The 72,089-nt window shown below is 39.6% G+C and overlaps 2 protein-coding genes across 5 annotated transcripts in view; both read left to right on the forward strand.

Annotated features, from left to right (window-relative positions):
* Window positions 1–41,429: 41,429 nt before the first annotated feature.
* Window positions 41,430–56,562, forward strand: STEAP1 (STEAP family member 1). 2 transcript variants are annotated; one of them, XM_082755164.1, is made up of 5 exons: window positions 41,430–41,459; window positions 44,877–44,981; window positions 47,209–47,721; window positions 49,792–49,956; window positions 51,643–56,562. In XM_082755164.1, the coding sequence occupies exons 2-5, from the start codon at window positions 44,889–44,891 to the stop codon at window positions 51,898–51,900; spliced, it is 1,029 nt and encodes a 342-aa protein (XP_082611290.1). In that variant the 5' UTR covers window positions 41,430–41,459; window positions 44,877–44,888; the 3' UTR covers window positions 51,901–56,562. The 2 variants fall into 2 exon arrangements, with proteins under 2 accessions (XP_082611290.1, XP_082611291.1); XM_082755165.1 differs by lacking the exon at window positions 41,430–41,459 and adding an exon at window positions 41,610–41,735.
* Window positions 56,563–63,737: 7,175 nt separating this feature from the next.
* The window catches only part of STEAP2 (STEAP2 metalloreductase), a 15,654-nt gene continuing 7,302 nt past the window's right edge, over window positions 63,738–72,089 (forward strand). The window contains exons 1-5 of one of the 3 annotated variants that reach the window (XM_082752438.1): window positions 63,738–63,770; window positions 64,001–64,134; window positions 67,026–67,187; window positions 68,321–68,845; window positions 70,552–71,079. In XM_082752438.1, the coding sequence (XP_082608564.1) occupies window positions 68,354–68,845; window positions 70,552–71,079 (1,020 nt within the window). In that variant the 5' untranslated portion in view covers window positions 63,738–63,770; window positions 64,001–64,134; window positions 67,026–67,187; window positions 68,321–68,353. The remainder of the gene's footprint in view (window positions 63,771–64,000; window positions 64,135–67,025; window positions 67,188–68,320; window positions 68,846–70,551; window positions 71,080–72,089) is intronic. The other 2 variants (XM_082752439.1, XM_082752437.1) reach the window with 2 other exon arrangements.

Here is a 72,089-nt window from a genome sequence, read left to right on the forward strand (position 1 = left end):
AGTTAAACAAAATACAGGATTGTTTCAAGAGCTGGGCAAAATTATTTTCAAGTTGTGAAATACACTTCTCAATCTTACTTATTTTATCTCTTTGAATGAAACTTTGACCGAGAACCTGCTCAAGCAAACCCATGCCTATAAAAGGGAGGTCTTCCCACAACTACCTCCCAGTGCTACCAGCAGGATTCACAAATGGTACACAGGGATTTGTCAAGATTAGTGTGTGCCTCTGTATGAGCTTCTCCTTTCAATGCACAAGAAAGAAATTGGGATAGAAGGTACTATCTTACTCCTACACATGCCACATCCAGTGAAGCTGCAGTATCAATCTTTAATATAACTTGGCCATGTAGAAACTACTGCTGAAATGGCAGTATTGAGTGACAGAAATTTTACACTTGACAAACTTTGGCCCCATTTTACTGGAAGAAAAATGGCTATAAACTGCATAGAAGGGAACAAGAATGATAATATATATGTTGCAAATATATATATATATATATTCACTGGTCATGTTTAATCCAACTGACTCCTAGTCTCCTTGGGAGAAGTATTATGTACAGCTTTTATGTTTCAATACCTATGTTTTATTAGAAATATTTGCACTATAATGGAAATAAAAGAGAAGAAAATAGCAACTGTGAACATATGAATGAGAAAAAACTGAGTCACCAAAGAATTGGAAATTATGAAGAAAGCCTGGAAAAAAATGGAAGGAGGTCACTGCTTATTGTACAGTGTAAGTGAAGATATTTATGAAAATAAGCATCCCTATGAAAAGCATTTACCTCCCAGTCGTTGTCCTGAGCTGTACCTATATGAAAAGCAAACATCTACTGAACACAGTCTTTGGAGATTAATGTACATCCACTCTTGCCTGCTATACCTTTGGGCCCTGGATCCTCCAGGGTGCTTTACTCTGGTGTCCTTCATAACACAGCCAACAAAAACGTTGCCTTTCTTGTCATAACTTTTCTTTAATTTTTAGTTGCTTTCCTGTGTTATTCCTTTGATTAATAATTTTAAATGACCAGTCACCATTTGCTAGGGTAGGCAACCAGCTCATTTAACCAACTGTTAACATGCTGATTCATCTTCTCATTTTCTACTCAGTTTACTGTCATATCCAATATTTAATGAAGCTCAGCATTTCCTGATAGATAGCTTTTCAATTTTCTTTCAACTTAACAAGCAGCACTTCAAAGCCTTCCTTTGAACCTGAAGAGGTGGCTACACCCAAACCTTTTTGCATACCTTAGAAGACACCTATAAAACGCTTTCATTGCAGAAGGTTTTCTTCTTTGCTTGTGCTGTGAACAAGCTTTCTCTCTGTCTATCGTCTGTTATATTAATTGTGCTCCCTATCTTTTTCTGAAGAGTTGTTTATTTCAGGCTTAATTTATCTACTTATTTAATTTACACCTGTGGCATATGCAATTATGACTATATTTGTGATCCTAGATCTTTTGGTGGCTATTTTTGTACTTGGTTCAGATACAGTGTGGACAGCTGGAAATGCTTATACATGACATCTCTTTCTGAAGTTTAGTTGCTTCATCCTTCTCATTTAAAGTAAGTTATCCCAATAGCAAGAAGCTATGATAGTCTATGGATATGGGTATGTGTTATGAAAATAACTTGAAATGTTCCGAATAGATCCAGGCTCCTATTTTATAGAAGAAGTCTACATGTAAGTGTAAAACACACATCCAGTATGCTTTAAAGAAAAGAGTGATCCAGTTTTCTGTACCACCTGCACAGTTTAGATATGTCAGCACTGGAAGGAGTTTCTGTTTCTGAAGAACAATTTCACAGATATGCCTAACCAGGGAGATGATGTCAGATGGAGCACTCTCTCTAGTGTTTTCTACCAGCTGTCTTCAACAACTCCACATGTGCTGTTTTATAAATCCAATAATAAAAAATATCATCCATTTATAAATCATAAATCCTCATTTCATATGGAAGCAACATAAGCACTTTAAGAGGCTTTTGAATTCCGTTTCGGCATCCATACATCTGACTTTGGAGCTTGGAAACACTGGGTGTCACAACCCACATGTGTCTTCCTGTGGCTTTACTTATTGAGTGCTTATTGAATACTAAAGGAAGTAAACTGAAACTGAAAACTGAAGTGAAGTCAACATCCTGAATGACACTGAAATTATGTCCACTTAGCTACATGATTTTAGTAACAGATTAGCAGTAGATATACTTATCTCAATCCACTTGAATTATAAGTGGATTTCATTTAAGAAGACAGGAAAAAAATCCACAACACTAGTTTAGATCTTGCAAGGACATATTTTAATGCTATGTAATTTCTTTAAATTGTTTAATGAGTAACATAGAACCTAAACATTTTCTGGTCTAGTTCAAAATTCACATGTTCAGTTTAGCTTTCCCCCTAAGGCTTCTCACACATATCAGTACTGCCATGTACCACATCCAAAACAGCATAAGCAAAAGAAAACAATATCCCTGTAAAAGAATCAAGCTATTTCTTTTACAAATGAGGAAGGATTATTTGAAATAATGCAGAGTCTGAAGAAAAAAAGAAAATGTAGTGTGTTTTTCATATCTGGGAAGCAATCATTATTACTGGTATCTTAGATTAGGAAACACCTTTACTATGTGTTAATTTAGAACACAGCATCCATGTGCTTATACAGTTATCTCCTTGCTCATTATTTTAACATCGCTCACTGTTGTGTCTCTCTAAATGTCTCCTGGACTTTGAATAAAGTCAATTTCCTATGAAAGCATTTTCATTATGATATAACTGTGATAAGATCCTAGCATGCTGTAGATTATCATATACTGGGTTTCATAATTTCTTCTGCCATAACTTATCATATTTGTGAATATTCTCTTTCATTTCAATTTAAATTTTCTCATCCAATTCCAATGTAAAACATCCTTATTATTTCAAAAACCCTATTATATGTTTTCTAACACACATTTCATGAATGACAACTGAAGGATAAAAATATGATATGATAATCTTATACTGTTATTCTCTATGATTTCATTGGGCCTACAACTTCTCTACAACTTTCTTTTTAATTATAGTCCATGCTTCTTGCAAATTGCTAAGTACATGATAATGCCAAATTTTCCTGATCTAAAGGAACCCTTTTGCATTTTTCTCTGCCCAACTAGATTCAAACCTATATATATCCCTGGGGCCTGATCACATTCTTCGTTCTTCAATGACACATTCCCTTTATGACCTCTCTTTTCTTTGATGTAACTCTTAGGAACAGCCTAGTTTCATGCAGCCATAATTAAAATCTCAGATCCTCTTTTAAGATGTCCTTTGGCAAACTACTTACAATTGCCTACTTTTTCTTCACAAGATTTTTTCTTTTCTCACTTTCTTCCCTTAGTACTTCCCTCATTCCTTTCTCCCTCTTCAACATTTGCCAATGCTGGTCTAATCACTTCTTCTTGTTAGAAGTATACTCATCATTTGATTTTAGAACTTTGCCCAAGATTCAATCTGATCTGTCAGTCCCCATCTCTCATAAGAAAATTGAAAGCCTTTTCATATGCATGAAGTTTATTAATTGATATACCTTTTTATATTAAAAATTAGATTAGATTAAAAGTTTGATTCTTGTTTAACTAGAGGCATTTAAAAGTTTTGTTATCAAAAAATTACAAGGTATATGACAATACTGTGAAGCTGAGGCAAGATTTCTAAGAGCTGAGATCTTGAATGTTTTTGTTCTTGATTTTTAAAGGCTGCAGGACTTAGATGGCCATCACACAATCCTATTCAAAAACTGATAATCTTGCTGTGGCAGACAGAATTCTTTAATTACTCATCTGTGTGGAGACCTTCAAACATGTAAAATTGAACACAGAAACTAACTAAAGATCTGGAAGGCAAATGCAAAAGACAGCCCAGATTTAGTGCTCAGCGATTACTATAGTGATACCTTTGCACTTCACAAGTGTTGAAACAGTACAAGCACAAATATTGCCTTCTGTCAGAACAGAAAACACATTTGATATATGAACATATCAAAGATAGGCTGTCAGGTGGAGCTATATTGCAGAAGAAAAAATAAAACATACAAACAAATAGATTTCAGCTGTGGGAAGAAGTCCACTTCTGTATCAGAGTTTCTGTGCTTTTGTCTGTCAGTTTTTACGCTACATTAATTTTCTGTTACTGTTCTACTATTATTGAATGAACTCCTCAGAGAAAAGCAAGGCAGAACCGTGAGAGTATAATGCTGTGGGCCTAATTTTGTTAAGTTAAAGCTCTCTAATATTACTAAGATAACCTGAAGCAGAAAGACTGATGAGTCCACAGGGCACCACATATATAAATGGCAGAAGCCCTCATTGCCCTTCAAAACAAGGTTTTATTCCCATTCCATTCCCAGCATCATACAAAGATGGCAAAAACATGCAGTTGATGGTTGTGGATAGGCACAGATGAAGTATATCCATAAAAGCCATGTTATCTGCTTTTCAGGCTTTAAATGCCCAGATTTCCCAGCTCCTTGCTCTCCTCCACAACACAGGGAACAGATATCTTTAAAACAGCCCCTTCCTGTGCTGTTGGAGTAAGTCCTTTCATACCTGCTGGGATGGTGTGCGCACACCTAGCAGGTTTCTTCTGTGAAAGAAACAACCTCTTTGATTCAGTATTCATGGCCATTGCTCTTATTTTTATCTGGATTTCACTAGAGTCTATTATAAGGGATAGAGGAAGACAAGAAAAAATGACCCAAAGGGATATGTAATTTTTAGAAAGGTGGAATAAAGGGCTTCTCCACCATGACTTGGGAAAAAGCTGAGGCATTTCTAAGTTCTGAAATACTGACCTTGTTGCTGTGGAAACTTCCTCAACAGTGCATATAATTATTTCACTACCTGGGCTGAAATTTAGGAACCTTTTATGAGTGAACTGTATAAGAAGAGACTACATAATAGGGGTAAAAAAAAAATGTATTTCTAGAGAAGATTATTTTCTTTTTGCTTAGCAGACCAATGACACATCAACAAAAAAGAGTGATGGTATGCATAGAAACTTGAGAGCATGTGAAAGAGCATGTAGCAGTAACTATAACATAGTGAATTAGAGCTGTTGGAGCTGTTCTTGGTTTTGAAGTGGGGAAGGAAGCTGAAAAGACTGAGAACTGTAACCTGAAATGGCCTGGAAACTAAAGTTTTCAGAAGACAGCAGGTGGCATGAGAGAGACTGAAAGTAACTGGCTGACAATTTGGAAGGAGAAAACACAAAGCTGATTCAGTGTTAAATAGATTTTAAGTGTTTTGAATTGCCTAGATATGAAATGCGTAGATTATTTCAATTCATGATAAAGTTGTGCAATATAGATGAAAACCCTTTTCTTGTCCATTGTCATTGACTTACATCTATCTTCTTTGTGCAGGTTTGCCTAACTCTGCCCATTTTACCTCTTAGGCTGGAAAAACACACATGTGTGAAGACTGCCTTTTGTAGCCATCAGTGAAGGAGTAACTTGCATCTTGGATCTTGTTTGATCTCAGACCTGTTCTTCCCTCAGAGTTAAATCTACTGTTGATTAGATGATGTTTTTCTCTGCTTTTTGCCGTAGATGCTAACTTGCTGATAAATGCTATAATAAAGAATAAACTGTTCAAAACAAACAAGATTTATTTGTTTACAGGAAACCCACAAACAGAGACATTAAAACTATGGTCTAAACCATTTTGCCTTACTTGAATTTCATCTTTCTTTGTAGTTTGCAGCTGGTTGTGTGTGTGTCTGTCATTTGTACAGCTGTTGTGACTCTCTGGTCAGTTCAAATGGAATTTATTCAAATAGCAGTAAACACTGACTTTGAACTTCCTTTACATATTTTACATAATCCTGGGAAAACTATTGCATCCATATTATCTAATCATCACCAAATCTACAAAAAGGAACTTTGTCTCCACAAGGACAACAGGTTCATCTTAAGGTCCAGAAAAGAAAAAATTACATTTGAAACTAAGATTTGCATAAAAATAGCTTCAAGAATACCAAGCTTAAAATTTTCTGACACTTACTTCAGGTTCCTCTAAATCTTAGACCCAGTTAGAACTCACCAGCATGTCCTCTACTTTCTTAGTGTTTCTGACTAAAAGACACTCCTGGGCTCTGCCAGGAATATTAGTTGAAAACATACTGGAATTAAGATTTCAATTTCTAACTCATTTACAAAATACTTTGTGGGCCTGCAGGCCAAAAAATTTCTTCAGCTTCCATTACGTGTTAACCAAAGCTACTTATGATGCGAGGAAATGGCCTCAAATTCCCCAGGGTACATTTAGACTGGAAATTAAGAAGAATTCCTTCACGGAAAGGGCAGTTAGGCATTGGAACAGGCTGCCCAGGGAAGTGGTAGAGTCGCCATTTCTGGAGGTATTTACAAGATGTGTGGATATGGTTCAGTGGTGTACATGTAGTGTTAAGCTGATGGTTGGGTTTGAAGATTTTATGGGTCTTCTCCAACCTAAATGATTTGATGATTCCATGAAAACATATTTTTTATCCTAATGGATAAAGTATTTGTGATATATTTCAAAAATAGTGGGTTCATATTCTACGTTAGTCACATTTTTATTAAATATACATGTATATGTGCGTGTATTTATTTTTCTCAGTGTCAAAAGCTTGTCAACATTTCCATTTATCATTTATTAAACATTTTCAGCCTTCCTCTGTTTTAATATTTTCTTTACATTAAAGCAAAAAAATTGTATTGATGCAATAAAAAAGTATTAAACAAGAGAACATATGAAAATATTCTCTGAGTGATTGGATGCCCATATATTAAACACATCATTCCCTACACAATACAAAATCATCATCAATACAAAACATGCTGAAACAGACCAAAAGAAAAAAAAAGGGGGGGGGGGGGGGAATAAAGCCAGAAATTAAAGTTTGCAGACTGAAGAATTGGGAAAGAAAATAAAGAAAAGGACAAGAGGCATGTGGATTTAACTCCAGCTGTTTTCCTAAGTCTCCCACTATGAAATTTAACCATTTAACTGATTCAAAGAGACTAAGACTCCTTAGCAATTGTTATTAATTCATTATTGCTCTTTTTCACATCCCACAGCCACAAAAAGCTTAATAACTACCTGCTCAAAGCTGTATAGGGACACCATTCATTAAGGTCAACAAGCCGTATTATTATACCAGTATCTTTGAAAGATAGGGCACAAACAGAAACCTACATAATATTTCTTCCTCTACACTTCCAACATTATTCATCCGGTTAAGCTTTTATTTCATAAGGCATCTGAAGTGGCCAATGAATTAAAAGATTATTTCTATTAAAACTAAATATGATATATATGACAGTCAAAGATTGTTCCTTTAGTCTCATACATTGCTCTTTTTCTTTCTGAGTGAATCAAATATGTTATCCCAATTCTCATTACATTTTTTAACTGTGTGTGTCTGTGTGTACACATGCATGTGTAGTAGCATAGTGATGTATGTCTATTATATAATCAGTGTGTGTATATATATACATATATAAATTTTTATAACATCTTTGAAATTTATATGTAAATAAGTTTATAATACTTTTATCTGTGAACTTCAGTTTTTCAGTGGAATCTAATACTATGCAGCTGGCAGTCTGTATACATAGTATCATTTTCAGTAAGGAGAGGATTTGGTTATTTCAATGGCATAAATATTTGGGGGCCTTATTCTGATGCGTTATATCTAAATATATCACCTTATTTCAGTACATGTTAGACTTCTTGTCAGCTCAAGATAGGTGGAATCCAGGCCTCAGTTACTAAATGAGATATTTCTGGAGGTGTATATATACCACATGTGTGGCAGTCAGTCTTTTCTCCATCTTTCTCTTCAATTTTTAACTTGACCTGGAACCTCCACATGAGATGAAGCTTAAACCAAAGCTGGTGTACTAATCTGGCCTTTACCTGACAGGCTGAGTGGTACTCTAACATTAAAAGTCCAGATCCACAGCACACATAACGAGACTCAAGCATATAGGCATTGCACTTGTGATAGAAAGCGAGCATTATATGGCGTGGCTTATTGTAAATACATGTATGTCATGATATTACTACAAACTTAGAACCCCTGTACTGTCAGGCAGGCAGATAAGGGTAAGAACGCTGAATCTCCCTGGGTACTCACAAACTCAGTAGAAACACTCTTTTCCATTCTTCTTTCCTCAAAGAATCTGAGAAGACAACCTTTCATTACCCAATCCTCAGTTAATGCTTGGTGTAGTAATGGCAGTTATTTAGCTATTTACATTTCTTAGCATAAACACCTCAGATATTTCATTGTCATTGGTTAAACCTAGAATTTGTATTTTTTCTAGCCCAAAACAAAGAATTTTCTGCAAGATTTACACAAATATTATGTACATGGTTTTCAATGAATTCTCATAATTTGGAAATAAGTCCTCATGGGTTTTAGAACTACCTCATCCTCTGCATACAACTTTTTGTTCATTTGTTGCATGTGTGATATAATTGATAGAATACAGCAGTTGCATTGCCCTGTGTTGGCGTTACTAGCACTGCTAGGGGTATATTGAAGAGCAACAAGGATTGTTCCTCTTTAATGAGAATGATTCTGAAATCTAAGTATTTATTATTTCCCTTAATGAGGAGTTAGTATAGTCCAATTAAATCTGGTTCTTACAGTGGGCACTGAATCCCTTTCCTTCAAGGGTTGGAAAAAATTATCCCAAACAATCCTATCCTTTTTCAGTGTCTAGCAGCAACACTATAAACATCCCTTCAAGGACTATTACAATTATATTTATGAGTTGTCTGCCTCTTGCCAAGATTGAATAAATCTGCCCTGATTTACGTGTCTAATTAGCGTAATAAGAGGTTTGGGTTTCTACAGTTTACAAGCCAAAGGCTCTGGTGAGAACCTTTGTGTCACAATAGATCAAGTAAATTGAGCAGTAATTTGTGCCATTCGCAGGTACCTTCCAAACTTCTGTAATAAGGGTTCTTCAACTTTCTTAATTGTTCCAACTCTGTAGTAAATTCTGGTTTTGCTTACCAAACTCTCTTTGTCTTTGGAGGACTGGCATGCACAATTTTTAACTTTAGACAATGGGTTGATTGTTTGTATTAGCTCCCACTCAGCATTTGTATTTTTGCCAAAATCATTCTTCATTTAATTTATTTATCTTTTCTTTTCTAAAAATGCCATGCTTCGAGAAGAGGAGTTTCACAAAATCTGTGCCTATCTACAAAGTAAGGCTAAATGATTTGAATTTATGGAGACATCCATGAACAATTCAAAGACTGCACATATTTCGTAAGTTATGGTTGCAAAGAGACTGAATTAAAGGCTTTTCCTTAAGGGTGATAGGGCGGGAGGGGGGTTACAAAACAAAGGTTAAAAGTCACTGTCAAACTGAGCTGTGACTTAGGCATCATGACAAGACAAAACCCCAAACAGTTTTATTTGAGGATATGAGCAACATAGCTAATGTAGCTTGGCTCTACTCTAATCCAATTGATTTTAATGTCGAGTAGACCAATTGAAAAAGTCTTGAAGGAACTCTCTGCATTCTGTATATTTACTGGTGAGATAACTCCATGTCCTCCTGCCTTTAGGAGGGTTGTTCACTGGACCATCTTCTCTAATTAGTAGTCTGCACTTGTAGCCTACCAGAAAAGTACCCACGTATCTTAAAAACATGACTTTCTGTGCAGATTGTCCCAGGGCAGCTGTTTCACCTAGATTATTTTTACTTTCAAAGAGATTATAAAATTCTCTGTGTCACAAATTCTCTGTGTCACCCAGACTCCCCCTAATGGAAGTATTTTTTAAGGTTAAAACAGCATAAAAGTTAGTTTATGAAAGTAGAGGTCAAACAATTTACTATAAACTTGCAAACTGGGTTGCAAAGAGCAAATAAATTTAAAAATGTATCTCTACATTTTAATGGCAAAATGGTTTCTCCTAAGGTGATGTAGAAATAAGTCACCAAAAATTCCTGTTGCAAAAGCTAAGGGTGCAGAATTCATCAAATTACTCCATCTGCTGGGTAATTCCCTCCAATCCTGGATGATTTCTCTTAGGCTGTGTATTCCTGTTCCTTTTTAATGCAAATGAAACATTCAAAGCTTGATCAGTGTCCTTTCAAAGCAAATGAAATATTCAGGGTTTTCCTTTGATATTCAAAGTATTTCCTGGAATCATGACTCTTTCTTTTCTCTCTCCATTTCCAGTTTAAGACGACCTTTATATTGCAATTTTAACATATTCTTCCTTCCACAGAAGGCACAAGACAAATGTTTAACGCTTTCTTGACTTTGCTAGCTTTCCTATGTTGTACCTCATAAAAATTTAAATTATACAATAATTTGGCAAGCTTGTGATTTCTGGTGTGTTGTTGGTGTTCTCTGGAGACCATTCCTGACACATTAGAAATAAAGATTTCTTGTTCTCTAACAAAGTTCTCAGACTTTGTGGCTGCCTTCATACCCTACACACACCCTAACATATGTTAGGGTGCTTCATACATCCTAACCCTCCTACTAGTCTTTTGTGAATCCTACATTTGTCTGCTTTAAACAAGAAGCAGTAGCAACTCTAGCTTCTTCATTAGCATCTTCTTGTATCTTGTGTTCATACTCATACTTTCACTATTCATTTAAGGTTGCCCCATTAAAAAAAAAAAACAAAAAAAAAACAAAAAAAAAAAAAAACTTTTTTTCTGGATTTGTCTACAGGTAAAATATTTTCTGTACAGCCTCCTTTCCATCATGTTTTCCACATCTTTTTCTGAATATCACCACTGACTCCAAATGCATCCCTGTTCTTCCAGTTTTTAATTAACTCTTGGAGGTGGCATTTCATACCCAAATGTTCCTCTGAGGATCCTATATTAGGATAATTGTCATCCTGTGGAATATGCATCCACTCATCTTCATTGTCTGTTCTCTGCATTAAGTTGCCTTCAGTTGTATCCTGAGAAGTGTCATCATTCTTTCTGGCCCATGTATGCAAAGAAGTCAGCAATCCTTCCTCCAGAGTCCTCTCCAACTGGGCCACGCTCTCTCTGGTTATTGGGTTTATTGCTGGGAGCCTGTCTGTTAATCTTTTTCCATAGGCTAACCCTGATCCTCTTTTATCTTTCATAATTATCTATGTATCAGCAGGAGCTGAAAGTAGGAAATGTCTCACATCCTCAGCTACCAAATCACCTTCTCAGTCATGACACAGCTCCAAAATACAGACAGCAAACAAATCACACATACATGGATTCACTCTCTACTTAGGAACAAAAGATTTCTCTGCTTGCATCCAGAGCACTTTCCAGGGAAGCAAACTCTTTCTCTTTTTCTCATATTCCACTCTTTTCTGCACAATAAACCATGAGTAAACTCCCAGAAATATGAACACTGTCCTACTAATAAAGAATCTTTTGGAGATATACTCACCTTGTTTAACAGAAGTTACACTTCAGCACAGACTCAACACACTGTGAACTTACTGGCATTGAGACAATCCATTATGGCTCATCAGTATGTCTGCATTTAACCTGATTAAGCTTCTGTTTTATTCATGATTTTGAGTTAATGCATATATAAATAAACATATACTGTTAAAGAGTCGATTGAGAAACCTGGAAAGTAGAATTTTTCAAATTAAATAATCACGTGTTTTGTTTTGTGGGGTGGGGGATTGTTATTGTTTTGGTTTTTTTATTTTTATTAAAGTCATCCATTATTGAATCAATTCCCTATAGTAAAAACCTACTGGCATTGTATTAGCTTACATGTGAATTCCTTGGGATAAACTACACCTCTGGTACCTCAGTTATGTCAACTGAAGTACTGTCAAAGTGTCCTTCAACTGTTTTCCTACATGCACGTCTACTTCCTTTCAGAAGAAACCACAGCACTAAGAACTAGGAGCTGGAGGGTAAAAGGAGGGGTAGAACTCAAGAGACAAACAGTGACTATTCAGGTTTCAATCTATCATGAAACCCAGAAGCAGCCAGAATGCAATCAGAATCAGAATTTTTGCAGGTCTGTGCATGTTCTACTGGAAAAGTAAAATGCAATAAGAAAAATATTTGCAGTCTTGAATCAGAATTCAGCAAGGTAATGAGCAGAATTTTCATTCTGGAAGTTCTAACTGATCAAGAAAGACAACAACTGCTAACTGCAGGCACATAAGCAAACTGCTGACAGTTATCTGCTTCACTAATAAAATAGCAGAGCATTACATTAAATGCACTTGGCTTGAGACAGCATAAAGAATCATCTTGATGAACATGTAGGTTTTCTAGACATTAAATTACACAAACTACTTTAGAGTTTACTCTTAACTCCACCCTGACTTAACCAGTCAGCAGCGGTGGTCTGTTCAACCAAGCAAGATATCAGATGTGATATTTCTGTGCTGCTTTTGCATGCAGGCTTTGAAAAGGTTCCCTTTTCAAAGCATGCTTGCTGTGGCTTTACTAAAGATGTCCCCAACTAAGAATCACTGTACCTTTCTGTGGGTTTTGTCAGACAGACCAGGTTCAAAATGCCATAGAGACAAGTGATCCAGCACACTGGTAAGGTGTAGCCCTCAACTTCACAAGCATCCCTTATCAGTGTATGACATTATGGGGTTGAAGCCAACATACACGTATGCAAGATCTGGCTCAATGTTTCCCTGCAGAGACCCAAGCTGTGGATCACACCTTCAGGGAGGAAAAAAAGGAAGAGCATGGAGAAGAAACTGGATCAATGTCTCCCTGTCAGCCCACACAGAATGAGTTAAAACTGCTCTCACAGTTTGCAGGCCACAGAGAAGAGTGAGACTGTCATATACATTGCCTTGGAATGAATATCCTCAGCACACAGCTACAGTAGAACAACAAAATAGAATTTATATATGTTAGCACAAGCTTGAGTTAGTATAGCTCAAGGACTCAAGCAGATAAAAGTTCCTAATGGTTATGAGTGATGGGCAAGACTTTTCAGGAAAAGACATTCCAACATTTCCATGCACCAAAGAAGGGATTGAGGAAAATATTACAGGAAAGGAATGTGGGAAACTGAGAAGACAGAAGAAGCACAGGGGAGATCCAGTGATGGCAATTACATAGGAATTTGATGCATTGCCTTCCACACTCTAATCTGGATAGGTGGTAGCATTTACTTTTTCCATTACAACCAGTCTACTGCATTTCAGGCATATATCAACCACTTGCTGAATTCTTACTGTAAGACTCAATGTTCTGTGTAGTTCCTCATGCAAAATTCTGCAGAAATAATCTCTGCAAGAAAACAAACCAATAGACTGATACTAAATTCACATGATAATACCCTAGGATCCCTTTGGAACTCTAATGAGAAGTATGAAATAATACATAGAAAAGGGTTGTATATGAAGAACATGTTAAAAATAAAGACAATACCATATGAACTCTTCATTGCAATCACTATCATAATCATCTCTAATAAAAAGTCTGGCAGACCAGTTGAAGAAGATATTTAACTGAGGTACAAAATTCTCTTTTCAGTTTTTTAAATTTTTATTTTTATTTTGTGAATTTACAGAATTGACCAAATACACCATTAATAAGACAAAAGAAAATAATGCCTCTTTTTAGCCTAGAAGTAGATGAGTGTTTTCATTATTTACTTACTTTAGGCATAGCAAAAAGCTGCCATTGATACTTAATGCTTGCCATGCTTGGGAACCTGAAACTTAAAAGCTTCAAGTTTGCATGTGCACAAAAATGCCTGTACTTATGTATTACCCAAGTTTCTCATACATGTATATACATCCTCATACATTTCTGACCCAAAAAACTTTGCTCAGAAGAAAACCAAGTAGTTTCCATGTGAGTGAGACATTATGTATTCCTGGAAAAGTCAGCATCTTTGACCTTGTGATGTGATTGTCTTCCGAGTGCGCGACACTGCTATGTCTGTGCGTCACCAGTCCATCTGTCCATGACTAGAGGGGAGGATTCAAGCAGTTCAGCCTAAATGAGAGTCTTATTCCATCCGTGTGAACTCATCAGTTAACTCAGTCAAACAAAGCCAGACTCAGTAATGATAGTCATTGGGAAGAAGATCATTGGAGATCTTCAGACAGAAGGTAGCTATGGAGGGCCTACAAACTAAAAACTTTCTCGTCTCACACCTTCATCTGACACAGAAGCAGAGGCATCTCACATCAACCTGGAGGCAGGGCAACACAGTCTGAGTGGAAGGAGATTTGGTACTCAGCAGAAGAGGTGTGAAAGAATGCAAGTTCAGCTTGTTGTAGTTAGCACAAAGTGAGTGGAGCAGCCCAGTGGCCTTTCTGTCTTGTCTGAACTGGTTTGCCCGCTTGGGCCTACTTTGTGTTTTCCAAATACTGTCTTCCCATCAACACAGTATCAATCATCATGCAATTACCAAATAGTGTAACTAATCTTCTGACAGCAAATTACCAGTTTCTGTAAAAAGCTGCTCTCCAGGTACCAAAGTTCACTGCAGAAGTAAAAGACCTTCAGAGCTACAGCGTGATAAAGGATGATAGTACTTGTATAATTTTCCAATTTCCTTTTAGGTAGAATCCTTTAACTACACCTTTCCCTAGTGCAGTCCTTTAATCTAAAATTGATTTCCTCACCAAAAATGTGGCCTAATTGCATAAAAGGTTCCTTAGTGCAATGAACAATTAGTAGCATTCAGTGTAAGTGTTTCAGTCTCAAAACAGCAGATGTCAACAGTCTTGTGATTTCAAATATCTGGATCTATGACACCACCTGTGAACTAAAAAGAGCTTGGTTTATGTTAGTCTTAACAACTAACAAGAGCATGGTTTATATTTTGAGCCATATGCATTTGAAAAGAACACATTACTTCCCTCTTACAAGTTATGTTCTTTTTGCTTTATTCCTTACCATCACTTCCCACAGAGTAAGAAGCAAAAAAGTTTTCAATAGGAAGAAAGGTAAAGCCTGCTTTAGGCTCTCAGCAGGAAGTCTTACACCAAACATATAAAAAAGGGACATAAGAAATTGGACAAAAGTGCTCAGTAACTGTTTAAAGCAGTGTTAAATGTTATTAAAATTGGAATGTTTTGGGGGAAGAAGAAAAAAAAAAAAAAAAAAAAACTCCTTTTGGCAAGGAGGAATCCAGCTAAGATAAGCTTTGTATGAAAATACCTTCTTATCATTAAATGTTTGTAATTGGCGGCTCTAAACTATACTTTCTTTATTCCCTCTTCCCCCCACACCCCACATGTTGTTTTCTTGGTTATGAAATTATTGGAAGCTAATTTTATTTTTGTCCTCTGATAATGTACAAGAATTACTGTGAAACTAATGTGAACATACTGTGAGTTTAATGTGCATCTCTCACTGTTATTAGACAGTGCTGCAGGGCAGGCCTGCTTTGGTATACTGGATGGGTATGTTTTATTATGTAACAAACACAGCTAACACTGATAACAGATTTAGATGAATATCTAATTTAAGAATAGGATAGACTTCAGTAAATATTTTTCTATCTGCAGGTGAAAGTAGAAAACATTTGCTATATACCATTAGAGGGAAATAAACAGAATGAGCTAAGGAGAATGACCTGAAAAGAGGTGTATTTGGTACAAAACTGGACAAGCTAAGGCATTAGTCCTTTGCATAACAGGAGAAATACACAGAGATAAAACATATTATCCAAAGATTTATTCAAATCAACCATTACCCAAAGATTCTCCATGCCCCACTTTGAAACTCTGACACTGATAGCATTACCATCCCCTATCTGGGCTCCAGCTATGTCATAAAAGCTACATTTAGTTTGCAGATTCTCTGTGCTTTCAAGCTCCCAGTCCCAGGCATAATTTACAATACAGCCAAACTCCTTATCAGGACTAGATGCAGGCATGCAGCTAGTCAACCCGCAGCACTGCAGTTTTCCCAGAGGAGAAATCCAGGCATGCTGGCCGAATGGACTTTATCAGCTAAGCATAAAGGCAGACAGTGCTGGTTCTTGACATTACTGATGCTGATACCGTGTGTGTGGCAGTAAGGAAATTTTTGTCCTCAGACCAAGTTGTGACATATTCTAAGGAAGGATGTGTCTGAAATGCTAACAAAACACTTAGCGTAAAGTGTAGTATTACTCTAATGCTAATGGGAGCTTCTAAATGTTTTGAGAATCAGGATACTCATATGGGATTTAAAGAACCATGCTTTAGATTACTAAGCTTGAAATATTTATACTGATATAAATGGAACTAAAAGGGCTGTGCTTCTTGAGTAAGATTAAGGCAATATGTAGCTGGATGCCCAGCTCCCAAAGACATTTATTAAAGTTTGGGCACCAGACTCCTTCTGTCATTTCAGGTTATATATATGAATCGCCCATAAAGTAGCACTAAAAATATCATGGATTGTTTTCATTTTCCCAAAACAGATTTTATGAATTTTCCTCATTTAACTTATTCTTTCCACTACAAGAAATTCCTTCCCTCTCCATTCAAATGTAAAATATTTATCAATTTTGTCCACACAGATCATTTTGTCCTTTTTGTTGTTGTTGTTAGTTCAGAGCACTCAACTTCAGTTTCCAGTGCTTACCAAAGCAGATCAAGCCTTACAAGGCAGAAAAGAAGCCAGAAGTCAAAATAGGACCCAGTCTCATGAGAGAGCTACAGCTATCTCACAGGTAGGCCCACCACCAGGTATTCCTGGAGCTGGATTCCTGGAATCCAGGATTTCTGTTCCAATGGGAACAAAGCTGTGCTGACTATGAACCAGCTGTGGGCTTCTTCCACAGCCACCTCAATCCACCTTAATTTACACCTCCCAGATAACTATTTACCTGGCACCTCTACTGTAACTGACTAACACCCCAAAAAAAAAAAAAAAAAAAAAAAAAAAAAAAAGGAGTTAAGTATAACAGTGATATCCAACTTCTTCTTCCATGGACAACCATTTACATCTTTGTAAAAAAAATGAAGATTCTTGTACAGGGTTCTCACGGTACCATGTCATGTCCAACCATATAAGAATCAGGCTAAATCTGGAGAATCCTTTTTTTTTTTTTTTTTTTTTTTTTTACTTTTACTGACCACTACTTTATTTGCTCCTTCCTTGTTTGTATCCATGGTCACTGTAGCTGTTTCTTTACTAAACTTTTCTAAGACAAATTTTTGATGTCTTATAGATCGACAGTTATCCATGGATCACAAGCTGTGAAAAGCAGACATTGGGATAAACTAAGCTAACTTTCATGGCATATATTATCCCTAGTTTCTGCAATACATTCAGGAGAAAATGCAGTGAAAAATACAGAGACATTGAAAAAGTTTTATAGGAATTTGACCTTATCAAAGAGCTAGTGCCAGAAACACAGCCTGAGTGCTCCAGCAATGATATTTAAAGATATGTGTGTGCACACTTCAAATTTGTATTCCTCTGTGCAAATAAGGAACAATTTAAGAACAAAAAAATTACACTAAACCCTCCCTAATCTGAGGGAGAAGCTATCTTTTTAATTCATGTTTTTTATAGGGCATAACTAGAGTATTTAGCTACAGTCATAACTAATAAGAATAACACATGAACATACGTTTTAAAGTCAAAAATCCATTCCTGGGGAAGAAGAGTGCAATGTCATCTATGTTATGTAACTGGATAACCATTCAGCAGCCACAGCTGAAGAAAGGCCATAACTCATGTATCCACGGACCCATTAGTGAACCAAACATCCCTGCAGACCACAGGGAACAGAGCTCAGCGGATGAAGATTTCACAATGGTTTGTAGAATTCCAATGCTGTCTTACCCCTTTGTTTCACCAGTGACTCCCCAACAGAGCTAGAATAGGCAGAACAAGAGGAGGGCTGTTTAGACATGTAGAGTATGAACTGAATGATGGATGAGCAGTGCCTCGGGTGTTTCCACCCAGATAGGAAGAGCCATCCTAACCCTCTGTGATCTATTCTCTGAGCAGCAGGAGACTAGATCAAGGCAAAGCCATTCTTTTCCTGTCTTACACAAAGCTCACACACTAGTCAATAGCAGGCTTTTATCAAGCAATAAGTTACTACACTAAGTCAAATTCCTGTTGGAGTTTTTACATTAACATGCAGCCTAACTGGTAACTTTTTTAACAATAATGCTCTTAAACCTTAGGTGAATGCTATTTTTCTTTTAAAATGTTTACTATTCAAATATAGGATGGTATATTTTATGTGTCTTCACTGCCACCTTTTGGCCAAATTTTTTTCCAATTGCTTTTCTTTTTTTATTATTATTTATTTTATTATTTTTTTTAAAGTAATGCATAAATAACAAAAAGAAACAAGCCAAAAGTGCATCCAGAGTAAGAGAATGTGCAAGAAGGTACAAACACAACTTTTCAGTATCAACACTTTCACAGCCTAAAAGAAGAAAAACAAACAAATTTGAAAAAGGTCAAATGAAAAAAATATATATATTTTATCCTAAATTCAGTTATAGAAATGTTCACTGCTGTTGATTCACAACCCTCCCAAGGTACTGTGGCTGAATACAGATTTATAAAGCCTTCTCAATATGCTGACTTCAGAGCAGAGTTTTTTTCTCTCCACAGATAATGCCTCCCACTAAATACCTGTTTTCTTTTGATAGCTAGCTGCTATTTCATCATTATTAGAATTCATGTTTGTTCTGTTAATGCACAGCAACATCCTGTTTCAGGATGATGAATGCTAGGTATTACTTAAATAAACGCAATTTTATAATAAATTATTGTTAGCTCTCTATTAATGTAAAGTTTATACAGCAACAGCACTTAAAACACAACTGAAGAAGACTTCAGTGTATGTGTACATATAGTAAAGTAAGTATTCATGACCAAAATATTTACTGTTCCAAAGAAGAAGAATACTGTTCTTACATGTATTGATTCCTCAAGTAACCTGTATTAGTCTTCAGCATTGAGAAGACTCAGAGACACGGAGCTGGCAGTCAGCTTCTTCTCTCCTTGCCTCCTCTAGTCTTAGGAGGGGGAAAGGCTGAGAGAAGGAACGGCTGTCCCCATCTACTTTGGCATTTCCACCTAATGAATGGTTCTTGAGAGAGCAGCTCTGACTGGTATTTTTTAAATCATTTTCAGGCTGTTCTAACACATGTTGCATGGGACTGAGCATCAGAAACTACTAATCCCTAACAGACTTTTCTCACAGTCACCACCCAAGTCATCCTCTATCCCCAGAAGACATAACAGGAAATCTGCTTCCAAGTGAAGCTATTTTGCATTCTAATAGAACGGAAGGAAAGAAAAAAAAATGCAAGAGAGATGAACATTATTTTAGTTTGTACCTCCATAAAAGATTTTTTTACAAGTGCCTATCCCATAGTCTCACAAATAGTATCGGGACCTAGAATGTGCCTGCTCATTTATTAAGGGCTTAACTCTTCATTTATTGAATAAAATATAAGACAGAGAGGAAGAAGCATCACTACTTTCTGGTTGCCACAGAGTGCTTGAACAAACTGAAATCAGTATAAGCCCAAAGCACCCAGGGCAGGGGTAATCCATCTCCACTAGACTGGGTAAGATGAAGGAACATGTGGCACAGAAGCATGTCAGTCTTTAGAAAGAATACATGCAAGTAACAGATGCATTTGTATTTTGGTGCTACAGAAAAAAAAATACTTAATACAGAAAAAATAAAGTCTCGGGCTTAAAGGCTAGCACATCCTGAGGCTAGCAAGCAGAGCAATTCCTACCACCCTATTTGCAATTAATGATCTCCATTATTTTCACAGACATTGGGACCGCCATCCTTATGGTAAAGAGGGATAAGCAGAGACACAGAGCATGACAACGCTTCTTAGAGTCACCCACTAGCTGTCAAAAGTGTCCAAGAAGGAAATCATCAGAGTCCTGCTCCAGAATGCTCTCCTCCAGTCCACCTTGGCTCTCGCACCAACCATCCAGTGGCTCCTCTGGGAATGCTCCCTCAGGACATGTCCCACCATGTGCAGTGTACTGGCTTAGAGGACAGGCACACTGCTGAATAAAATGATATTCTGAAGTAGTTTGGAAGTACTTTTGTGTTAGGTTCTGTGCTTGCACAGTATGCCTTCTCTGTATAAACAAGGAGAGCACCATGGCAGATATCACTCTGAAATCTTTCTTCAGCATTAGCAGTGACTTTAAAAACTGCTCTGGGACTTGTCAAAAGTCCTGATGGGCAGAACATGCTGCCACCTATCATTAACTGGCACCTGCCATAAATCAGCACTTTTCAGCCCCACGATAACTTGGTGGACCTCTGTTTGTTGTAGATGTATGAAGTAAACAGGCATTGTGAAAGCAATCAAAGAATAAAAAATTAAATTAAATATCCTCAATGAAAACATTGTTTCCTTTAGTGCTTATTTCACCTTGCTGCCTCCTTCATGGCAAGTTTGTCTCCATTGTGGACTATTTAATTACACAGACTTCATTGCTTAATTCTCAGTGTTTATTACTTCAGAATGGCCTTTCATATAAGTGTCTAATACTGTTTCATGTCACCCTATTAGTTTATAGGGAGATACATGTTTTCACTGTGTTTTTATTCTTGCTGGACATCACTTCACCCACTTCTGTAATTAAAACAGATTTACTCATTCTATAAAGACCATAACTGACACAACATTTTGATTCCAATTTGTTGTTAGGAGTAATAGTTGTGTTAATGCTCAGACGTAGAGTCTTGTTACAACTCTAGCTCAACAAGTTATCGAACAACAGCTGAGTTACGGTCATTTTACCTGTGCCTGTTCTTAGTGCACAGCAGATGCAATATATTGTAGCTTAACACAAACTGCAGACAAACAACATAAAGAGATAAGTTTCCTTGTCTCAGTATCTCAGTATTTGAGACCCTACAGCATAATTGTTCTGCTTAACTTAGATACCAGTAGTAAAAGGCTAGTTCCCCTGGCCTCCCCATATCACCTGCTGAGGAAAAAAAAAAAAAGGGAAAAAGGGCTTCTCCATGGAGCAAGTCAGGCACCCGGTATTATTCTCTGAAGGTGCCCTCAGTAGTGACTACATGGGGAGACAAATAACTCCAGCCTTCCAGCTTGGGTGCCTCAGTGGGGCATCACCCAGGCAGTGTGCCTTTGGTAATCGCAGCTACATCCGTCCATAACACCCAGCCTCAGAGGAAAGCAAGCGTTAAGTCTGACGTTGACCTTTACTTTTGAAATTTTGGTGTAAGAGCTTCTCACAAAGGACCAGATACAAAGACTGTTGAAGTCAGTGGAAAAATATCTTCCCTTGACCTCAATGATGTTTTGATAGGGCTTTCACCCCCAAAGAAAACATGTGCTATTTCAGTGTAAAATGGATTGCTTAAATGGTAACACAACCCCTCGGTTCCTGTGAAACTTAATCATAAGAAGACCTTCTCAAGAAAAGGAACATGTTCCATTGCAGTCCGCCTGTATGAAGCAGGGACAGTTGACTTATTAAATCTTAATGAAAGCCTGGCTGCTGCATGCTTCAGGGTCTTAGATCCGTGTTGGAATGTGGGCACACCACTGGCATTGTGGCTAATTTAGTAATGATGCTGGGGGTGGAGAAAAAACAACTTCCCAGGGAACCAAAACTAAGTACACAGAACACTGGGTATTTGTTGTTTTTTGTTGTTGTTTTTTTTCTCATCTAGAGCTTTCCTTTATCTTATGAGAGTTGGAATTCATGCATTGTTGTTTTTCATTTGTTTGTGTTTTTTTTTTTTCAGAATGAAAGAACCCACATCTAAATTTCAGTTTCTCTCAGACAAAACAAAGCAGATGAATTAGAACAATGAAAACCGTTTCTTCAGTTGATTTTTGTCTTAACAAAAAATTCCATCTTCTAATAAATTGATGATCTTCAGACCACATAAGATAGCCAAGAATAGGGAAATAAAAATAAAAAAATAGAAGAGTAAAAGATGTTATGCAGAAATAGAGTAATTTATGGTTTCCAAAGTATGCTCTTTGGGAGAGGGAAGGTTGTCACAGGGAAACAGCTGTCTACATGAAGAAAAGGCAACATATGGGAAAAGAAAGGAAAAGGGGAAAATACACAGGAAGCTGTTGTTTTTTCATTGAATCACTATATAGCCTTATGAGTTTTAGACAGATAGACGGACTAGAGGAGAAGTGCTGTGTGTTGCTGCATTCATAAACACACCTACAAGCATACTCACACAGTTTCAGCTACTCAAGGGCAGCAACAGCCACTAAAACGTTCAGGATCTGAGAATGAAAACAGAGGTGGCCAGCATGACATTAAGGGGAGATTGCATTTCTCTGGAGAGTTTTGCCATTTGCCCATACTATCAAATCTTGAAAGCTTTTCTAGCAGAAAAAAAAAAAAAAAAAAAAAAAAAAAAAAGGCTTGATAGTATGCAGATTAATATTCCTCCTGTGGATTAAACTATAAAGTGCTGCTATTCAAGGGTGAAAGTAAGACTAAGGATATTTTTATACAAAATTTAAAGGAACACAGCAGTGAGCTCTTTCAGCATGGAATATTCCAGTACCTTATACACGAATGAAATTGTCTGAAGATATTTCCATCAAGAATACACTACAGAATGATGTTCTGCTGTGATGCTAAATAAGGAAAATTTTCAGCAAAAATAACACAACACTAGTGTCAAGCAGATATGATGCTGAATCAAGTCCACAAAGACAGAATTAGCCAGTCCTACAAATAATTTTCAAATTATTAAGTTAAATTTAAACAGAAGCCAAGTTATATCTCTGCCACAATGCAGTCTCATTTATTCTAAATTGCATGCACTACTGTATACCAAACAGCTTCAGAATTTCATTTCATATTTCTGATTCTATGTCGTGGTTTAACCCGGCTGGCAGCTAAATACCACGCAGCCGTTTGCTCACCCTCCCCCCTCCCTCTCTGGGACGGGGGAGAGAAATGGAAAGTGAAGCCCGTGAGTTGAGATAAAGACAGTTTAATAAGACAGGAAAATAATAATAATAATAATAATAATAATAATAATAATAATAATAATAATAATAATAATAATAATAATAATAATAATAATAATAATACAATGATGATAATAGTACTACTACTAATAATATGTACAAACAAGTGATGCACAATGCAATTGCTCACCACCCGCTGACCGATGCCCAGCTTAACCCCGAGCAGTCCGGCCCCCTCCCCCCGGCTAGCCACCTATATATTGTTTAGCATGACGTCAGATGGTATGGAATACCCCTTTGGCTAGTTTGGGTCACCTGTCCTGGGTCTGTCCCCTCCCAGCTCTTACTGCACCCCCCAGCCTGCCCATTGGCAGGACAGAGCAAAGGCTGAGATGTCCTTGGCTTAGTATAAGCACTGCTCTGCAACAATTAAAGCATCGGGGTGTTATCAGCACTCTTCTCATTCTAAGCCAAAACACAGCATTCCACCAGCTACTAGGAAGAAAATTAATTCTGTGCTAACTGAAACCAGGACATCTATCCACCCCTTATTCCATACCATTTATGTCATGCTCAGGTTACACTCTTTTCCATACATTCTAATTAGTCACCTATAGTAATCATGGTAGTGATAACATACAGTATAATATACTATTTAACATGGTGCAATTCAGTTCATGGGCTATTCTCACCCAGTATTAAATCTCCTTGAGGTACACACCGGACCTCTCCGTTCTTTTGCATCACCCACCAAGTATATCCAGGTCCCTGAGCGAAAACAATTCCACGAATAGGTTTGCCTTTTCCTGAGGCAGGAGTAGCCCAGACTGTTTTACCCAGCATATTTTTTACATGCACTACAGGAACTTTATCCCCATCTACAGTACGTAACAGGTTTGATTGGGCAGGTCCAGCTCGGTTGGTAGATCCCCTAGTATTGACTAACCAGGTGGCCTTTGCCAAATGCGTATCCCAGTTTTTGAACGTCCCAGCGCCCATTGCTTTCAAGGTAGTCTTTAACAGGCCATTGTATCGTTCAACTTTCCCGGAGGCTGGTGCATGATAGGGGATGTGATACACCCATTCAATACCATGTTCTTTGGCCCAAGTGTCTATAAGGTTGTTTCGGAAGTGAGTCCCATTGTCTGATTCTATTCTTTCTGGGGTGCCATGTCGCCATAGGACTTGCTTTTCAAGGCCCAGGATGGTGTTCCGGGCGGTAGCATGAGGCACAGGATATGTTTCCAGCCATCCGGTGGTTGCTTCCACCATTGTAAGTACGTGGCGCTTGCCATTGCGAGTTTGAGGGAGTGTGATGTAATCAATCTGCCAGGCCTCTCCATATTTATATTTCAGCCATCGTCCTCCATACCAAAGAGGCTTTGACCGTTTGGCTTGCTTGATTGCAGCACATGTTTCACAGTCATGAATAACCTGTGCTATAGCGTCCATGGTCAAGTCCACCCCTCGATCACGAGCCCATCTGTATGTTGCATCTCTACCTTGATGGCCTGAGGTGTCATGGGCCCATCGGGCTATAAATAATTCACCTTTATGCTGCCAATCCAGGTCCACCTGAGCTACTTCAATCTTAGCAGCCTGATCCACCTGCTGGTTGTTTTGATGTTCTTCAGTAGCCCGATTCTTGGGCACATGAGCATCTACGTGGCGTACTTTCACAGCCAGGTTCTCTACCCGAGCAGCAATATCTTGCCACAATGCAGCAGCCCAGATAGGTTTGCCCCTACGCTGCCAGTTGTTTTGCTTCCATTGCTGTAACCATCCCCACAGGGCATTTGCTACCATCCATGAATCGGTGTAGAGATAGAGAACTGGCCATTTTTCTCGTTCAGCAATGTCTAAAGCCAGCTGAATGGCTTTCACTTCTGCAAACTGACTCGATTCACCTTCTCCCTCAGCAGCTTCTGCAACTCGCCGCGTAGGACTCCATACAGCAGCCTTCCATCTCCGATGCTTCCCCACAATACGACAGGACCCATCAGTGAACAGGGCATATTTCTTTTCATTCTCTGGCAACTGGTTGTACAGTGGGGCTTCTTCAGCACGACCCACCTCCTCCTCTGATGATATCCCAAAGTATTTGCCTTCTGGCCAGTCCATGATCACTTCCAATATTCCTGGGCGACTGGGGTTTCCTATTCGAGCCCGCTGAGTAATCAGTGCAACCCACTTGCTCCATGTAGCATCAGTTGCATGATGCGTAGAGGGGACCCTTCCCTTGAACATCCAGCCTAGTACCGGTAATCGGGGTGCTAGGAGGAGCTGCGCTTCAGTACCGACCACCTCCGAAGCAGATCGAACTCCTTCATATGCTGCCAATATCTCCTTTTCAGTTGGAGTATAGCGGGCCTCAGATCCTCTGTATCCCCGACTCCAAAACCCCAGAGGCCGACCTCGAGTTTCCCCAGGTTCTTTCTGCCAGAGGCTCCAGGTGGGGCCGTTCTCCCCGGCTGCAGTGTAGAGCACATTCTTTACATCTGGTCCTGTTCGAACTGGCCCAAGGGCTACTGCATGGACTATTTCCTGCTTGATTTGTTCAAAGGCTTGTCGTTGTTCAGGGCCCCATTCAAACTCATTCTTCTTACGAGTTACTTGGTAGAGTGGGTTTACAATCAGACTGTAATTTGGGATGTGCATTCTCCAAAACCCCACAACACCTAGGAAAGTCTGTGTTTCTTTTTTGTTAGTTGGTGGAGACATAGCTGTTATTTTGTTGATCACATCCATTGGGATTTGACGACGTCCATCTTGCCATTTTATTCCTAAAAACTGGATCTCCCGTGCAGGTCCTTTGACTTTATTTTGTTTTATGGCAAAACCGGCTTTCAGAAGGATTTGGACTATTTTCTTCCCTTTCTCGAAAACTTCCTCTGCTGTGTCACCCCACACAATAATGTCATCGATGTACTGCAGGTGTTCAGGAGCTTCCCCCTGCTCTAGTGCAGACTGGATCAGCCCATGGCAAATGGTAGGGCTGTGTTTCCACCCCTGGGGTAGCCTATTCCAAGTATATTGGACTCCCCTCCAAGTGAAGGCAAATTGTGGCCTGCACTCTGCTGCTAGAGGGATGGAGAAAAATGCATTAGCGATATCAATTGTGGCGTACCACTTGGCTGCCTTCGATTCAAGTTCATACTGAAGTTCCAGCATGTCCGGCACTGCAGCACTCAGTGGTGGCGTGACTTCGTTCAGGCCGCGATAGTCCACTGTTAGTCTCCACTCGCCATTAGACTTTCGCACTGGCCATATGGGACTATTGAAAGGTGAATGAGTCTTGCTGATCACTCCTTGGCTCTCCAATTGACGAATTAGCTTATGGATGGGAATCAGGGAGTCTCGGTTGGTGCGATATTGCCGCCGGTGCACAGTTGTGGTAGCAATTGGCACTTGCTGTTCTTCGACCCTCAGCAACCCCACAACAGAGGGGTCCTCTGAGAGACCAGGCAAGGTAGATAATTGTTTAATGCCCTCTGTCTCTAAGGCAGCAATACCAAAAGCCCACCGGAACCCTTTTGGGTCCTTGCAGTATCCTCTTCTAAGATAGTCTATGCCAAGGATACATGGAGCATCCGGACCAGTCACAATGCGGTGCTTCTCCCACTCATTCCCAGTCAGACTCACTTCAGCCTCCAATACAGTCAACTGCTGAGATCCCCCTGTCACTCCACAAATATAGATGGGCTCTGGTCCTTTATAGCTCGATGGCATTATAGTACATTGTGCACTGGTGTCTACTAAAGCCTTATACTTCTGTGCGCGTGATGTGCCAGGCCATCGAATCCACACAGTCCAATAAACTCGATTGTCCCTTTCCTCCCCCTGGCTGGAGGCAGGGCCCCCCTAATCCTGGTCAGAATCTTCCTCGTTTCTGTGTTTGAAGGACTGTCTGCTGGAAGTTGGAGCAGCAAACTTTTCGGAGAATCCCTTTTTCCTGATTGTTTTCTTTTGCAACTCACGTACCCGTGCCTCTAGGGTCGCGGTAGATTTTCCATCCCACTTTCTCATGTCCTCTCCATGGTCTCGTAAGTAAAACCACAGGGTGGCACGGGGTGAGTACCCACCATATCGTCTTCCTTGTGTGGGTGAACGCCTACCCCTGACAGCTGAGACACTGCTTTGTACAGGTGCGAAGGAGAATAATCTCTCTTCAAGTTGGTGAACCTTTTCAGAAAGTTTCTCCCAAGTGTTCTCCTTTGGTCGGTGGGCACTGGTTGGTTCAGGTGGGGAGGACAATAGATTCTCTTCAAGTTGGTGAACCTTTTCAGAAAGTTTCTCCACAGCTGAGACGCAGGCCTGTAAGGAAGAGGAGAGACTTTCTTCGTACTGCCGGAGTTGTTTAGCCGCTTCACCCACTGTGGGTTCCTCATCCTCTTTCCAGGCCATTATTGCCAATGAGCTGGCATATGATGATGGTGCACTCCGTACAAACTTCCGCCACATGGGTCGTGTACACTTGACTTCATCTGGATCTGTGGATGTTTGTTTGAGGTCTGGATCCTCATAAATCACTTCCCTTACGGCTAATTCCCTCAGGTACTGGATTCCCTTCTCCATAGTGGTCCACTTGCCTGGTAGACATAAAATATCTTCCTTGAAGGGATACCTTTCCCTCACAGCTGAGAGGAGACGCCTCCAGAGGCTGGTGGGTCGTGCTCCATCTGCAATTGCTTTGTCAATGCCGGCGTCTCGAGCAAGGGATCCCAGCCGCTTGGCTTCCCTGCCGTCTAATTCCACACAATTGGCTCCAGAGTCCCAGCACCGGAGCAGCCAGGTGACAAGCTGCTCACCTATACAGCGACCAAAATCTTTTCGCACATCTCGTAGCTCGCGCTCGTTTAGGCTTCGGGTAGTTACTGTTGCTCTTTCGGCATCCTCATCTTCCTCCTCCTGAATCCTTGACGGCCCAGCGTCGTCATCATCTTCGTCATCTCTATACTTAGTTTTGGCAGAAGCCTTACCTGGATTGGCAGAAGACTCTCTGCGTTCTAAACGACTTGAATTTCTATACCATATTTTCACCTTCTCTACAGGGGCAGCTTGCACTGCTACTGCTCGTTTCTCTGACTTTGTTACAGGGTCTGCCACAGGGGTTGGAATGCCCTCTGCAGGGTCAACTTGCACTGCTACAGCTCGTTTCTCTGACACGGCCACAGGAGCTGGAGCGGCTACAGGAGCTGGAGCAGTTGCAGGAACCGGAGCTGTAGCGGCTTCAGGAGCTGGGACTGGAGCAGTTGCAGGAGCTGGGACTGGAGCAGCAGTAGGAGCTGGAGCTGGAGCGGCTTCAGGAGCTGGAGCTGGAGCGGCTTCAGGAGCTGGGACTGGAGCAGTTGCAGGAACTGGGACTGGAGTAGCGGCCGGAGCTGGAACTGGAGCGACTGCAGGAACTGGGACTGGAGCAGCTGCAGGAGCTGGAGCTGGAGCGGCTTCAGGAGCTGGAGCTGGAGCAGCTTCAGGAGCTGGGACTGGAGCAGTTGCAGGAACTGGGACTGGAGTAGCGGCCGGAGCTGGAACTGGAGCGACTGCAGGAGCTGGGACTGGAGCAGCTGCAGGAGCTGGGACTGGAGCGGCTGCAGGAGCTGGGACTGGAGCGGCTGCAGGAGCTGGGACTGGAGCGGCTGCAGGAGCTGGGACTGGAGCGGCTGCAGAATCCACCGTAGGGGTCACAGTGGCCGTTGGATCTGTCACAGGGTTTGGAGTGGCCGCAGGGTCTGTCACTAAGTTGACAGCAGTATCAATGGCAGCTCGATAGGCATGAGCCAGGCCCCAGCACGTTACAATGATTTGTGTTACTTTGGAACTGCCAGAATCATTACACCTTTTTTTCAAGCATTCTGCCAGTTTTTGAGGATTTTGCCATTGTTCAGGGGTGAATTTCCAACACACTGGGGGTGCTAACTGCTCTAGATGCCTGCCCATATCCACCCATACTCCCTGCCACCCACAACTATACTGCCTCCGGGCAGATCTCCGGATGAGCTTCATAAGTAGTTGTTTAACTTTAAGCAGAATCTGAAGTGCATTCATGAGGCAGAACAACAAGACTATGGTATTCTGAGTATTCCAGAAATATTCAATATCTTGGAGAGCTATTGTAATAAACTCGGAGGATAAGAGGGTGGTGAAGGAGGAAGGGAGAGTGATCAAGGAGGGTACAGGGGTGGTGAAGGAGAAAGGGAGAGTGATCAAGTAAGAAAAATTATCTTCCCCTTTCCCCTCCACAGATTGACTCCCTAATGAAAAAAGGCAACAGATACAATTGCTAATAGTTTCCAAAATACAGTTTCCAAAGTACAGAATCGAAGATGTTACTGAGTACAAATACCAGGTTAGAGTCATGGCCAGATATTTCATCATCTCATAAGCCACTGATACAACACACAGTACCATAATGGTCTGAAACCAGGGCCCGGAGAGGATAAACAACATGACAGAGAGCACATACGGAAAATAACGTGCTATAATACTCAATTTGGAAAACAGGCGCAGCACAGTTGAGATTAAAGCAATCAGCATTATGACAAGTGACTATTAAGCAGGTCTAATACTTATACCAATTTTATTTTAACACACTCTGGTCAGATCTGCCGTTATCTCAACCTTTCGAGCCCCACGTTGGGCGCCAAAAAGACTGTCGTGGTTTAACCCGGCTGGCAGCTAAATACCACGCAGCCGTTTGCTCACCCTCCCCCCTCCCTCTCTGGGACGGGGGAGAGAAATGGAAAGTGAAGCCCGTGAGTTGAGATAAAGACAGTTTAATAAGACAGGAAAATAATAATAATAATAATAATAATAATAATAATAATAATAATAATAATAATAATAATAATAATAATAATACAATGATGATAATAGTACTACTACTAATAATATGTACAAACAAGTGATGCACAATGCAATTGCTCACCACCCGCTGACCGATGCCCAGCTTAACCCCGAGCAGTCCGGCCCCCTCCCCCCGGCTAGCCACCTATATATTGTTTAGCATGACGTCAGATGGTATGGAATACCCCTTTGGCTAGTTTGGGTCACCTGTCCTGGGTCTGTCCCCTCCCAGCTCTTACTGCACCCCCCAGCCTGCCCATTGGCAGGACAGAGCAAAGGCTGAGATGTCCTTGGCTTGGTATAAGCACTGCTCTGCAACAATTAAAGCATCGGGGTGTTATCAGCACTCTTCTCATTCTAAGCCAAAACACAGCATTCCACCAGCTACTAGGAAGAAAATTAATTCTGTGCTAACTGAAACCAGGACATTCTATAATATAACTCCATTTTAGAGCAGGAAGGAAGACTTGTATCAGGACATACTACTTATTTTTCTCTTATACAATTTCTACCCATTTTCCTCCTTAGAATTGTATGTATATTTAGTACTACAACAGTATTTGACTCAGTTATGAAAATTCTTGCAATATCCTGATACTCTGTGTAAATTTGTATTTGAAATTAATGTATTACCAAGATAATTTCTTTCATCACCATTTTACTTTGCTCTACTGATCTGTGAAATGTGTTGCTGCACTTCTCTTCCTTCGAAAGGCATTATAAAAAAGACTGACCTGACATTTTTCCTAGAATTAAGAATAGCTATGTATGTTTTATACAAATTAACTCTGCACAAACATATAAAGGCACCATTTGTGTGGCTTTTCTTACCACCAAGTACTAACTGTAGGGCAAATCTCCTTATGAATAAAACCAGCATTGGGAAAAAAAAAATCTATTATTTATTTTTATGATTTTGCCAGCACCTTTACTGAAATGTAAGCAATCCTTTCAACTATTTTTATACCAGAGACTTTTGGATAATATAGAAATGCATGTACTGAGTTATTTTTTTAATCAGATAGACAGGAGAAATGAAGAAAATCAAGATTTCCAATTTCTGACACCATAAAATAGTTTTTGTGAATCCAAGAAGTTAAGGAACACTCTAGGCCATAAAACACAAAGAATATTAAATTGCAGCTTTTGAAAGTACTTTGTTCTAACTTTCCCTTTTAAGTTGTGTTTTGCGAGTGTAGATAAGCACAGGTTGTCAGGATTTATGTTTCATTGAAAGCTCTAACTATACAACAGGTGGCAGTTGGTAGAACTGGGAACCATTTAGTCATAAGTCAACCAAAAAGGGGGCTTCTTACAGACAAAGATAAGAGGTTTATGGTTTTCCAGACTAATTTATTAAATTACATTCATTAAATACTTCTATAGCAGTGTTTTAGGCAAAGTCATCAAAGATGTTAAGGCATCCTTAAGCATACCAGCATAGTTAAATTTCTTAGTTATACAAAGCACCACAGCATCTAAATAGATATATGCCCTGCAGAATGGGATTCACAAAGCTCCAGACAGTTGTTTTAGGCAATAAGAAGAAGCACTTGCAAGCCTATGTGATTTCTTAAGTGATACTGAAAGATTAATAATAACACTCAGCCCTTTGTAGATCACCTAATAACATTTAGGAGCACAGATTCATTCTTTGAAGTCTCTCTTTTCATGAACTGTTGACTAAGGAAGTCAGGGCAATATCGTCAGCTGACGCCAATTAGGAGTAAAAAAATATCACACATCATGGTTTATGCCAAAGCCAGGACTGCTACAGATCCATACTGACAATCAGGGAACTGTAATAATAAATCACTTTAAGAAAAGCTCGTTTCCTTAGCTTTGCTGCTCTTTAAGGATGTTCAGAACAAGTTTCTCTGCAATACTTCATCTTCAGATACTGTTCTGAAAAGAGATAGGAGAAGAGACAAAAGCAATCTCACTACTATCTAAGTAGTTTAAACATCTGGCTCGACTGTCATCGCTTTGTGGATATATTTCCAAGCTTTCATTTTGTAGCCTGCAACAATTTAGTCCGTGTCAATGTCTGTCTTTGTTTTCACTGCACTCTCCCTGCCTCCAATTTCACTGATATCTCAAGTAGAATTGACAGAGGCTGAGTTCTCACAGGGACATTAATGGTTAGCCACCTTAGGTCAACAGCCCTAGTAAAACAAGCGTGCTAAAGAAAGTGACAAAACAGCAGGAAAGCAGACCTCTACTCTCAACTTCAAGTAAAGGCAATAAACAAACAAAAAATTACCTAAAAGTAGATCTCTGAGTACACTTACTACAGTATGGATTTAGAGTTCTCATCAAACCCTTGTGCACCTCATTCAACCTCTGTATTCAAGCTAGGGCACTTTTGAGTCCAATTGCTGAAACCATCCACAGTCATCAGGGTCACAAATCACTGTGGGGTTTTATTTCAGTCTTTTTACAATTGATGCACATTCTCAATCACTTTGGGCTGACTAAAAGCAAGTCAGAATAATTTTTCTTATGTTTGCCTGGAATTTCCTGGCAACAGTTTGTGCCTGTTGCCTCTCCCTGTCACTGAGAAAGGTCTAGCTCCTCTTTCTTTACTCCCTCCCATCAGGTTTTGTACATACAGATGATATATCCTCACGTTTTCTTCTCCACACTAAGCAGTCCATCTCCTATCCTTTAATCATCTTTGTCACCCTTTGCTGAACTCATTCAAGTATGTCAATGTTTCTCTTGTACTGGGGAGCCCAGAACAGTACACAGCATAGGTGTGGAGCGCCAAGGAAAGGGGTCACCTCCCTCAACTGGCCTGCAAAGCTCTGCTTACTGCAGCCCAGAAGACCATAGCTATTCTTTGTTGCCAGGGTGTTTGGTGACTCAGTGTTCCTTTGGTGTCCACCAGGACCCCAGGACTTTTTCTGCCAAGCTGCTTCCCAGCTGGTTGGCCCTCCACCTGTCTTTCCTCTGCTGAACTTCATGAGGCTCCTGTTGGCCCATTTCTCCAGCCTGCTGTGGTAGCACAACCATCTGCCACATCAACCACTCACCCCGTTTCATGCCACTTGCAAAACTCACTTCTCACTGGATGGTTCCTGGATGAAAGCTTATAGTTTTTCCCTTGAGCCTTTGAAAAGTTAGAGCTTGGTGTTCTTGCTGTGTCTGAGCTCCCTGTCACTGTTCCAGTTCTGCCTAGTTTGCTGCTCCATTTCTTCCCTGAATCCCTGCTCTGGGCCTATTTCTACTTCCAGAGATGACCAGTGGCCCAAGAAGCAGCAAAAAGTCTGAACAAGGATCTAAACTCTTGGATTATTTCTTATTAATAATTTCTTATTATTTCAATGAACTTCAGCTATCCACTGTTATTTATAGTGTGCAGTTAGCCACAGCATATAACTGGTGCTTCTGGACAATGGGAACATCTTAATTTTGACTTTTTATAGTATTTTTGGACAGTTGTAATCTTAAGCTAGAATTCTAGTTTTGAACAAAAGATCTTTTTCTTCATAAGTAGTAAAGCTGTATGGATTTTAAAATATGCTTTCTCTAAGACCTTATAATTGGTATAAAATGTCAATATTAGCACTTATATTTTGAAAATAATTCCATCTCTGGCAAAATGTTCAACTAAACAAGCTCTAATTAGCACAATTATTTCCATATTGAAGTCATATGTCTAATTGTGTTGTCAGTCTTTGTATGCAAGCAACAGTCAACCATAGCAGTCAACCATAATGACTGTATTAATGTAATAGTCCCCCACAAAAAATAAAAATAAAATGCCCAAAATCTGAAGGCACATAGCTTTGGAGCATTTATGGCTTTATTCATATTAATTCTTTTCTTATTTAAAGTGACAATTAAATTATTTAAATAATTTAAAATGTGTTAGCAGATTCTATTACCAATTTATTTAGATTGTATCAAATTTATAACAACTGTCTGATAAATTTCAGTGCTTTTTTTTAAGTACCTCAGTACTCTTAGCTTAGTGCTTGAAGAATTTCTAGCATCTGCTCACTTCTCAAAGACATCTCAACAACCAAGAAATGCTTTATAAGTACTGACAAAATTAATTCTCATCCCTCAAATCCGTCTTTAATATTAGTAAGCTGTTGTTATTACAATGACATACAGCAGCTGAACTGTTATCAGCAAAATGGAGAGTTATCACCACAGCCTGACATCCTAATCATCATTGTCTCATTAACTTCCTAAAACTGACTTCAGCTCTGCTTCTTCCATATATGCTTGCATCATTCCTCTCCTATTTTTTCAAATGGGAAACCTACATTGTACACTGCAGAGAAAGTGTTAGTATTTGTGGTTTGTGTTTGCATAGCATCTAAGACTCCAGACCATGCTAGGGTTCGTAGGCACTGTGGTAATAGGCAAAAAAAAAATGATGACTAAATGCAAGGTACAATGTCAAAAAACACCTTATGCACTGTAAGGATTTTAAATGATATGGGAAGCAGGAAGGCCTTCTGAGAAATTCCTGAGGCAGAAGGCCTGGGAAAGGACACAACTGTGGGAAGTGTTTTGACAGATCCTCCAGTGTTTTGACTATATATATAGTATATATATATATATATATTCCTTTTTAACAATTAGAGGTATTAAATACCCATATATAGCACAGCAGAAAATCTACCACAGCTATTACATAATCAGGCTTAAACAAAATGGTTTCCTATAGAACAAACTAGGAACATAAACATAAAAGAACTCCTGAAGATGAAGAACTCCTAAAGACAAGTCAGAAGCCCACCTACATACCCAGTATTCTGTCTTTGCTCAGTAATCCTTCCCTCATGGGGCCCACTCCTCCTCCTCTATCCTTTACATTTTACATGCTTGAAGTTCTACAACTTCCTTGATAAACTATGTATAAATTACTGCTATTTTTATTATCACAAGTTTCATTCTTCTGAGCATTTTAAGGCAGTCAGCTCTATACTCCAGAGGCATGTGTGCAGTGAAATCATGAAATCATCAAACCACAATCAGAGGAGTATCATAACTGCTTCAAGGGATAACAGTACAATTCTGCATGTTATATAATTAAAAGTAACTAACAGTGAGAAAGGCAAGCATTACTTGAGAGTATAAGTCTAAACACAAAGGATGGCACTATGCCTGATTCAATCAAATTTTATTTTTAAATACCAAACAAATTCTCCTGCATTGCTTCCAAGAAATGATATACATTATCAGAAAGAAATTCTGACAGTGTTGCTTTGGCAAAGTAGGAATGGAAGTGCCTTTCATACTTGTCTGTAATTTATATACTTGAAAACCAGAATGGAATCTCTTTTACAGGGAATGGAAAAAGAAAAAAAAAAAAAAAGAAAAAGAAAAAAAAAAGAAAAAAAAGAAAAAAAAACTGCTATTGTCCTCTACCTTGAGTTGTTTTTCAACTCATTTAATTGAACTTTAACTGAAAAAGTCATGTGGTCTTTACTTGTACTTTCAACAGTGTCTAAAAGTATCACTGTTAAAAATTATTTGGTCCATGTGGTTCTATTGATTTCTCATCATTTAAGACAAGTAGTACATGCTTTTGTTTATTCCACATGTTGGACTGGATTGAACAACCCTCTCAAACAATCTTGAGCCTCTAGGTTTTTTCACTGTATTTCTTTTCTTTAGCTTTCTGTAACTTGGCATTGATGACTTAAATACTCTAAGGGAATTCAAGTATTTCAAGTAGTTTGAGAGCCACTTCTTTGAAACAGAATTTGTGTAATAAATCCAGGCCAAGTAAGACATTTGTTTGACTTTAACAATGTTACTCACTAAGAACAGCTGGTCCTTCACTTCACATTCATTCACCAGGGGATATAGCAGTTGCCTGCTTATCTGATCTCTTTCCACCATATTCCCCTGGATAAAGGAAATTATTAAATGACAATAAACCAAATCTGTTGTCTTATGTCCCTGTTCTCAGATGGCCTTATCCTACAAGGAACAAGCATTCTGGTGCAGATGAACACTGCCACGTGCAACTGCCAGTCAGAATATGAACAGAGGGCACTTACCACTTCTATTCCCAACTCAGCTCTATCCTATCTGGGACTCAATACTGCCATTTCTCATACTGGAATTTTTAAAATCAGATTAGATTAGAATGCATTTCAAAATTAATTTTCGAAGTATTTCAAAATTGTTGAAGTTCACACATGGTTCTTCGTACTGCATATTTTTTTAATTTCTCTTTCACAGATTGGTGGGCTTGGGAATTCTGAACAAGAGTCTTCTTGTTGGCATTTCACACATCCTCCTTGCCAAAAAAATTAATGCAGTTTAGTTTTGTGTGAATCCCACTTAATTTCTTTTGGCTAGGGCAAATCCTTCTGGACTTTTACAAAACACAATTTCTCTGGAACTGCAAAAATATATGGAAAGAGGCACTCACGTGAGTATTTTTCTCACTGCTTCTAAATGGAGTCTTTATTTCTCTGTGTTATACAGACCACCCTATAGACCTTTTTTTTTTTTTTTTTTTTTTTTTGCTTTATATCACTTTATTTTTATTTTATATCAAGTAATTCCAGAACTCTCTAGGTTCTGGAATTTACATACGTTATTTAATACAACTGAAAAAAAAAAAAAGGGGGGGGGTCAAAAAATGGCGTACTTCACTTTTCCTCAGAGAACAGATCTCGACAGCATAACTACCCATCATTGCCTTCTCATCCCTCATTCACTTACTTGCAATCCAATGAGTCTTTTCAGACGCCTAACTTCTCACTTCATCCATTCTCTGTTAGATCATAGCAACTCTTACACTTGGACTTGTCAAGATGTACTTGACAACAAGAGCAGACTTGTGGAATATTAAAATGTGTAGACACAAATGTAAAAAACAAACAAAAAAAACAAACAAACAAACAAACAAACAAACAAACAAAAAAAAAAAACAGAAGATGTGTAAAATTTAGAATAACTCATGCTCAAGCAAATGTATGTCTCTCATTGATACCAGTAATGCTGTTCCTTTTGACCTGAGCACTTACCCAGTGATCGGAGCCACAGAAATTGATTCCAATTAGGGGAAACAGTAATATTTATGTATTTCTTTGTTGTGTTTATTTAACAAGAAGTTAACCGCCCTGGAGACAACAGAAATTAAGCAGTAGGAACAATTTGCTCTCCAATACTAGCTCGTCTTCAGACAGGTCTCTGCCTTGAAGAATTGATCTTAGCTTCTCCTTTGGACTATGCTACAAGTGCAGCTTTAAATCTGGACTCCCAATTTAACTGCTCCCAGCCACCCACCACTTCTATTGGCAGTGCCTGTGACAGACAGAGCTAAACAGAATATGCATCCTCACCTTGGCAGCCTGGCTCATTAAAGTACACTGAAATCAGAGCTGTTTACAGTGCTCAACTACAATTTGTGGCAGCAACAGAGGAGATTTATGTTCCTGCTCAGCAGAATCTGAAGGTGGTGCCTTGCACAGAAGAGTGAGGCTGAGAAAAGCAAAGTTTCCAGCTGCACCCAGAGGATCTGTCTGCAACTACTGACTGCACTTCTTTGCTGCCTACTTGGATCCTTGGTGTTTTCCCCGCTACTCTTGTAACTTTCCTGACCCTGTGCTAGCTGGAAGGAAACCAGAACTATATGGCGTAGATGATAGTAGCAATACTTGTTTAGGACTCTTCACTCACCTAGTTTTGACCTTATTTCAGTTGTCAGCAAAGCAAGAGAGATTTGTGTTTCCTGGATGTGTGAAGATGAGAAGACAGCTTCGGTGATGTTATCAGATTGTGCAATGGTACAATACCCCCCATCACTTCTATCCATTGTCTCAAGAGTCCAGAAATGGTATAATCCTGAGAGTTGGGGGGGGGGGGGGAAGAAAAAAAAAGTTTCAAAAAACAAATTATTTAAATGGAGTTTCTCCACATTACCAAAATCCAAACCACACTGTAACTTTTCTGCTTCATCTCAGTTTCTGTCTGATCACCTAAGAGGGCATTTCCCAGTGATTCTCCAAGGAATTACTGGTTTTGTAAAATCTCTTTATTAGGATATTGCTAACCAACCTGTGTAATAGGCAACTCCTTTTTCACTGTATCTAAACAGAAAATAAATAAATAAAGAAATAAATATAAATACTAGGTGTTTCTTCCTTTGTCTTTCACAATACTTTAATTTAAATTCATTTTTTTTCCAGAGTGAGAAGCAGAAAAATAGACTGAATCTATTGAATCTTGGCTGCATCTACTTATGAAGTACTGGGATACAGTCTTCGGGAAAACTTAGGAATGGTGGTTGTAAAGGACTTCTGGAAGTCTATAGTCCCCTGTCCCATGCAAAGTAAGACCCCTGCCAACATCAGATCAAGCCCTGGGCTGCACTAGGAAGAACACTGCCAACTGGACAAGATAGGCAACCCTTCCTCTTTCCTTAGCACCTTTGAGACTCACCTGCAGTCCTGTCCTGGGCTCCCCACTAGAAGTGAGACATGGACATATTGGGTTGACTTCAGCCCTGGGCCATGAAGACAATTAAGGGACTGGAGCATCTGGCATATGCTCCAGGAGCATAGGGAGCTTAGGGAGCTGGGACTATTCAGACAGGAGAAAAGAAGGCTCTAGTGCACTTTTAACAATACATATAAGTATCTGAGGAGGGAGGGGATTGAAGATGATAGAGCCAGACTCTTCTCAGTTGTGCCCAAGCAAAGGACTAGAAGCAATGGGCACAAACTGAAATACAGGAAGTTCCATTTAAACATAAGAAAAGGCTTATTTACTCTGACAGTGATCAAATACTTGAGTAAGTTGCCCAGAAAGGTTGTGGAGCCTAAGTCTTTGGAGATATTCAAAAAACAACCAACAAGGCCCTGAGTGACATGCTCAGGTTAACACTGATTTGGCCTGGAGAGTGAAGGCAGTGGATGAGATGATCGCTGAGGTCCCCTCCAGCCGTAATGATTCAGTGGCTCTGTGAAGCCAGCTATCACTCTGCATAGCAAGATTTTGAAAATTTCCACAATTCCACAATCCTTCTGGATTTTCACTATTCCTATGGTGAAGATTTTTTTCCTAATATTAATATTAATATCAATATTCAAGCTGCAATGTGTGGTCCCGGACAGTTGTTATACTCCCTGGTGCTACCAACAAGAGTTGGGTTTCATCACCCTTACTCTCCTCCTCCTAAGTGTTTGAGGGCTCTTACTACACCTCCCCTTACCCCACCCCTCACTTGACTAAACACGTCAAGTTCCCCCGGGGTCTCTCCTCAAAGACTATGTGCCGTCAGTTCCTCACCACCTTAGTAACCCTCCCCAGTGCCATCCTGGAAACCCAGCCATTGTTTCAACGATTTAACCACTTGCACTTGGTTAAATTACAGGGAAAGGTTTTCACCCTTCTACACCATTTCCCCCTATGCGGCATCATTTCTGAGTCACCCAAGGGCACACTAGAGTCATCGTGCTGACAGTAATAGTTATACTTAGCTTAGTCAACAAGTTCAGAGCAAGACTTTTTCGTTAGTATGATTATACATAGGCCTGTGTGTTACTGGAAGCCGACACCACTTTTCCAACCATTTGGCAAGTTGTTCTGAGAGCTTCTAGTCTAAAGAGCAGTTGCATATGCAGAGGATTTGCCCTGACCACAGATTTCTCCCTGTATAAACCGTGTATAAACATAAAATGTCCTCCATATTAACCACTGCTAGACAATCATGCCAATGATGCAGTCATTGTTTTTCCTTCAGGAAATGCAATCTGCCATTCGCTCATGTCAACATCATCCACAGACCCTGTTCATAATGAAGAAAAATAAAACTAAACACTAAACACAGAGTGGCTAGTACAGAGCCACCAGAGTGTTTTTCACCTCCAGAAATACGCTCTCACACTTTAGCAACCACAGAAACGTCACTGTTTCTCACCCAGCTCATGCAAGTTAAGGAATACTGACGCTCCTTCTACATGTTTGGAGCTAGCCAAACCTGTACAGGTCTAATTGCCTTTCTGTCAGTAAAATCTCCCCTGTTCTGCATGTGCCAAGAAATAATAAATCATTTTGAATCAACTCCCAGTTCCCGTAGGGTTTTCAACCTCACAACTCTTACACAACTCTTGCATACTATCTGCCCAAAGCTGTCAGCATGCAGAGGTATCGTTTGGATGTAACAGTCTGCCGTGCCGTTTGCTTTCTAGTAACCCCTCTAATACAGGTGGTACTTTGCATACCTGAAAGTAATGCCTTAGAGTAGGCATGAAAGCAAAGTTTTCCCTGGCATTTAATCTACTTCCACTTTGTCAGCACCCACATGAAATGAGTTTTCCATTTTTACTCACACACAGGCACCTTACCGAGCTCAGGATGCAGAGACTACAGTGGTTGCCTGGCCAGAGATACTGGGAGTGTCTGGGCAGAGCAGCTTACTAGGCACTTAGTTAATGGCATCGTTCATTTTGGCTGGCTTTTTGTCCCATCTTCTGAGACTGTTTATTCAGGAGCTTACCTTTTGCGCGTTTTATGAAAACACTTAGGATATCCAGATGCTAAAATATCTCTTGAGCTACCTTTTGGTTTATAAGTGTAATCCCCATAAAACTTACACCACTGACTTCTCACGAGAAGCCAGAGTCACTTGTTGAGTTCGCTGGGAACAAGACGAAGCTTTCAGCCCCCCAGCCCGTTTCTCCTGCACCCGGCTGCTGCCCGCGCCCGCCCCCGTGCTCCCACCGCTAGATGTCACCCTGCTGATGCTGTTCACTGTGTTATGCTGGGAGCTAAAACTACCCAAAAACCGGCCGTGAAAAAAAAAAAAAAAAAAAAAAAAAAAGGAGCCGAGAAGAAAATCAAACGGCGCTTTTAGAAAGTGAGAGCACACGAAAGCGAGCGATCGCGGGAAAAAAAAAAAAAAAAAGTTTTGGGAAGCACGTGGAAAATAACCATCATACAAAGCACAAATACTCCACTGAAAGCAACTACAAAGACAAATCAAAAGTTAAGGTTTTGCTTTAACACAGGAGAGGCGATTATTCTGTCTCCTCTCTCCTGCCAGATGCAGCGTGCAGCTGAAGACTGTGTCCGTTTAACCCAGGAGCAGGAGAAACAAAAATACATTCCCGAGATAAAACAAGGAGTTGGAATTTGGCATCGCTGCTGCGAAGCCATCCTGAGCAAGAGGCAATGAGCTCTGCCTGAAGAAATGAAAACATTTCTGGGGCAGACTGGCCACGTTTTCTGCGACGTCAGAAAGCCACCAAGTGTTGAAATATCCTCGAGCACGGAGCTTTCGCGAGGCAATGAGCCCACGCTGCCCTGTGACAAAACCGCCTTGTCAGAGCCGGCAGCACAGGAAAAAAAAAGGTACGAGACGGTGGTACCTGAAGAATAAATGTATTTATTTTCTTTTTAAAGTGAGGCTTGCTCGCGTTAGCAGCAGGGTTCAATACAGCCCTTTGTCTGGCTGGGGAAGCAGCAGGGCAGGGAGAAGGGATGAGGAGAAGGTTCCCGCTCAGGGGTGTGAGGGGCGGCGAGCGGTGCCTTTGCTCCTTTCCCTCTCTCTCCTTCCTCCTCCCGGGCGGGGAGGGCGCAGGTGAAGGCGCCCTTTGTCCAGGCGAGGCCCCAGCGGGCTCCGCGGGCCGGGCCGGGCCAGGCGGGCAGCCCTGAGGCGAGCTCCGACCCTGAGGCGAGCCCTGGCGCTCAGGTGCCCGCCGGGCCGGGGGGAGCGCGATGGGCGCGGAAGGCGGGGCCGGGCGGGGAGGGGAGGGGAGATGGAGCCGGCGGCCGGGCCCCCCCTTCCCCCGCCGCTCCCCTCAGCTCCTGCCGGCCGCTGCGGGGCTGACCCGAGGCCGCCCGCCCCGGCGCGGCCGCGCAGGGCTCTCCCCGTCCTAACCCAGCCGAGCCGAGCCGAGCCGGGGCTCCCGGGGAAGCCCCGCGCCGCCGCCCGGGCACAAGAAGGCGCCGCTGCCGGCGGGCTGAGGTGGGTGAGCCCCGGGGCGGCGGGCGGGCTGCGGCCGGGGTCTGGCGCCCTGCTCCGCTTCGCCCCGGGACGGGACGGGACGGGACGGGACGGGACGAGCTCACCTGGGCCGGCCCCGGCAGCGCTGATGGCGGGGCCCCGAGCCGGGCTCGTCTGCCCCCCGCGCGGCTTGGCCGAGGAGGGCACGGAGCGGGGCTCGCCGGCCCCGGTCCCCGCAGGGGTCTCCGCAGAGCTCGGGCGGGCTCCCGACGAGCCGGGACAGCAGGGTGAGGGGTGGGCGGCCAGCTCGGCTCTCTCGGGTGCCTCCACAGCACCTTAAAATTGAGGCGATTGCCCCAAACGCTCTCACCCGGTCGTTCTTCGATGGTGCCAGAGGAGTGGGGATGCTGCCACCGTCCCGCGCCTGCTCCATCACCCCAGCGTTGTGATCTTAGCCTGTTTATTTTAGCCATTTTTGCTTTATTCGGTGAGCCAGCTCTGAAAACCCTTACTCAGGCAAGCCTCCCATTGACTTCGGAAGACGTTTTGGCAGAGTCAGGTCTGCCCGGTTTGGATCTCTGTCGGCTCAGCGCTGTAATGAGCCTGTTTGCTTCTCCCAAACTGCACTACACCCAGCGCTGGAAACTTGGCCTTCCGCAGCTGGAGATCCTCCATCCTCACTCGCAGCCAGCTGCGCTGCTGCCTTCTGGAGAGGGAGGCATGGGCGCGGAGGATGGATGGACGTGCCTGGGTTCTGTCTCTCACGGGACTTTCTTCAGACATATTGCAGACAGAGGCACGCTGTAAAGGACTCTGTTATGATAATTCGCAAGGCACTGTATAACAGAATTACAAGTGCCTTGTATGTAGGCTATTACTGCGCTTTGTTATCAGCTGTATCAAAGAAGTAACTTTTATCTCAGATATCAGAGTTATCTGGTTTGGCACCTACTCTTCCTTGCATGCAGTCGCAGGGCTGTAACCCATATTTCACTGTTAGAGTATATGCATTCATTCACACACAATTTCTTTTATTTATTTATTTTTTTTCCTGTCACATAAAGCATTAGGAGTGTATTAAACATTGTTTCCCCAAATCAGCTTTTAGGATCAGTAAGTGACATCCCAGCTCATGATTTTTTTCACGTCACTATACTATTTACTACAAAGTCATCAACCCAAGCCTCTAATTAGAAGCTATTACTGGACTCTTCATTTCTAAATTAAGACTGATATTAACATAAGGGTCAGGTGAGTTAAGCATTTCCACGCAGAGCTCCTCAATCAAAAATATGCTTTCGGACCTCCAAGATAGTGTGGCAGCCAGAGGAGGACAGTTCAGAAGAGGCAGGGATCACTGTGTAAGCTCCTGTAGGCTGGTGATGTTAACAGATGAAAGCTCAATTGAGGTAGGTAAAGAAAAAAATAAAATAGGAGCAAATATATGTGAGCCATCATCTGTTTTAATAATTTTAAAAAGTTGATCTCATCATCCAAAAAAAGTAAAAAGTCAGTCTAAGACTTCTTCACATCCTTTTTTTTTTTTTATTTCCACATGCACACTTCAAATTTTAAAAATCAGAGGGTAGGCCTCAAAAACTGTGTGATTGCCCTTGATATTCTGAGTTCTTTTAAAAATAGGTCTGGAAATCACTCTGTTCCTTTTTTTCCATGTAAGTACATTAGACCAAGGTCTGTTTGTAAACTATTCTTTGTCATTGTAGCAGCTAGAGATACAATATATCAAAACATAGAATTTGTAACTAATTCTGGGAGTGGCAGAGCTGAAGTTTTATGAGGATAGCATGAAACACCAGGTCTAGCCCTAGCGAAAAAAAAAAAATTGCCTTCAGCAGTAGGATATAAAAGCAGCTAATGGCATAGGAAAGGGTTAATAGCCTGACCTTCAGAGGGAAGCTCTTATTGACCCTACTCTGCAACACTTGGCCAAAAGGTTATGCCCAAAGGGAGAGCTTGTTAGCAGGAGGGGAAAAAAGTCAAAAGAGAAATACTTAGGAAAATACTTAGGCTTCAGGAGGCTGGTGGCTTGGCAAAAAGCAAATGTTTGTACCAGATAGCACAAGACAGTGTGGATTCATCCACTGAAGCACAACAAAAATAGGTACAACTGATACAATTTCACAAAAGTTTTACAGATATAAAAGAATCTCTATTTAGTAAAGTAGTTTCATGTCTAGTAATCCAGCTGCTCGGTAGGTTCCTGGAGGAGCTAACTAGTCACAGCCGTACAGGTGGTCACAGAGCTACGCTGCGGCAGGGCAGCCTGACCTTCCAGTGCCTTGGCGCTAGCACATCGCTTCGAGCAGTGTGTAACTGTACTGTGCCTATCAGAAGTCCACCTTGCAGGGTAACCCCCTGCAGTTATTTTACAGAATATTTTTCATTATTTTTACAAGACTTCGGGGTTAGGATCCTGAGAAAGAAATATCCCTTCTCTTCGTCTTTGTTTTCTGGCCTCTGATTTCTTCTAGTCCTTAACAGCTAAGAACTATTTTTGCTTCCTCTTGTATTGATAAATATAGACAGAGTACCTTGGAATAGAATGAGCAAAGCTCCAACTGGAGTTTCCTGACAATCTTGAGGGGAGAATACACCTCTAAAGCCACAGGATGACTGTCAGGTAGACCAAGCCTGAAAATCTGAATTGTAAAACCTAAAAAGTATTAGGAACTGCAGATTTGCATGGGTTTCTTATATCAGTAAGTCCAGTCTCTTGCTAGGATAGACACATTAAAGCTTTTTGTAAACCTAACAAAAATCCATCTTCATAACATTTTAACTGTTATTCCTATTCAAAAACTGTTTCAAACTCTGTTGTTCTATTTTTAAAACTTTCAGCCTGATTTAAGTCCTTCATTCCAGTAGCAACATGGGCATTTAGCTTAAATATTGCTTTTCATAGGTGATTTTGTTCTGTTGATTTATCTGCTCTCTTAGTCTCCACTTCACTTTAAATAACTATAAAAAAAAAAAAAAGAGCTCTTCTGTTCTCAGAGGACAGACTTTCTTTTCCCTAGATTATCACAGCTTCTCTGGCAAACGGGTGGAGGAGGGGGAAGAAAACATTTTGAGGGAAAATAGGCCTCAAAGTTCCAGTAGGGCATTTCAAAACCTGTTTTACATCCTGTGTTTGTTTTGCAGGGAGTTTCTGCAATGGAGAAGAGGGAAGGCGATAGTCATACCATTGATCAGAATGCAGGTCAGAGCATCGTGCCGAGGAGAAATAGAGGAAACCTTAGCAACTTGGTAATGTTTCTGTAAAAGAGCAGCTCATACGTCACACAGAATATTGCAGACTTTATTTGATTTTGTCCAAACGTACTGTGTTTCCATAACACTGGCATATCATCAATGCTTCTGAAGTCTTCTCTCAATATTGACATGGAGAGATAAAAAGATAAGGAGCAACTCATTCAATTTAATCGCATTCCATGCTAAAAAAAAAAATACACAAGATTTGTTAAGAAAAAAACACATAGTAATAGTTATATGATGTTAATTGTTAGTTGCATTCTACCAGCTGAACAAAACTCTATAGAAATAATTTGTGATTTTTGAACAGGAATGTAAAGCTTATCCTGGATAGAGTCTTTATTGTTGCCACTTTGCATTTAGTAAGTTTTGCACACCACACAAAAAAGGCCGGGAGAAATCCATTTCATCAGTATTTGCCTCTGCAACACCTGATGCACAGAAGTTCAAGCCACAACTTGCTGTTCAGTTGTGACCTCAGTCTGTGGAATACTGCATTAGGCTTTACAAACTGTCTCAAACAGGAATCTTTAGGTGAAACTGGGTTCAGAGGTGAATTTCAGTTTATGTAAATTATACTCATACCTGATTCTGCAATGCATAAAAACTACACTCTACTTCTCCTCACAGACTAGAGAACAGAAGTTACCTAGGCTATACCTTCACTGGTACATTGCAAAGATACATTTTTATTAATACATCAGCATGTATTAGCTATTTAACTATAAAATCCCAATAAAGAGCATGCCCTTGAATTTTACTGTGAGGCACTGCAAGCAAGTCAGTCAGACATGTGGAAACAGGCTAGCTTTGTCTCCATTTAGGATTTTATGGCAAGATAGCAGTGTATGTTTGTTATTTCTCTGTTAAAAGAAAGCAAAGCACGCAAAACACCTGTGTATTACTGAAGCTAAATAGAAGGCTTACACCTGCTTATGCTTGCATTATTTACAAGTATTTACAAGAATTGACCTCTTAACCAGCTTCAATATAATATTTGATTCTGAAGAATAAAGACAGATCATATTGCTGAAATAAGCAGATCTCCTGTATCCTAGCAGATTTGATCATCTTGAAGGTATTTTCCAACCCTGATGATTGTATGGTTCTGTGACTGCCAACTTACAGCTTTCTACTAGTACTTGTCTTCCTCAAGCCTCACAGTGCCATGTCACTTTCTGGAGACCTGGACACCTGCAACTTTAGCCATTCTAAAGCCGAGCCGTTGCTGCATTAGTTCAGATTTAATTTGCATTTCACTGGATTATTAAAGGGGTGGCACGTTAATTTCTGAATGTTTCAAATTCTTAGCTCCCCACCCCTAGACAGCTGTCTGCTGCATCAACTGCAATGTCCTGCTGTTGGTGCACATATTTTCATTTTGTACTTATGTTGATCATATACCTTGTCCCCAGACTGTAAGTTTGGGACAATCTTTTAATACATTATCTCAATGTAAAACAGTTTATAACATTATACTAAAATTTTGTCCTAGCTTAGCTTCTTCTTAAGTCTGTAATAATTCTGCCAAGATCTGTGAGACTAGAATCAAACCATGACTATTTGGCAGTAAAAATTCAGCTTTTTGAACTGAAGTGCCTCAATTTCACAAGTTTTTATAAAAGTTAAGAGGATGTTATTACATTTAGGGAGGATGGGAATAAAAGCATTGGAATTTGAGATAGAGTTGACAGATGCACAGCTGGTCTAATATGCTGGATCCCAAATATTTCTATTTACATCCTTATTCCCCCAGTTAAGTGTCATGAAAATAGCAGTGACTGAATGAAATACTGTAGTGTCATGTCTCTGGATTCTGTTGTTGTGCATATTATTTGGGTTACATTATTAAGTCTCTAGCTGAAATTGGAAATCTTGAAATCTGGAGTGCCTACCATAAAAAGTTGTAATGATGCTTTGCAAAATGTAATCTTCCCTTGTGGTGTAGTTAACTTCCTGGAATGAAAATCTATTTTGAAATCACCATGGATGATGAATGAAGAATGAGAAATCTACAGTAAAATTGCCTTGCTCTAACTATGCTGTTTGAAATATTGTATTTTCAATCTACCTTGTCTTTAATAGTATGCATGTGTTTTGGTTTTTTGTTTTGTTTTGTTTGTATATGGTTTCAGTGCTGCACAATATAAAAGCCATGATGGCAAATAGTGTGAATACTGGGGTTTGATCTCACTTTACATTTCCTTTCTGTCTTTTCCAGAATGTGGATATGCAAGTTACCAATCCACCAGAAGTAGCCGCACTTTTTAATTTACATCAAGCACACCATTTTGGTGAGTTTGAACACTCTTCAGAACAGCACTGCAAGCAGGAGCTGTTCCCCAAGTGGCACTTACCAATGAAGATAGCATCTGCGATCTCATTATTAACATTTATTTACACTTCTCTAAGAGATGTCATATATCCTTTTGTAACAAGAAATGAAAATGTTTTCTATAAAATTCCAATCCTTGTCATAAACAAAGTTTTACCAGTGGTTTCAATTACACTTTTAGCACTGGTATATTTACCAGGAATACTAGCGGCTGGTTTCCAGCTGTACTTTGGCACCAAGTACAAAAGGTTTCCCCAGTGGCTGGATAGATGGATGTTGTCAAGAAAACAATTTGGACTTCTCAGTTTCTTCTTCGCTACAATGCACGCCTGCTATAGCCTGTGCTATCCAATGAGAAGATCATACAGATACAAGCTGCTCAACTGGGCATTCCAGCAGGTATGATGGGCTCACAAATACCAACATTTCAGTGTTGAGAGAATCCTTGTGTTGTACATCCAGACAAATCTGGTTAGGGAGGAAGGTGTTTTTATTGCCTTTGCTTTTGAAACAGCTCCTCACTGCTAAGCGATAGAGCAGAGCCTACTTGTTAAAGCGTTTTATAGGGAGTCAAGAGTCAACACAGCTGTGCCAGTGTGTATTCAGTAAGCCACTTTCTTCATCTGGGAATTCTTAGCTCTGTGTAAAATACCCATAATTATAATTGCTTCACAGGTACGTTTAAGTCTTTGGAACACTTAGTTTAATGTGGATTGATTTATTTGCATCAGTGGAATCTAACTGTCTCCAGAAACTGCTGCACACATCTTTTTAAGACATCATCTGTGTAAAGCGAATTGCCAGCAATGAAGGAGAACTGAACTAAATTACAATAATTTATATATGCCACAGACTAAACTTGTGAACACTGATGGCTACACAGTTTGGCTGGTGCACACTAACTTGTTAAAACAATTCGGTTTATTTCAGTTTATATTGCTCATGCTTCCAAATCATGAGCAATAATTGGTTTGCAAAGCTGTCTAAGGTCTTCTGTGACTAGAGAGTTTCTAGCACATGTGTATCACCTTGGGTAGTATTCCAGCATAAGGAATATTCCAATATAAGGTGTAGAGTGCAAAGGTACAATTTTAATATCCTTAAAGTCTAATATAAGGTTTTATTGCAAGCAGAGTAGGGTGTTACTGGCTTCTTAAGAATTCTGTCATCAGTCAAACTACCTGATGAAAACTTTGAAGATCAGCCTTACTGGTAATCTGACTTAAGTGGTTTACCAGAAATTTCTGTGAGATTCCAGTTCTTAAGTGAAGGTGAAGAAATTATCATATCTGGAGCATATTACACTATGGTGATCCCTAACAGCATCAAGGAACTATTGCAAGTAGTCATAAACAGGACAAGCTTTGACATCAGTTTTTTTATTTTCATCCATATCAACCATTGTATTCAGTGCAGCTGAATGCACCGAGTCATTAAAAAAAAAAAAAAAAAAAAAAAAAAAAAAGGCTATTCTGGCAGGATAACATGGCTAAGAATGCCTGCTAATCTGGATCCCTAAAATAGTGCTGTAAATATATTTCCTTGTGTTATAATCTCCTACATACAGTATTTTGCCATGAATGGAGGATTGTTTTTTTGTCTGTTTGTATTTGTCAGAGTAAGGTTTCTCCTGCTGTGAGGGCAGGCTGATAGGTCTCAGAACTAGTCGGTTCTGGGCCAAGACACTGATGCAATCTGTAAATTCTTCTCACGTAAAGCCTACCTTAGCTCTACAGATACTAGTAGAGACTTTTTCATCACAATTAAACAGCAGTTACACTTAGAGACATTCAAACAAACAAAAATACTATGTTTCTTATCTTATTTCTCAATTATTATTGTGAAAATAACTGTTTCACGTAAATGGCTGTGTGCCAGAAAGCCAGCTGTAGCCTGGGCTGCATGAAAAGAAGGATGACCAGCAGGGCAAGGGAGGTACTTCTCCCTCTCTGCTCCCTTGAGACCCACCTGGAGTACTGCATCCAGTTTTGGGGTCCCCAGTACAAGAATGATGTGGACTTCTTAGAGCAGAAAATAATCAGAGGGCTGGAGCCCTTCTCCTGTACAGAAAGGTTGAGAAAGTTGGAGTTTTTCAGCCTGGAGAAGAGAAGGCTCCAGGCAGACTTTATTGTGGCCTTTCCATATATAAAGGGAGCTTACAAGAAAGATGGAGGAAGACTTTTTTACCAGAGTCTCTACTGACAGAACAAGGGCAATGGTTTTAAACTGAAAGGAGGTAGATTTTGATTGAATATAAGGAAGACTTTTTTTTTTTACAGTGGGGTTGGTGAAACACTAGAACAAGTTGTCCATAGAAGTCGTGGATGCCTCTTCATTGGAAGTGTTCAAGGCCAGGTTGAATGGGGCTTTCAGCAACCTGATCTAGTGAAAGACATCACTACCCATGGCTGGGGATTTGGACTAGATGGTCTTTAAAGGTCCCTTCCAACCCTATGATTCTTCTGGCAGGTCAAACAAAAAAAAGAAAATGCTTGGATTGAACACGATGTTTGGAGAATGGAGATTTATGTGTCCCTAGGAATTCTGGGACTTGCTTTGCTGGCTTTATTGGCAATAACCTCAATCCCATCTGTCAATCATTCTTTGACCTGGAGAGAGTTCCACTACATTCAGGTACACATAAACATCATCACTGCATGTCATTATTCATTTTTAGGACTGTATGTTATCAGCTAACATCATTCCTAGTTAAAAATACTAAATATAGAGTCATTAATGAAACCAATGTAAAAGTTTATTCAGCACCCTTTGTTAACTGTTCTGCAAAAAATATTCATTTCATTTGTTATTTTGGGAGAAGAAAAGGTTGTCATGTTCAGGGAATAAAGTGGAAAGAAAGATAGCTCCAAAATGACCAGCAGCAGTTGTTCCTTCAGAAACTATTCTGAGGTCTAAGACCTCTGGCTCTGAAAGCATTTCAGTTACCTTCTGGGCTTTTTATGTTCCAGGAAAGCCTTGTGTCCTGCTGAACTGGGAGTAGGTGGTACTGAACCAGATGAGAGTGTTGGCATACAACATGGATTTCCATTACAAAATGATCATTGCCTGTTGCTCCCTTGGAGCCATTTTGGCTATTCTGTACTGCCTGAGCAATACCAAGTGGCTGGCAGGTCCAGAAGCCTCCTGCCTTCTGGAATGCAGAGGTTTTCCATATGCAGTGTCACTAGCCTCACAGCCCACTCCAAAAAGCTGTATTCTGAGAAGGGGATGTCTTAGAACAGACACATAATCAAATCCAGCCAGTCATGAGTTCTGCTATAAATGTGCTTGTTTGTTCACCTAGTACCTGTTTTGCTCTTAGCATCCTGTATCATGCACAGTAATAATCAGGGGTGGTTCTGCTGGCATCAGTATGATCACACTGTGTTAAGCAAGTGTTGAGCTGGGTCCCTGAACACCAAAATCTGAAAATTCAATGACCTACTGAGCACCTGTCATTTGAGAACTTGTTATGAATTTGAAAAGTAGGTATGAAAAATGTATTTCTTGACAATTAGTGATTTGGGAATCTGTTCATTCTATGAAGTACATCAGTTGTAAGAAAAGTTTGTCAGCTCTACAGAGACTGTATGAACAGGTGTAGGAGGGAGTCTCCTAGTGCATAATTACTTTCATATTAAGCTATCATGGTGGAGAAATCCAGAAGAGTAATGCTAACATATTGGATTAGTTTTATAAAAAAATAGCTTTTATACTAATTATATGCTGTAGATTTACCACTTAGAAAGGCACTTTACACTGATGAGTAATTCCATTTTTGTAATAAAAGCAATATTTTTATGTACACAGGAAACAAAATTTGTAGTAACTCTTGCATAACTTTTCCTTTTCTCCTTAATCTCAAATCCTAAACCAGATTTATCATAGTACTAGATTTACTAGAGTTACTGACTTTAACTGACCTTAAAAATTCCCTTTGCAAACAGTTGATTAAACCATTTATAAGTCTGCTTTTGAACTCATAATAATTTATCACAGAAGATATGGTAATTTAGGATACAGGTGACATCTACAAACTGAGATATTGAGAACTGACACAGTTTGGGGAATCTGTGATCTGTTAGTCCACTATCATATCAATAGGAGAAAAATGTGCCTTATCTTTTCTGGTGACATAGAAAGGTAGAGCTGGATTCTTGAATTACAAGTTTTTAATTTTAATTCAAAGCTAATGTTTTCTTTTCTTTCACTTACATGCGTTGTTTGAGGCCTTTTCTTATTTCCATTTTTCCTTAAAAGAGTAATCTTTTTACCAAGGTTTAAAAAATAAATAACTTACTGTTATCTTTCTCTTTTCAGAGCAAGATGGGATATGTAGCTCTGCTGCTATGCACAGTTCACGCACTGGTGTTTGCTTGGAATAAGTGGGTTGATGTTAACCAATTTATCTGGTACACACCTCCTTCATTTATGGTAGCAGTTTTTCTTCCTATTGTAGTCCTGCTCTGTAAATGCATACTGCTCCTCCCATGTTTCAGGAAGAGGATAAAAAAGATCAGATGTGGTTGGGAAGCCAACACACAAACCAATCAAACCAGCATGACTTCCAGGCTGTAGATCACATATGGACATTTCCTGTCTGCTGTATGTAAATATGCTCAAGTCCACAAAATGTTCACTTGTGAGTTCTGTTTTCACATTTTTCTTAGATGTTACTTGTTTACTTTTCATTTCAGCTGCAAAGGTATGGGATGCTTGATGCAACTGGGACCTTTGCAGAGACAGAAATTGAAAACATTCATTTTACACTTTAATCTATTTGGTGTTCTGATATTTGATCATTTCTTTCTTCTGACTCATTGCTCTTAAAACGCCAGTACTTCATCACCTCAATCGTAATTCTTTCTTTGGCAAAAGCAATCATAAATCATCGGTCCAGATGACCACAAAAAGTAAATAAATCATTACACCACAGAATCCAGGAATGCTTTCTGCATCCCACAGACATGTTTGTTCCCTGGTTAAATCTCAGTGTTATGAAGGGAGAACAACTTGAATATTTATTATCCTGTCCCCCCTTATCCCCTGCATCCTACATTTCACTCTGCGGAATGGGGACCTTAGCACAGAAGCCACACAAAAATTGTGTTGCATTCCCACCACATATTGAATTCAGACAATCAAGCAAGCAGAATTCCAGGGAACTTTGCAAGGCAAATCTCTCCTGAGGCTTAGGCACAGTCTAAAATAAGAGATTTTAGACTCAGATCTACATTTTATACAGGACTAGGTGTGTCTGTTTATTTAGAACCATAAAACATTTTCCTTTTTTTTTTCCATGAACACATTCTTTTGTTTCTGATGCTGGAAATTTTCCATGCTTTTGACCCAAGCCTGCTGCCGCTGACATGTGCTAATCTTTATTAACACAAATTATTCCAGTGGGATAGCTCACATGTCAGGTAAATGTGTTTTACTGTTTACCCTAGGGCCAGTACAATTGTGTGACTAGAAGAAAAACATTAAAAATAGGCATTTGAACCTTGGCATTGATTTGGTGAGATTTTCATGTAAAATCACTTCTGAATATGTTTGCTTTTACTCAAATTTTAGTATAAGCTGATGAAGCTTCACTTTCTTTGTGTTACATAGGTCTGTCTGAAAGTTTTAAATGAATAATTCATTTATTAGCATCTATTTTTAAATATGTTATGCAGTAGTTAATATATTCACCCAGCAGCAGAAACATTTCTGCCAGTTTCCCTGTGTGAGCTGACTAGGACATGGACTAATGGTGCCAGCTATTGCTGGGATCACCCAAATGAGAATTGTAACTAGTAATGGCTCTGGTATTAAACAAACAGGAAAACAATGGTTACATAAAAATATACGTAACACATGGTGCTAATTATTCTGCAGCTAATAATCCTGTTGTACATTTGAGGGCTTGGTGCACTGAGCATAATTAACAAATTAAATAGTTACAGAGATGCTACATTTTGTATTTTCCTGGTTATAACTCCAATTATTGCAACTTAAAAGTTGTATTTGTGTTTTGCACTTGATGTAGTACTGTGAACATAAGTGGGGACATGGTGGCCTGTGTAATATAGACTGAAGAGACGTGAGTGACATTGTGTATCAAATCAGTAATGCGTGACAGACGTAAGCACTAAAACACAGAAAGCCAGTCTGGAAAGTGAACTTAAGAATTTTCTAAAATAACAGAAAACATGTGGTTGTCAATACATGAGCATTTATATTTCTGTAGAGGAAATAGATAAAATTAATTAGAAGTCATGTTAGGGATTGTCCTGGTTTTAACTCTGGCCCAGCTGAAACCAGAGCAGATAGGACTTACCAAAAGCTTACCTGGAATATTAACTGCACTTTGTTGTCAGGAGTCATAAAAACTTTAATAAAGTAATTTTTTTTCTAGTGGAACTGGTTAAGAAAAGTCTTATGATAAAGAAATCAAATTGTCCATTAGCTACTCAAAACATATGCTCAAATATACTACTTAGGACAAAGATGAGATTTAAAATACTCCAAGCAAGCCCAGCATGCATCCATTGAAGAGATTAATATTTGGTTTTATCAAAACATGTTAAATTTTGCTCTTCAGAATCAGCTCTGCTGCTCCCTTACTAAGAAAATCTGGAGAACTGAATTCAATCTCCAGTTTTGCTAAATTCTGGTCACATAGTTGAATTCATCATTTACAACTGGTCATAGAAGCCAGCCCTTTGCCACAGGGAAATATAAACAGCTTCAAGGTTAACAAGGTTTGTGACACAGAGAACAGAACCCTTGATAACTGAAAACTGAAAAGAGGTGAATGAAGACACTCCTTGGAATAAGCCATTCAAAGTTAGTCCTACGGCATGTGTAAAATAAAATCTCAAGTAGGAGCAAGGTTTTCTGTGCAACAGCCAGCCTTTTCTTTATAAAGCACTGTTGAATGCTTAGAGCCAGAATTTGAGACCTCATATCAAGTCTCTTCCCTGCTTTGTAAGTCTTTAGTAAACTACTTCACCTTTAAGTAACTCACTTCCCAATCTGTAGTACTGGAGTAGTATTCCTCTGCAAGACATTGCAACAGCATGTTCAAGCTTTTAAGGCATTCAGATGCAATAGTGAGGGAGGAGGGACAGGTAAGGGGTGTAAAGAGCTGCAGAAGAATATGCTATTAACAGTAGTTTATTTCTCCCTTTGTCATAGATATGATTTAGTTCAACACTAATTACAATGAATGCATATGTACCTTTTAATTTATGTTTATACAGCTATTTCAAAATTCAGTGTATTAATATGTCTGTATACTACTATAATATAGAAAAAAATGTGTCTGCCAATTTTAGGCACTTATTTGTATAACACTGATTATTTTTATAAAATTATGTATCACTAAATGCTTAATTGTATATATACTGTGTCTGCCATTGTGTAATATCCATCCAGACCTGTATAAGGGTAAAAAGGCATGACAAAACCTAGAAGAGCTGCTGACATGAACATTTAAACAGCTTTAGTCAAGGGGGACCTTTCTCCCCATGCTAGCTGAAAATCCTGGATTTTCCAAAGGAGAGAAGACATAGATGTGAAAAACAAAATGGACATTTTCATAGAGAGATGTAATGAAAAGAAATTTGGATAGATCTTTTAACTGACAGGCCATGTATTCTAGCATTTGGAGGAGATTTTTGAGAAGGAACAGAAAGCTGAATTGGTTGTGGAATGCTTTGGAAAGAGACCTGTGATCCCTGAAAATGCTGATTAAAGACCAGGAAAAGCTCAAGAATGGTGAAGACATAGAGGAGGGGAAAGTAATACAGCCATATTCTTTGGTAAGAATCCATCACTCTAGAGTAAGGGATTTTGCAATGCCTTTACAAAGGTTACAACGTACTTCCTTAATTAAGTCGGAGATACAGAATTGAAACTGGAGAGAGAACTCTCGAACTGTTGAAGGGACTTCACGAATTTCATGACCTACCTGAGATAGCGAGATCCCAGAATACTATTCTCAAGAAGTGGTACCAATGATGAATGCCCAGGAAGCCAGAATCAGGCTGTGCTGGCTATGGTTTAATGTCAATTCCTGTTGACAGCAGCCTTTACTGTAAGCTGTAAAGGCCATACTTCTCAATTATCTCAGTTCTTCTAACAAAAGTGTGTAAAGCTGTACACAAAAGTGTGTAAAATCAGTCCATGGAGTTTGATCAAGTTAAAAAGTAATGATTCATCCAGAGCCATGTACTAGTCTAATTGACCTGACAGGAGTGTGCATATGCCAGCCATGAAGGACAGGAAGAGAGATCACAGAATCACAGAATATCCTGGATTGGAAAGGACCCACAAGGATCATGGAGTCCAACCTCTGCCTCCACACAGGACCATCCAAAAAACAGACAATATGTCTGAGAATGTTGTCCAAACATTTCTTGAACTCCATCAGGCTTATTGCCATGACCACTGCCCTGGGGAGTCTGTCCCAGTGCCCAACCACTCCCTGGGTGAAGATTTTAGTTCAAAGTCGTTTAAACTGCACAGTAGTAAGTGCTTCTAAAATTCAAAGCTTAAATCCCATTCTGCTAGCAAGACTGTTTCATCACTTCGCCTGTTTGTCAGGTTCTTAGTTTTCCATGAATCAGTAGGCAAAAATGTGTTCTAGAAATTATCACCAAAACCCCAAACAGACTACATGACTGTCAACTGTGTGGCTTCATCTGTGAAATGATGATCTCATGTCTTCCTCTCTTTTCTGCTACATCCACAGTTTCTACTATTGTCCCCTGATTCCAGGAAATTTTGTGTTAACCATTTCTGAAATTCAGTCTAACTACTTTTAAGCTGATTTTCTTAAAATGAGATAAAAAGAATTGTTTAAAAGAACACAACAAAGACCGATTTTTGAAAACATGCTGAATCCACCCTTGGAGAATGTAGCCTGCTGTAATCACTTTGTCTGTCAGCGACTGATCATTGTCACCGACTTTTTTTCAGTAATGCCAGGATTTCTTGATCCTATCAGCACTTTCTGTTGCCGATGGTAAAATAATTTATTTTGGTGAGAACCTCCTTAATGATATCTCATTGAATTCAGGTCAAATTTTGCATCATTGCTTGAAATTTGCAACAGATTGAAAATAATATTTAAGTGGGTGTGGTTGAGATACTTTACTAAGTATGCCTAATAAGTTTTCAGAGATTCTCAAATGAAAATATAAAACCAGTCAGTGAACCAAATTATCAATTTACAAAACAGACTACAGCTACTTCCAATAAAGATGATGCAACAGAAGATAGCATTGTTTGTCTTTTTTTTTTGTTTCTTTCTTTCTTTTTACATGGTTTCATCTTTGTAGCAAGAAAGTGTATTAGTGAGGTAAATATGCTATGTCCTTGACTTGGTTAAAGATGTGTGGTGCCTCTATGGCTGGTAGAATATTACTACTGCTACTACTGATGGAGATATTTGGTCCTTAAATTTTATCTGTGGGACTCACTATTAAAAAAAAAAAAGAAGTGTGGCAATTGTGGGGTCTTTTGAACTGGACAGACAATCGTAGTCATGTAGCTTTTCTATACATGCATACACTGTTTCATTGGATATACTCTACTGGAAAAGAATTTTCCATCTGAATACCTCGTTATTTGAAAATCAGTAAAAAAGTTGATTTCTGGACTTGAAGAATGGCCACATAATATTTCTCCAATTTGTCCTCTGCCTTTTTGTCCAGTCCTGTCACTCATATATTGGATAGCATTTCTCTCTTGTCTGTCCACTTGTGTTTGTGCATGTATCAGGATAACTTCTGACCAGCTTATCTCATTCATTCAAAAGTATTCTAGGTGTTCTAACAGGAAATCTATATCTGGGGGGCAAGGGAAGGAGAAAAAAAAAAAAAAAAAAAAAAAAAAAGAAAAAAAAAGGAAGAAGAAAAAAAAAGAAAAAAAAAAAAGAAAAAAAAAAGAAACCTGAGTGGAAAGAAAACGAGCCCCTTGCAAGGCACCTCAGGCATCCCTGTAACAGATCAGAGGTCTAGCAATTCTTTGACAAGACCCATAATTAAAATAGCAACAGCTTCCTCTTGTACCTGCCTAATTTCCAATGGAGTTAGCACATTCATGATATAAACATCCTAAATTATTTATTCCCAAATAATTAATGACAGAGAAAAGGGTATTCAGGGGCAGAGGAAAGCTGGGACTATGGAACTATGCTAGGTGTTAACATGAGATGGGACAGGACAACTGGAGATCCCATTATGAAATTAAAAGGACGCCAAGGAAAAGAGACATTGCAAGCTCGCAGATTTTCTTATGAAAGGAAAGAGTGAAGGAGCCCAATGGATGTTAAAGGGAAAAAACAGGTCGATGGGGGAATTCAATGAACGCAGCAACATCAATATAGTAGGGAATTGAAATCCCTAGTACAGGAGATGGGTAAAATAAGGGACAAAACAAAGACAGACAGCACAGCATCTGAAGAGCCTGAAGGGAATCCATGAAACAGAGGGGATGAGAGGTTTACCCACATGAAGCTGGAGAGTGGAATATGTGGTATGTAGCATAACACTTAACAATACCTCTTAACACCCTTTTCCCTCTGTTCTCTTAATCTTGTTCCTCCCTGATTCACCTTGATCCCTCCCTTACTCCACCTTTGTTCCTTTTCTAAAGCATCCCATAAGAAGTCTTGCACATTCTCACAATCCCCTTAAAACAGCCCATAATAAGTTTCATATGATTCTTTTCCCTTTGCATCTCAGGTGATCAAGGTGTGGAGCAGCTGCTTTACAGGATGAGACTAAAAAGGCAGAGGCATTTCAAATGGGATGGGAGATTGCAGAAGATCAAGGTTTGCAAACTAATGAAGAGAGTGGATAAGATAAAGAGAGAACTGTTTTTCACCAAGCCCTGGACTAGGGAGGATTCAGTGAAACCAGTAGGATATTAGTTTACAACTGCCTAAGACCACGCATCTTTGTACAGCAGGTAGAGAACCCCTGCAGCCTACTACCACAGGGGGCTGTGGAGGCAAACAGCATCAACAGGTTCAAAAGGGACTTAAACTCAGAGACAACAGCCCCTAAAAAGACACTAAAAGGACTTTGCAGGCATGTACCCTATGGCATCACTAATACAAATGAGGATTTGGGGGAAGAGCATGAGACAGAGTGGTGAGGCTTGCACACCCACCTTAAATAGCATTCTCTTTTGCCACACTTGTACATGTACTCATGGGTTAGATAGGCCATCAGTCTAACCAAGTAGTGTGTCTTATGTTCCTTTACTTCAAGAGGAAATCTCTCAGACTGATACACTGCTCTAATTTGGTATGATTGGAAAACAAGTATGTTGGGAATGAGAACTTAAGTCTTGACTGAAAAGCTGTTGCTTTGATCTTGCAAAGAACTGCTTAACTTTCAGGCTCTGCGGCAACTCACTGACCACGGTTCATTTCTGTGGAATTAACTACATAAATTTTCACAGGACTGGGAACAGAATTAGTATTTCATTGTTCTGTAAAGATACAGGTTTTCTCCCCACAGTGCTGAGCTGCAATTGAATTATCATGGTTTGAGTTTCATTTGCCAAGGAATATTTTACACCGACGGCATGGTTCCATTCAGGGAAAAAACATATTCAAAATAAAATAACTGAACACCTAGCCTAGGACAATGTACATAATGTAATGTAATAAAGTAATGAAGATGTTAATAAACATAAACATTTAACATGTTAAATGTTATATTTCTACTTTTTCACATCTATTATGCTACATACTATGCAGTGATCTTAATTCTTTTTAATTTTTCTTCCAATCCCATGCAAAACCTGTGGTCTGCAGCTTTATGAAGGAAATTTGACCTCAAATAGCTGCAATCCCAAACTGTTTGTAACACAAACACTAGTCTTAAGCTGTCAGACAGTGGTCAAGCCACAATGTAACTTGTGCTTCCCTCAGCTGGTTTGATATTCAGGCAAAGATATAATGTTTTTTTAAATGAGTTTTTCAATTTTTTCAATATCTATATCTTCATTAAGAAGAACACACCTCTATTCTTGGTTATCTAGTCAACTTACAGAAAATTTTGCTCAGGATTTAATTGTTTACATTCTAAAAATAATCTGTTTTACCCCTGGCTTTGGGTCCAACAATTAATTGCAGACAGAAGATCACATTTTTAGAACCTACTGTCCCACTTTGAAGTAGCTTTTTAAGATGAATAGCCATGAACCAAGAAGATAGATTTTGATCTTCTGTAACTTGCACCACAAAGCAAAGGTGTTTCAAAAGTTATAGGGAGATGTGGAAAGGTCATACAAGACCTTGTGCTCATACAAAGCCAAAGAACAAAGCTAAAGCCAAAGAAGCCAAAGGTCCTGAAACTCCTTAGCTGTGCCTCAACAATGGCTATGGAAAACCATAGTCAGAGAAAGCTAGGAGAGGTTTCCTTCCTTCAGCTTCTTTCTGGTGCATACTATTTATCTGCCAGGTCATAAAAACAATATCAGAAACAATACTCTCTGTTACTTGGATTGCCACAGAAATGAAACTATAGGTCTGAATCTTCTCTGTTTTAGGGTAGTGGTGGGGTGTTGAGTATCTGTCCTCTGTTTTGAACAAATCACCTTTAACTTGTGCTTCCTATTGGGAAGAAGGAGACACTCTGTCTTGATTCACATGACATGCTAAGGATTCTCAATTTTGGCATATTAAATGTGTTTTCTCAATTTTGGCTTATTAAATGTGTTTTATAAGGGGTTTCTTTCTTTTTTTTTTTTTTCTTCCTTTCCATCTTTCTCTCTCTCTTTTTTTTTTGTCTTTTCTTTTTTCTTTCATTTTTTTTCTTTTAATTCTTTTTCTCCTCCTTTTGTCTCCTCTCGAGTTGTCTCATCTCCTCGTCTCCTCTCCTCTCCATCAAAAGAATATCTAAATGGTTTTTTTTTATTTATTTGACTATGTCTTTCTGTCCTTGCCTTTGACTACTGAAGCTCAGATCCTATATAGTCTGAAAGAAGCACCGATACCTGCAGAGTTAGTGAAAAGGGGACATCACAAGTGAAATCCAAAGAGTGAAGGCAAGAGATTTCAGTAGAGGTACTTACCATTATTTTTTCTTATTTGTTTAGCTAGTGGTTAATTTTTTTTAAAGAGTATCTTTATTAAATACTAATACTAATAATACTACTACTAATTAATAATAATAATAATATTTCAAGTACATTTCAAGACATTCAAAAATCAGAAAAATGCAAAGAACAAAACAATATTTCTACCAAAAAAAATTAATAATAAGCTACAATTTTCTAAATTTCTCAGATCCATGTTGTATTTACAAAGAATGGTTAAGAGGTACAAGTTTTATTTTTAAAATAATTGTAGGCTGCCATAAGAAAAAAAAATAGTTGGCCTGAATGTTCCTGGCTGGGAAATACTGTATTTTTCTGCTCAGGTACAAAATTAGCTGTGTTAAGGGTAGTATGCCAGAAATGATTGTATTTGGGTTTGTTGCCCCGATAGGAAGCAAATTTCTGTGTGTTTGTTTTCACTCATTTTCCACAGGAAAATCCCTGGGGCTTTGCTTTCCCTTTGCCAAGAGGAAGAACCAGAATATCTGTTTCCATTTGCAAACTGGAAACTCCTTTGTTTTTTATGTTCCATCCCTTAAAGGAAGAAATAATAATGCTTCCCTGGACTTCCCTAAAGAAAGTAAAGCACCTGCTAAAAGAAAATAGTCTCTTTTTTTTTTTTTTTCAATTGATTGTTTAAGACAGGCCTTCAACAAGGCACCTAAGAATTACATTGTCTCTAGAGCTTTGTATATAATTTGAGAGAAAGTTATTCAACTCAATTTCATAATCTCACTGAAGATACACATTCCATCTTTGCAGTGAGTTTTACGTGTATAAAAGGCCTGTATATACCTGGCCCTCATACTAAACTCAGTGTGAAATGGGGACTTCTTTTTGCTTCTCCTGTTTGAATGGATCAATTACACAGCGACAGAATGGAGATGGGAGTTGTTTTGCTATCAATTTAAACAAGGATATTCAAACTGTAAAACCTTTAAAACGTGCAAAGAAAACATAGGATCAAGTGAAGCCATCCAAACTGACTTAATTTTTAACTTACTGCAAGTTTTAGGCATTGGAATTATGTTTAGATGATTTAGATGGTTTAGATGTTGAACTTAGTGATATGGTTTAGTGGAGGACTTGTTAGTGTTAGGTCAGAGGTTGGACTCGATGATCTTGAGCTCTCTTCCAACCTCGACAATTCTGTGATTCTGTGATTCTGTGATAATGTAATAGGTATCAAGTTAGTGGTATCTGTTTAGTAGGCTGGTAAATGAACAAAACTCAAAAGTTTCCTCCTTTTCCGCTATGCACAGAAGCTAAAGCTAGACAGGCTGGCACACAGTGGAAAGATCACATAAAAAAAAAAAAAAAAAAAAAAAAAGGAAAACAAAATAAAGATTTGTGGATTAACTATGCAAAAGTGAAAGGTACAGTGGCCCAAGGACATTAGGCCCACTCTTAGTTTTCCTTGTCATAGAATCATAATATCTTCTGAGTTGGAAGAGATACATGAGGATCATCCAGCCCAACTCCTGACTCCACACAAGACAACCTATGTGTTAAACCATGTATCTGAGAGCATTGCCCATACACCTACAAGTGTCATCCAAACGTTTCTTGAACACCAACAGGTTTGGGGCCATGACCACTTCTCTGGGAAGCCTACTCCTTCCTCTCAGAGAAGATCTTTTTCCTAATATTCAATCTGAACCTCCCCTAATGCAGCTTCAAGTCATTCCCTTTCATCCTATATGATTCTGTAAAGAACCATTACTCATTACAAGAAAAAGGAAGTGGATATGCATATCAACATTAACAAACAAAACAAAACAATGTACTTCACAATTTTATGACTAACACTGATTTTGAATAAAGTTCACTCATTCTAGTAACATGTAGAAACAACTACAGAGTATTGGTGGGAAATGTCACTGAATGACATCACTGGGAACAGTGGTGTGTTAGGCATGAAGGATTAGAGTCTGAACTGGCACACTGTGTACACGAGCTGGTCAAGACAACCACATGGAAAACATACCTAGTGAGCAATCACAAGCCAAACAGTTGCATGAGAAACAGGTAAGAGAATTCAGGGATCATTTCAAGGTGCATGAATTCATCTCATGACTGAATACACCTTTTTTAATGTAGATATTTTTATGACTGTGTTACATAAAGCAGCATATAAGCAGCCACAAGTAATGCAGAAAGCAATATTCCATTTTGTTGTTGTTGTTTTCTCTGATACATTTGTTGTTTGAACTAAAATTTTTAAATCTAAACTCCTGAAGTTGTTATTGGCTACAGAAGAACAAGCCTAAGATGACAACTTCTGAATCAATAACAAAGAAAAGGGTATTCTTAGAACAAGAAAGTGAAGGGCTGAAATGCCAGCTCTCACCGTGGAAAGGACCAGTTCATTTCTGAACAGTTTGTCAATGGGTTCACCTTTCCAGTGATTACTGGAGTATGGGACCAGTCCTCACAGCCCGGGAGCCAAAATGCAGTTTGGAAAATCATAGAATAGAATTTCGGAGCATCTATTTACAAATATATATATATATATGTTATACACACATATATATACGTTATATATGTATACATATATACACATTACGCATTACATATATGTACATTATATATATGCTTTATATTTGCGGGAGAAATGGCTTCTGAATTACAATTAAAAAGTTCCTTAGCTCTTTTCAAATTCTGCAGCATGTTTGTTTGAATTTATTTATTGAAACAACAGTTTGAATGGATTACATGGTTCATTATGATTAAGCCCTCAGCTAACGCACTAGAAAAACAAATTAGCAGGACGACAGTAGGTATGTTCAGTGTTTCATTCATGATTTCATCTCTACATGTTACCTTTCTGCCTAAACATGAGCGACGTTCATTATAGCTGTTTATTTTAAATGTGTTAAAGGGTTAAGGGTGACACGTCGCCATACACACAGCACAGCTTAACGGGAGGCATAATATTTAGGCGAGTCAGAAAACGTTAAAATCAGGAGCTGCACTTCTCCGGAATAAAGCCGCGTTTGTGTTCAGCTGGAAATTTCCTCGGCCGGGCCACAGAGGATTCGGGCCCTGTGGTTTAGCTGGCGTTGGGTCCCCTCACCATGGCGCTAACCCCATCACCAACCCCACCACCAACCCAAATAAACACCAACCCCACCACACCAGCCACACACGGGCAGCGCGGGCACCCGCCACCAACTCCCCCCACCCCGCCACCATCCCCGGCTGAGGCCGGCCGTGCCCGGGAGCGGCCGCAGGGGGCGGGCAGCAGCGGCGGGGTGGCGCCGCCTCCCCGCCCGCCCGGCGCTGCGGGGCCGAGGCTGAGGAGCCGGAGCGGCGGCGCTGCCCCTGCGGGCGGGCGGGAGGAGGTGAGCGGGGCTGGAGGGGGGCTCCCGGCGGGGCCGCGGCCCCCTCGGGCCGCCCGTGAGCGCCGTTTCTTTCCCCGCGGGGGCTCCCCGCTCGCTCCCGGCCTGGCTGTGGCGCGGAGCCGGGCCCGGCCGCTCTGCTCCGGGGCGGGCATTTTGTGTCTAGGGGGCTGAGGGGAGAGGTCGGGGCGGCCGCTCCCCTCACGGGCAGCGTTGTCGGTGTGTCCTTACAGCCATACAGACGGGCGCCCCGCGCTGCTATGAGCTCGTCCCAGGTGGGTACCCGCCGCCCCGGCTCCGGCAGTGCCTCGGTGACCGCCACCACCGCCACCAGCAGCAGCCGCCGCCGCTCCGGAGCTGCCACACCGTAAGTTGTCGCCGGAGCGGGGCCCCGCGGGCAGCACCGAGCCCCTTCCTCACGGCAGCACCTGACAGAGCCACGGCCGGGCTAAGCCTGCTCGCTGTCCTCCTCCAGGGATTGTGCTGCCCGGGGCAGTTTGTTACAGCCGGGTCCCCGTCTGGCTGATGTAGCTCTGCTGTGTTTTCCTGGGTTTATCTAAGGACAGTTGTCAAATTTATATCATTCCTGCTGTCAAATTTCTCTCATCCCTTTTATTTTTTTGTATCTGCAAAGGCAGTTATTTTGTACAAGGTGTTTTTTATCTTGCAGTGTGCTCCTGAACAACCCTTGTTAGCTACTTATCAGCTTTTCATCTGACTGTTTACAAGCTGATTGCTCAATAATTTGCTGTAAAATCTTTCCAAAGACTCAAGTTAGGTTAACAAGTCTTTACCTCCCTTGGTCCTCCTCCTCCCCCCTCTTGGAGGTATGTGCTCGTGTCCTCTCTGACTTCTAAAGGCATTGCTTGGGTCAGCTCTTCAAGCATCAAGGGGGGGATTTCATAAGTGTCCGCTGACTCGAAAATCTTTATCTTATCTTGGTCTTTTAACCTACCTCCTTCCACTTTGACCTCACCTTCTGTCTCCCTGCAAGATGAATTTCATTAAATATTTAGTCACAGTTAACCTTTCTGCTGGGGTCTGGCATAAGACATTTCACACTTCCATCCTGTTTTGCATCACCTATGATTTGTTCCTTTTGCTCTTAAGTAAAGAACCTTACCTTCCTTTTTTTTTCCTTGTATTGTCTTCATAGAAGCTTTGCTTGCTACCCTTTATGTCCTTTACTAGTAGTAACTCATTTCTGTACCATGGCTGCTCTGATTTTATCACTACATGCTAGCATTGGCTCTTAATAATGATTCTTAGCCATGTACCCCCACTTTTTTCTTTTTTCTTTTTTTTTTATATCTTTTGTGTGACTTTTTCAGATCATTAAAGTACTCCTGATGCAGTTAAGACAGTCTTTACACACTTTTGCCTTTGAACTGCTTTTGTGCACTGAGTCCCTTTTGTGCACTGAGTCCCTTTCAGTAACTGCCAGCTCTCTGCTTTCTTCCATCTCTTAGATTATTTGCCCAAGACTCATGCTTGTCTATTCCCTGAGGTTGTTTTTATGAAGTCTGTTAGTTTTATTCCATTCCTCACATTCTACTTTCCTTAGAATAGTCAGAATCTGTGGACAGTGGACTGAATTCAGCTCAGGAGAGCAATTTATCATGTCCTATTCCATGATATCCCCTCTCATGGATTCTTTGGACAAAAACTGGAAGTAGGCTGCAGTATGGCTAAACAGTACCAGTAGCCCACTGTCTCTTGGCAGTTCCATTTCCAGTACTGTAAGTTTTGCAGTACTTTCATATCCCATGGCATGAACTGGAATGAGGCTCTCTAATCACACGGTGAATGCATGCATATTCTGTGACGTCTACTTGATGTACATCTCTTGTCTGATCAGAATACAACTATTCTCATTGTGTTCCTGGATGTGAACCCACCGTGGTACGGGAAATGCTGGCATTTTGGTCATGTGTTAGCTGCATTTTGGGTCATATGGCACAAAAGAAGTCAATGTTTGTTTCAGTGCATGCATAAAACACTGTGTGCTCTACCTCTACCAGAATGCATCATTGCTGGAATCTTTTATTAGAACACTGATTTTGTGGTCACTTTCACATACTATTTTCCATCTTTAGAATCTCAGTCCAATTTCAGTGATTTCCTCCCTTTAGTCAAAAACTGAAATGAAAAGTACCCAGTGAAGTACATTTTTCGAACAGCTTCCTCCAAGCTTCTGGAGCACAAAGCTACTCTTGATTGTAGGAGATTGTTCTACACACGTAGTGTGTTCCCATCTAATGACTGGGTAAAGTTCCCCACTGGTTACTGTTATATCAGCCCTTAGATGATTGCTCAGAAAGAGTTTCATTCACCTTTCTGTGTGGTTTGCTGTTGATAGCTCCCAAGACAGCAGCAACCTGGTGTTTTCCCTTTACTCCTCCTTAATCTGCCTTTCCTTATTGCTTCATTGATTTTCAGAGCTCATTCCTATTCTACAGTGCGGAACCGCCTGTGTCAGAACTGTGGTTCCATGCAAAGGCTTCCTTCCTGGGGATTGTTTTGTGTTTTTGGTTTTTATGTCTGTCTTTTTGTGTTTGTTACAACTTTACTGACCTCTTCTCTCCAAAGCTATAGCAGTATTTCTTTTAATTTTCTGAGAGACTTGGATTGCTCACGGCCTCCCTTACTGCAGTGGTGAATTTGAGTCTTAAAAGTCTCTAATACTTTTTTTTTTTTTGATTGTGTGAAATCTGTCACACACTATCTGTCAGTGAGTCAGTACTGTGCTTGAATAGTACAAGAAAAACTTTTCCTTGTTCCCCGTGAAAGTAACTTTTTGACAAGTTTGTATGGTTGAACTGGACATACACAGAATATATTTTTCTTATGAGAAGGATGTACATGTATTGTCTCCTTAAAACTGTAGCAGCCAGGAATAAAAAGGCTTTGAAAGGTCCCTAGACCTAATTATTGTATTGAATGGGCATAGGAGAAACAAGCTTTGTTTTTGAATAGGAGGGGAATCTTAATAAGAAACATTTTGTTTTCATTGTTATTTCTAAGTTACTGGATCAATGTCAGAGGAAAGTTAAGGGTGTATTTTTGTTGTATTAATTTTTCTTGTGGTCATATAATGCTCAAAACTAAACAATCAGTCTGTAATGTGACAATGAAATAATAGAGATTGTCTGCTGAATGGTGTTGTGATGTAACTCAGAGGCGTCCAGTACTGAATCCAGTTGTCAGCCTTGAAAAATGCAACTTTCCACTCCCTGAGAGTTCTATTTTTTAATTCAGACTGAAATCATAAAAGTACTGGTCCATGTATATCATTTATACCACAACAGTACTTAGAGTTGGAATGCATCTGCCAAGGTTGCTCCATGCTTACCTTTGAAATCCACCATGAATGGAGAATGAATACGTAGATACTGCAGTCTTCAAAGATTTGAAATTTAAGTACTAAAACTTGCCTAGATTAAACTCTAGCTTTTATATTAGTGAGTCTTAATTTCCTTTATGAATATAGACATGCTGTCATACAAAGATCTGTTTTAAATATAAAGAGGAGTTTCTGTGCGCTGACAGAATTATTCTTTTCACGGAGACGCAATTATTTCACCCTTTTGTCTTTCATATAGCCTTTGTTGAATTCCCTGAAAAAAGTTGATACTTTTTTTTGGAAAAACATTGTGAGATTCATCATGACAAACAAACATAATCACAGTAATAATACATATTATATGTATGCAGTTTTTATATGTGTAGCTCTTATCACAGTCCTCTTAAAACTGTAAATGAACCTCACTGCCCTATTTTTATCCCCTTTCCAAATAGCACTGCACTCTAAGTAATTGACTTCTGTCAAAATTGATTGTGTTTGCTGTAATGTAGGTGATCAGAATACATGGCTCTCATCACAATCCTTTTTTAAAACTGTAAATCAGCTATCTCAGTTTTATAGACAGGATACCTGAGCAGTATGGCTAAGATCAGGATTTCCATACCTAAGTCCTTCTAAATCAGATAGTTACCACTGGACAGTTTGGTACCTGCATGTAATGAACGTGTTATGTAGAATTAGTCAAGAGTTACTTACTGATCACACTTTATACCGAAGAAATCTAACTTCTTTCCCTCCTTTTCATCTGTGTTCATTAATCACTGACCTTGCTGCCGTCTTCCTACAAACGTGTGAATTCTCTAAACCCTTCTACATTATGCATTTTTTTTAAACCAGGATCAGCAGTCAGGCATCTTTATGCCTTATTGATTTGCTGATTTTAATTAAAGTGGTTTTAAAAATATAGGTACTATCTTTCCTATACTTTTTTATTTCCTTTTCAGTTTTTCACTACATTCTTATTTACTTCTGTATTATTAAAGTGCTTGAAATTCTTGTGCTTGTCCTTGTATTAGTGACACATATGCACTAATCAATTTTGTCTTGCTCCTTTATGAAGGAGAAAATAGAACATGAAAATTGGATCCACAGAATTTGTATCCAGAGGTGTGCATGGATTTTGACAGCTCATTAAAATGTATGACACTGCTTTTTTCCTTCTGTTATTTTCTCTTCTTTTTTTTTCCAGAAAACAGCATTGTAGGTTTGGTGGCTTAGAAGTATGGAATCAATCTCTATGATGGGAAGTCCTAAGAACCTCAATGAAACTTTTCTACCAAATGTTGCCAATGGCATCAAGGATGCCAGTAAGATCACAATAGGCATCATTGGAAGTGGAGACTTTGCAAAGTCACTGACGATTAGGCTTATCAGATGTGGGTATCACGTGGTTGTAGGAAGCAGAAACCCTAAACTTGCTGCAGAGTTCTTTCCCCATGTGGTTGATGTCACTCACCATGAAGATGCAGTAGCCAAAGCAAACATCATTTTTGTAGCCATTCACAGAGAACATTATGCCTCTTTGTGGGACCTCAAGCATCTACTCATTGGTAAAATTCTGGTTGATGTCAGCAACAATACAAGAGTAGACCAATATCCAGACTCCAATGCAGAGTATTTGGCATCACTTTTCCCAGATTCCCTGGTTGTCAAAGGATTCAACGTTGTTTCAGCTTGGTCTCTACAGTTAGGACCAAAGGATGCCAGCAGACAGGTAAATTTTGTGTTTGTATTCATTTGATTTGTTTGTGAAATAAAAAAGACAGGAACTGGCTGTAGGCAGACAGAACTCATGGGATTCACCTTGCCTGACTTAGTGTGTCTAAAGTGTTGGGTGTTTAATTTGAGTTGGAATAGCCAATAAAACTTTTGGAGTCCAGTTTATCCCCTGTTTATGTATAGAATAAATGGTTCAAGTTGTCCTCAGGGATGCCTGCGTATCTTTAAAGATTGCAGAGGAAATGTAGGTACTAGCTTAGACTGAACAGCTGACCTTTAGATGACTACAGTAAGAAGAAAAGAATGGGGTTCTAATGTCTTCTGGAGGAAATATATTAATTTGTATTCTTGTGCTCTGTGCAAGGATGAAGGGAGCCTTTCCCAGTATATTTTAGTTTAAGTATTGGTTGGCATGGGGTGAGCTTTGAAAAAGATGCACAGAAATCTGAGATCCTGATCCCAGGCCTCAGGAGTCAGTTCTTGTAAAGTGTTTGCATTCAGTGTAATGGCAAAGTGAATATAGCCCAGTATTGAGCTTTCAGAATATCCCGAGATCATAAATCAGAGGAAACAGAAGGAGGCACATATGTTTCTAAGTGATCATTCTTTTGATCCAGGACTGCTTGTGAACACCATGTTCCAATTCCTTCCCAGTATATTCCCCAAATCCATCCTGCATATAGAAAAGGCAGGTTTATGTTTTTCTGGCTTCCCTAAAGCGTTACACAGACATGCAAGAACCCCGTCCTTCACAGCTTTGTGGACTCAGACAGACACGAGAGCTGACTGGTGTAACGTAACTCCTGGAGACTGCTGAGTTTTCTGGCACTTCAGGCAGATAATAATGGAATGCAATCAATACAGAATTAGCATAATTTAAAAAAATAACCTCTTTCTATCCCCGTTTAGAGTAGCACTCCACTATAAGAAATTGATTTCTGTCAAAACTTATCATGTTAGCTGTAATGCAGATTATAAGAAACCAGTTGTGGGCAAACTACCCCACTGTCAATTTTAAAGGGACTTTAAAGTACTTTCGAGTAGTGCTTTTCTTTTGCTATGGAGGAAATAAAAATGGTCTTTAGGAGGAGTTATTTGGCTGCTGTTTGTTTTTGTGTGTTTGTTTTTTTTTTTCCATAAAACATTCATTTTTTGTGGAAATCTGGATCATGAAGTGAAGCTTAAATTATTATATATGGATTAGGCTGTTTTCTGCTTTGCATTCTGTTTGTGCTACAGCTGTTTTGGGGTCATCATTTAAGATGCCTGAATATTTGAGAGAGAAGAATTTCTGAAATTATTTTAATCATTGTTTGAGGTTCAATCCAATCCTATAGACATTTCAATATGGGGAATGAGACATTTTAATGTGTGGATTACCCTGACATCCCACAATCATCTTGTTGTTAACTTCAAGAAAATGCCAATTTTGTTTTCATTACTTTGTTCCTAAGTCAGTGTGCATATTTTCATCTTGGCTGGATTTGTGTATGGTTCCATTTTTAATTTCTATTTCTTATCTTGGTGCTATAATCTGGGATAGCGATGTACAATTTATAGCAGCAGTGCTGTGGTTTTGTCCTTGAGGCTGCTGGGGAGTTATTTTTTGTTTGTTTGTTCTGTTTCTGTTTTGTTTTGTTTGCTTTTTTTTAACCTTCAAGTCTTTTTCTGTGACTGCAATTCACCTGACTTTTCCAACAGGTCTATATATGCAGTAACAATGTTCAGGCTCGCCATCAAGTTACTGAGCTTGCCCGTCAGCTCGGTTTTATTCCTATTGATCTGGGGGCATTGTCATCTTCAAGGGAGATTGAAAACTTACCACTGCGACTGTTCACACTGTGGAAGGGGCCTGTGGTGTTGGCCATTAGCCTGGCAACATTTTTCTTCATCTATTCCTTCATCAGAGATGTAATCCATCCATACGTCAGAAATCAACAGAGTGACTTTTACAAGATCCCCATTGAGATTGTGAACAAGACTCTGCCAATTGTTGCCATCACTTTGCTCTCCCTAGTGTATTTGTCAGGACTTATTGCAGCTGCTTATCAGCTTTACTACGGTACCAAGTATAGGCGGTTTCCACCGTGGCTGGACAACTGGCTGCAGTGCCGAAAGCAGCTTGGGCTACTCAGTTTTTTCTTTGCCACAGTGCATGTGGCATACAGCCTCTGCTTACCCATGAGGAGATCAGAGCGGTATTTGTTCCTCAATATGGCATACCAACAGGTAAGGCAATGGTTAGCTAAGTAAGCCAAAAATGGTTTGGTTGTACATGTGACCCATGAACACAAAAACTCATGTTTTCTGAATATGTTCCCCTGTTTTCAGTGGAAAATATTTATGGCTATCATATGCAGAGGTAGTGCTTAGTAAGAAGGGAGAGTAAAAGAAATATCTGCGCATTGTTCTCATCTCGGTCAGGCTGCATTCAAGTTTGTGTAGTAGGTGGAATCAAGGATGTGTTCTGCTTAAATCCCTGGCAGTAACATACACAAGGAGAATGTAGATTAGACAGGATAAGAGCAACACCACAGGAAACTTCTGAGTTTCTCAGGTAAGTTCTTCACTGAGTATTTTTAATACAAGGCAGATGTATGTATATCATAAGAGCATTTACAAGTGTGAAGAAGTACTAAGGGCAGATGCTGTAATAATATTCACAGATACATTTATGTTCGTAAGATAAAAATCCTGTTACTTTGTAACTTTTTGGACCAATGGTACAAATACTTTATTTGTTAGAAATTCTGTGAACGGTATCTATTACGAGCAATAGAGATTGACTGAATGTTCCCAGGAGCAATTGGTCTTGCATAATCATGAAATAATCTCTAACAAATCTCTCATCCTTTAGAATCCACAGTGTTTAAATTTGTTACATCATTTAGAAATAGTTGTGGATTCACCCAGTTTATGTTACAGGATATAGGTTTCCAACATCTGAAGAATATAATTCCTTTTCTACACTTTAGTAGAATGTTCAGATTTATCTCTTTTTATAAGATAATTGTTATTAATAGTATATAATGTTACATTTTCTTTTACCAACTCATCTGTTTTCCTGCTTAACATATTTTTAATCTAACAGAACCCAATACTAGCAGTAAGAAAATAGTTTGTTGGTTTGTTTGTTTGTTTTTCCTCCAACACAGGACAAAACCTCTGAAATATTTGACCCCATTTTATAGAGACTTCTGTTGATACTTCTACTGTTCTGGAGAATAAAGTGTTTCCTT

Source organism: Aythya marila, assembly GCF_965140915.1.
Source record: "Aythya marila genome assembly, chromosome: 2".
Lineage (NCBI taxonomy): Eukaryota > Metazoa > Chordata > Aves > Anseriformes > Anatidae > Aythya > Aythya marila.

Excerpts from the sequence above, each read along its gene's own strand:
- STEAP1 (XM_082755164.1), top strand. The coding sequence starts at position 44,889 with ATGGAGAAGAGGGAAGGCGATAGTCATACCATTGATCAGAATGCAGGT. Across the intron at positions 44,982-47,208 it reads GAGGAAACCTTAGCAACTTG|AATGTGGATATGCAAGTTAC; the intron begins GTAATGTTTCTG and ends TGTCTTTTCCAG. Across the intron at positions 47,722-49,791 it reads TCAACTGGGCATTCCAGCAG|GTCAAACAAAAAAAAGAAAA; the intron begins GTATGATGGGCT and ends TTCTTCTGGCAG.